Source organism: Cygnus atratus, chromosome Z (genome assembly GCF_013377495.2).
Source record: "Cygnus atratus isolate AKBS03 ecotype Queensland, Australia chromosome Z, CAtr_DNAZoo_HiC_assembly, whole genome shotgun sequence".
NCBI lineage: Eukaryota > Metazoa > Chordata > Aves > Anseriformes > Anatidae > Cygnus > Cygnus atratus.
In genome coordinates, this window is record NC_066396.1 from 48253649 (window position 1) to 48318044 (window position 64396).

General features: G+C 40.2%; 1 protein-coding gene across 6 annotated transcripts; it reads left to right on the plus strand.

The window, feature by feature from the left end:
* The first annotated feature begins 1455 nt into the window (after positions 1–1455).
* SYK (spleen associated tyrosine kinase) lies at positions 1456–59604 on the plus strand. Of its 6 annotated transcripts, none has more exons than XM_035569367.2 (14): positions 1456–1835; positions 23540–23997; positions 25477–25637; positions 39118–39256; positions 40703–40784; positions 41834–41880; positions 43633–43701; positions 50392–50485; positions 51150–51327; positions 52629–52838; positions 53269–53458; positions 54774–54914; positions 55263–55375; positions 57313–59604. In XM_035569367.2, exons 2-14 carry the CDS (start codon positions 23584–23586, stop codon positions 57383–57385), a joined length of 1911 nt encoding a protein of 636 aa, XP_035425260.1. In that variant the 5' UTR covers positions 1456–1835; positions 23540–23583; the 3' UTR covers positions 57386–59604. The 6 variants fall into 6 exon arrangements, with proteins under 6 accessions (XP_035425260.1, XP_035425262.1, XP_035425263.1 ...); XM_035569368.2 differs by lacking the exon at positions 1456–1835 and adding an exon at positions 1946–2072; XM_050716488.1 differs by lacking the exons at positions 1456–1835; positions 43633–43701 and adding exons at positions 1949–2072; positions 2938–3042.
* The last annotated feature ends 4792 nt before the right edge of the window (positions 59605–64396 follow it).

Genomic DNA, 64396 nt, shown 5'->3' on the forward strand with positions numbered 1-64396 from the left:
CCCCTTCCCCAAAGAGAAGAATTATTTTACGTTATTGGTTACTGGCTTCCTAAAGAGTACAGCCATACACCAAAGGGGCGGGACAATGAGCAGTCATGTCACCTCCCACAAGCAGAGCGATGCCCAGGCAGTCTCCAAGCAGCAGCCACCTCAGAAGACAGCACTGCCCCCTGCCCTTCTCCATCTACCCCCATGCTGATTGCTGGGTATGGTATGGAATATTCCTTTGGTCCATTGAGGTCAGCTGTCCCATCTGTGTTCCCTCCTCTTACTGCCCACTGCTTGCCTGCTCGCCAGGGATGGGGCCAGAGTGGGAAACACAGAAAGCCTCAACGCTGTGCATGCAGTGTCCAGCAAAAGTCAAAATGGCAATGTGTTGCTGATACTGTTTTAGTCAAAATGCCAGACACAGCACCATATTGCCTGCTATGAATAAAGTTAAAGCCACCCTGGGCAGGTCCAGTACACTTGCTCATGTATAATTTGAAGTCATGAAGTATTTGTGATATTTTACCAATTTAAGATGAGACTTCTACTTAAAAACAAGTTCATAGCACTGTAATGACTTTCTAAAAGCTGTTTCCTGCACATTATGCCCTGTTCACACTTGTATGTTGTTAGGAAAAGAGCCATGCCATCAAAACATGTCCAAGAATCAGGCTTTTTAAATTTTATTTATTTATTTATTTATTTATTTATTTATTTTTCTTCTAGCATGTAGGCAGTGCCAATATGAAGGATATCTACCCTAAAGCAATTACCAAGTCCTTCACTGAAACAGAGCAAAAACAGAGACCTTTTTAACCGGTACGAGACATGAGGCTTTTGTACTTTGGCAGCCCTACTAACTATAAGGGATGCGCTCCATCTTGCAATGAGAAAAGAGAGCCACTGTTTCCTCATAGAAGATAAGGTTTGTGCCCCCCGCTGCTGTAATACTGAGACAGGCTTCACGTCCCAGTGGCACTGCCCACCACGGACAGGCTGCATGCCCCACCGTGCAGTCACAGCTGATGGTGACGTGCTGCCTCGGCTGAGTCTGAGGACACTTGTGCCACTCGCCCTCCCAGGATCAGTTCATCCCTGGAGAAGGATGGTTGTCACCTTTCAGCTGCATTGGGCCACCTGTGTGGGAACTGGCTCTCCACCACTCAGGGTGCAGAGGAGGTTTTGAGAAGGGAGCTTCCTTTAGCTGTGCTTTGAGGCAGGGGAGTCTCCTCCACACCAGGAGCGGCTACAAAACTAGAACATATTTTTGATTGAAATACATTTTGAGTGAAATACAGGACGAAGAGGAGGTGCCGTCCTATGGCAGGCCCCTGCGTTGCTTCGGTGGGAAACTGTTTCCCCGCTCCAAAAGCGATTTTCTCCCCCAAACCCACCAAGGTCCTGAAACACACAGGACTCCACCATTCCTTTTTATTCCTTTTCTCCCACGTTTATCGCCCTCGGCTCCTTCACGCCGGGAGCGGAGCTGAGCCCCGCGGGGTCCGGGGCCGTGCCGAGCTGTGCCCGGGGGAGGGGTCCGGGGCACGGCGGCAGCGGCCGTGCCGGAGGAGGGCGAGCGCGCAGGCAGACAGACAGACAGACACCCCTTGAGGAAGTGGCCGGGGCTGCGAGAGAAAACGAGGAAGCGGCGGCTCCCGCGGGGACCAGCGCGGGTCCAGCCACGCTCCCGGCGCTTCGGCGGCCTGGCACGGTTCAGCACGGCACGGCTCGGCACGGCTCGGCACGGCTCGGCACGGCTCGGCACGGCCCGGGGAAGCCGCCCTGCCCCGCTTTGCTCCCGGCGGCAGCGGCAGGAGGCGGCGGCGGCGGCGTCCGAGCGAGCGGCGGTGAGCAGCGGGGCAGGGGTTGTAGGGGCGGCCGCTCCGCCGGGCGGTGCGGGGCGGTGTGGGGCGGTGTGTGGGGCGGTGTGTGGGGCATCCAGCCCCCCTCCGGGCAGAGGGAGGTTGGAGGAGAGAGGGGGCACGGGGGGCTGCGGGGCCCCGGCACCGGTGTCGCCCGTCGGGAGGTAGCGGCCGGCAAACGGGCTCCGGACGATGCGCCGGCTGGAGACGTCGGTGGAAAAGGTACAGAGCGCTGTGCCGGCGTCCGAGGAACCCAAATCTGGAATTTCAACGGGGAAAAATAGATTTAGCTAAGCCCAGGTGGAGATGGGTTTTAAACAGAGCGAAATTTGTACAACAGCGAGCGGCTGTAGGGCTTCTGAGTGGTGCATGATACGGCAAAGACTTGACACCCGACAAAATGTCTCTAAAAACGGGCTTCTTTCTTATCAAACTTCCTTATTTTGTTTCTGACAAAGCAACCATAGAGTGTTACTAGAAGTGTTGAAAGCGGGGTACTGCGGGCCTGATGACCAACTCATTGCTGATCACTTCTTGTGTGTGCCAACATTCATTTAATTTTCTTCTTTACTGCCATACTGCTTAAATTTTGTGCTGGTTGAAGTGATGTTATCGGGGCCAAAGCTGAGCAATACTTTTGTTAAGCTGCACTGACTCTACCAGATGTGGCAAACGGAGTCTCAGTTTGGCCAGATAGCGTGATACATTGTAAAATACTTCCATTTTAAAACAAAATTGTTCCTTTTAAGGGAATGATCTGCTCCTGATTTATTTACTTTTTAATGTGCTTTTCTGTTGAGCGCCTTTCATGCTCTTTTTGTCCGAAGAAGCTTAGGTCTCCTGACACTTTGGGCTGAATCTGCCGCCTAATCCATGGGCACAGCCATCCGGTGCAGAGCCAGTATCAGCATCTGAAGCTGCGTATTTTTACAGGCGTGGAGGCCATAAACTACAGCAGAGTGCAGCACATTGAGGCAGCCCACTTAGAGGAACTGTGACTTTTTTTTTTTTTTTTTTATCCCTCTGTTGAGCATTGAGCGATAGACAGACAAATAAGGAAGTTTGAATGTTCTTTATATTCTAACAGTTTTCCTGTGGGGGAGAAAGATTATGGTTTGGTGAAGACAAAATAGTTTGAACTGAAGGGTTTGGCATCAGTTAACATGCCCGCAAAAGACTGAAGTAGGTAGAGGTAAGTAATTGCTTCAAATTTCAAATTCACTTGAAATAACTGCAAAATCCCAAGGAAATACTTTTGAAACGTTCTGGTTTTGCTTCTTTTTAAAAATGTTAACACCATAAAATGAAGGGTGAACTGTGCTGCTCTTCCATTTTCACACTGTGGTTCTGACACAAGTGCAGGACTCGACTCAAAATTGCATGAAGACATAAAAAGAAAATTGTTTTTAGAAGCAGATGGCAGATTATGTTGAGAACAAAATAACATTTTAGAAGATTGATGGTAAAATTATGAGCTGGATTTAAGCACCTGTGAAGATACTGATAACAAAAAATACTATATGGGGATGTAACCACAGTCTCCCATCCTTTCTTTTGGATCTGTTCTGCCAGAGGCATTAGGAGTGAGAGAAGTTACTCCTGAAATGTACGTTGTGTTTAGAGGTCATGGGATCACAACCATAATTTTTACTTTTTTATTTTTTATTTTTTTTTCCTTCCTAAATGCTTTTACAGTATGCAGTATTTAGCAGAAAGCAATGAGTCTGCTGCTGGCATTCCTGGTTAGAATGTTATGACTGTAAGCAGTTGTGTTTGCATCTGTACTAACTGACAATTGAGAGTTTTCCTTTTTTTTTTTTTTTTTTTTTTTTAGCTCTGTGGACTTTGTATCTTTAGCTTTTTTGATCAGTGCCTGGAGATCTGTTGTGTGCACATCAGCTGAATGTTTAGCTGCAGAGTAACAGAACTGAAAATGGGATCTTGTATGTTTTATATCTTAATTACAAGGAATACAATAAATATCTTTGAATATGAGTGATAACTACAGAAAAATCATCCCAATGAGCTATTTAAATTGTTTCTTTTGTACTTAGAGATAATCATGTGCTTATGTGAGTTCCTGACTTGGGACAAACATATGTGTACCACTCAGGCTACCCATGTCTTTGGATCTAGAGTGAAGAGTCCTTTCTAGAAGATGAAGATGTTTGTGAGCATGAGTAATAAGGTTCAGTCATAAGAATGAAAACATTTCACCTTGCAAGGGTTTGCAGGATCAGCTTCTTAATTTCTAATTTAGGAGGGGAAAGAAAAAAAAAAAAAAGGCAATTTATTACAGAGAAACAGTTTCATAATCCAGTTTAACAGTATTTTTGCTTGTCTTTGACAAACTAAAATCTTGGGGAGAGAGGTTGCATTAGCTCACTTTTTGATGTTTTAGCTGGCATTTCTAGGAATGCTTGTACAGATAAACATTCCTAATATTTGCTCCGCTTTGACAAAGAAACATTAAAAATTTTTGCAGCTTCAGTTAAGCATTTTGTTTTCTCTTAAGAGAAAAAGAGAAACCCTGGGTTTTGCAGGATCCTCTTACACTGCAGAGGGTAGTAAAATACACAATTATTAGTATCTATTTTGTGTGTAATAAAAATAATTTTATCACAAAATTCATGATTATCATCTGCATTTTCAGCCTGTAATTTCAGGTTTCAGCAGGAAGGTTACATAGGTAGTGTCATGTAGCTTTTAATTTCATGATACAGGGTAACATGGAGGTGTAAAATTAAGCAAAAGAAAACCCTTGGACACCGACTTCTGTGTTGCTTGTTGGGGCAACGAGGAAACGTGAGCGTTGCAAGTGCAAGAAGTGTGAAGGAGCCTTTATGCTCCTGCATCAAACCAGTGGAATACAGAAATTGCTGGAGGAATGGATAATTGATATGTTTGACACCTGCCTCAGAGAAATAAAACTTTGTAGCTCATCTTTACATTCCAAAGCTAAATTTAGGTCATAACTTCCTGTCCCTGTACATACAATGACTAAGTGGCCACTTCTTTAAATGTGTTTGTTGAAAGGAAAGAAAGCGAGAATGTTTTTGAGACCTGCTGGGATCCTCATCTTCTAAGGACACCCCAGTATTTGCAAGATGCTGCAAGCCTTTCCGCTTTACCGGGTACCAGAGCAACTACAAATTTAGCGTTAGAATCTAAATAGCAAGCATGCAGAAGTATGATATAGAGTACTGCTTTGTGCAGTTTCACTATCACTCAGTTTGTAACTAGCTTATGTTGGAAATATGTTAATTTAAATGGCTAGAACTACCTTGCGATTTGTCTGCCTTTGTCTTTCCTTGCCTTGGCACAGTGTTCTTCAGGACAGGTATGGGATGCCAGGTGTCCTGGATGGATAAATCCTAATATGTACAGCAATTTCTCTTCCTTTCAAAATGCAAGGAGAAAGTGCAGGGAATATTTCAGAGCTGATGCTTAGGAAAGATATCAGAGGCACAAAAAGCTTTTGTAAAAAAGTAGGATTTGAGGCACTAGTATGTAAATCCAGCCTCATAAATCCACACAGTAACTCCTAGGCTGGGGACGGAGCTGAAGTTACAGGAATGCAGGAATCACAATTGTGGTTGGAGGTAGCTAGAGAAAACACAGGCAGGAAGTGTTAGAGTAGAATATATATACCAGGGAAATGGGTGCACAATCAACTAAATATTTTAATGTTATAAAGTAAACAAAAATAGAGTTTGACTTTTTTTTTTTTTTAATACTTAAAAATTCTTATCTTAAGCAACAGATTCAGTGAAATGAGTAAAAGGACCAGGGGTCAACACTGAACGCATCAGCCACAGCTGTCCTGCACCCATCCTCCTACATAGTCTTTCGTATTATTCTCCTTTCCTTGGACTAGATAATGAAGTATGTGAGAAAAGGAAAAACTCTTTATTTTTTAGACCACAGAGTCTAAAACATGCAAAAGCCTGTGGGGTTTCTCTTAGTTAAAGCAAGTGTATCTGAAAGCAGAATTAGACTTTAGAATGATGAGCTAAAATGTTAAAATGGATGTCACTGCTGATCACCGAATGTGAAGTTCTGCTTTTAAAAATTCTCGTTCAGATTTCACAATTGGCTCGACAAATTTCAGCAGAGTTAATCTTAGTTAAAAACAATGTCGTAATGTTTTTTAGAAACAGTATTTCTTGATTTTTGGTAGGGTTGCCTGAAAAGTTGGCTTCTTAATTTAGATTGAAAAACTGTGGCTAGAAACTTACTATAAAGACAGATTTCTTTCAACCTCTTTAAAAACATGGCACAGGAAAATTTGAACTGAACCCCCCTTTTTAACATATTGTTTGGAACGAACACAGAAAAGCAAGCTGGCGGGTGTTCTAAGCAGGGTGTTCTAAGCATCATACTTTGGTAATGCAAATCAAGAAAACAAGTTCACTGTATGTAAACACTAAAGCAAGACTGGCAAAGTGAAGGTCTCCAATATTTGAAATAAAGGGAATGTAAGTGAAGGAAGCAACATTAATGTAGTCTCTCTTTGACATACAGTGTTAGAACTTACAACTGTATATCAAAGAATACATGATGTTTTGCTCAAAATTTAGTAAAACCAATCAGATGTTTAAGTAAGGATTATTTTTGTAAATCAGGCCGTAGGATTAGCTGTCTTTTGAATTAGGGGATCATCATGCAAATTTCTAAGAATCACACCAAGACGTGTGGTGCAGTCAACATGCTGGAGGGAAGGGATGCCATCCAGAGGCACCTGGACAGGCTTGAGAGGTGGGCTTGTGCGAACCTCATGGCGTTCAACAAGGCCAAGTGCAAGGTCCTGCTTCTGGGCTGGAACTATACCAAGCACACATACAAAGTGGGCGGAGAACAGATTGAAAGCAGCCGTAAGGAGAAGGACTTAGGAGTCTTGATTTATAAGAAGCTCAGCATGAGCTGTCAATATGCACTTGTAGCCCAGAAAGCCAACCATATCCTGAGACACATCAGAAGTGTGGCCAGCAGGGTGAGGGAGGTGATTCTTCCTTTCTACTTTGCTCCCATGAGACCCCATCTGGTGTACTGCATTTAATTCTGGAGCCCCCTGCATAAGAAGACTTGTTGAAGCAAGTCCAGAGTAGGGCCATGAAGACAATCAAAGGGTTGGAGCACCACAGGCTGAGGGAGTTGGGGTTGTTCAGCCTGGGGAAGAAAAAGCTCCAGGGAGACCTTACAGCAGCCTTCCAGTACCTAAAGGGGGCCCACAGGAAAGCTGAGGAGGGACTCTTTGTCATAGAGCATAGTGATAGGAGAAGGAACACTGGTTTTAAACTAAAAGAGGGTAGGTTTAGATTAGAAATAAGGAAGAAATTATTTACTGTGAGGGTGGTGAGGCACTGGCACAGGTTGCCCAGAGAAGCTGTGGATGCCCCATCCCTGGAAGTGTTCAAGGCCAGGCTGGATGGGGCTTTAAGCAACCTGGTCTGGTGGGAGGTGTCCCTGCCCATGGCAGGGGGTTGGAATGAGATAATCCTTAAGGTGCCTTCCAACCCAAACCATTCTATGATTCTAAGTGTTATTTAAAATAATGAGCATCAAGACAAAGAGCATAGTTCTGACCAATTCTGGTCATGCATATGTCAAGACAGGCCCAGAATCATCGCGGGAGGTGAGGCAGGTGGTATTGAGTGAACATTCTGTCCTCACGTCACATGAGGCAAGAAACCTGCTGCTGCTTCAGGTTAGCTGAACTACTTTGTGACTATCTCCATCCAGTGAGCATAACAAAGATCTGGTCAGGTGCATAGAAGTGCAGGAAAATATCCAGCAGAGGAAGAGTGAATTCAAATCCACCGGAGCCCTCTTTCTGCAAAAGATACAGTTTTCTGTTAGCCTGCTGTATCAACTACCACCACTGGACCATTTGGCAGTGTAATCACTGACATTGCACAGAGGACTGTACACCATGAGTAAAGAAGCCTGACTATGAGCTATTTTTTTCCAGATTGGCAGTTTGTCATGCAAGAGCTAGGGAAATACTGCCTGTTGGCCCAGAACGTGTTGAGGCCAGGTGCATCCTCTCTCTGCCCAGAGTGATAAACGTGCCTTGTTGAGAGTCTTTCACTGGTCCAGGTGCTGCAAATGGGCTTCCTCTGCGGGAGGAAGGAGAGGGCTCATCTCTCTCTGCATTGCAGTTCTCGAACATTCTCATGTTTTATGTGAGAGGTAAGGGTACAGTTCATCCAACTGGTTGTTCGCTAGCTAAAAGTGTTTGCTGTCTCTTAGACTGGACTGTTGACTCAATGATGTGCTGATTGGTAGTATTTTCACTATGTAGTCTACCTTTCTCATGTATGTGTCTTCCTAAAAGCTAGCCAGGAAGAGCTGGCCCCATTTCTGGAAGATACTATTTTTGGAGAAGCCTTCCTTTGATCTGGCTTCTAATTAGAAAATTATTCAATAGATTTTATTTAAGAAACTGACCCTTAATGTTGGCAGTCTAGCTGTGTAAACTAATATCACATTACGACCTCTTCCCCTCTGACCACCCCTCCCCAAGAAAGAGAAAAAGAGACCAAAAAAAAAGGGGGTGGGGGTGGGGGGGTGAGAGAGAGGTGGAAGGGAAGTATTTTAAAAAAGTTTAGTGACATTTTGATGTGTTTTGGTTTTACTGTGACTTCTTGCTCATAACTATTTTGTTGTAGCTGTCTCTGGATTACAACCCAAGTCTTCTGTAAAAAGAATATATTCCATCTGGAAACATGCTATGCTGACATGCTCAGTGTCACTCTGTCATTGAACCTGAAAATACCCAGGCCATTGGATGGGAAATTCCAGTTATTTTTAGCAATTCTTCTTGCAAGTAGACTGATAATATTTTTGTTTTGTTCTTCACATGTTCTCAATGACTTTATATGTTCATTTCACAGCTCTGTCTAGCAGCAGTGATAGCCTCTAGGGTATGTAAAGGTGCTTTACTTTCTCCTGTTTGAGTGCTATTATTTCTGGAAAGGCACTAAACATGAAATAAACAAACACACAAACAAACAAAAAGAGAAGAACTTTATATAAAAAATAAAAGAACTTTATATATCAGCTTAGTAGTTCAAGTACTTAGAGGTAGCTTTTGGCTCCCCAAATACAGTTTTCTAAGTGCTCCCCTGCCCAGGCTTTTTTGTCAGCTTTGAGAAGAGACAATTAACCATGTACTCTTCTGTAGTCACTGAAGAGCCCACAGCTGGTGGGGCAAATTACATTTTGTTTGTTTGTTTGTTTGTTTTAGAATTCATACAGTGAGCATAGGACAACCCTGAATAGTATACATGGTGCTTTTCCCAAGCATCTGTGTTGGTGAACGGCAAGCTGTGCCCAAAAAGGTCTGTTCACATCTTGTCACAGGAGGAAAACTGTTTCTCAAGGGACTAGACAAGGGTCTGCCTGGAATATCTTGAATGATCTCCTTTGAATATTAGCAAATCCCTAGTGAGTCCACTTTTTTGTATGGTGGATTAATGGGTACTGATCAAAGTAAACTACTTTGCCCCAAAGGGAGCATGCTTCTATACAAATGATGCTACCTGTTTTAAGATAGGAATGCTTGCTTTGACAGGAGGCATCTTTAGCCAGAGGCAATCATTGCATTTGTGACAGCATAAGCTCCCTGGCAAAGGAGGCAAAGAAATAATGACTAGCAGAGCATGGTAAGAAGGGGAAAGGAAGTGTTGATATTTTTGTGATTTTTTTTCTTTTTTGTTTTTTCCTAAAGAAAAACAAAAAGAGAAAGCTTTGTTTATTTGTTTAAATATGTGTAAAAATGACAGAGTTTCTATTTCAAGGGAAAGAATAATCCACAAATGTCTGGCGGTATTTATTTATTTTTTTCAGTAACATTCTCAGCATTTTAACGTTCAAAGTATAAAAACGCTTTTAGAGGAAAACTGTGAAATGTGAATATTTTTCCAAAGACAGGAGAGTTTGAAAAGGGATGCGTTGTGGAAGAGAGACGATAGATACGTAGCATCAGTGAAGGATGTTTTTTTTTTAGTGAGCAATGGCTCTCCATAGCCTAAGTACAGAAGCTCATGGAAGGCAGCAAAGGACATTTTATGAGCACCAGAACAAATTCCATTTTGTTTGTTTGTTTGTTTTAGAATTCATACTGTGAGCATAGGAAGCCCCTGAATAACATACATTGTGCTTTTTCTAAGCATCTGTTTGCCTTGTAATAGGACAGTAATAGTGCTGCCAAGTCAAGTAATATTTCCTCAGGAAATATTTCACTAGCTATAGTGCCTGGAGTCATCTGATGATATCAGAGTGTCAGATGCAGTTTCAAATAACTGAAGGCTTTTCAGTCATGTTTCAGTGTAGATAAAAACATCTATCTAACCATCTTCAGTACAGATAGAAATGACTCTGGAAAGCACATCCAAACAAAAATATTTCTAAAATGACAGGTTTTTTTTAAGCTGGTAATACTTTTAAGTGTTTGTGATTTTTTTCCAGTTCTTTGGATGAATGACTCTGGTACAAAGGAGCAGATAACTGGTGTTTACTCTAAACCTGATAGATGAAGTATAACTTGTTCAACAAGCATTTTTTTGTTCTCATGTGGCCAAAATGCTGAGGAGTTACATTAACTGGAGCAAACGCTGTTTTTACTTAAGATGAGAAAGCTGATAGCGAGGCCACTGACATTCAGAAACATGAGAACACGCACAACCTGGCAGAGATGGACAATCCCACTTGTTACTAATGGTATTATTAGACTCAGGTTGTGAACTGCTCAGCAGAAAAATCTTCTGGGCTCAAAGCTACTATATTCTATATCTTAGATACAGAACAGTTCAGTTGGAAGAGACCTTCAAAAACCATCTAGTCCAACTACCTAAGCACTTCAGGGCTAAACAAAGGTTAAAGAATATTAATGAGCACATTGTCAAAATGCCTCTTGAATAATGACAGGCTTGGAGCATCAACCACCTTGCTAGGAAGCCTCTTACAGTGTTTGACTACCCTCAGAATCAAGAAATTTTTCGTAATGTCCAGTCCAAACCGCCACTGGAGGTTCTTTGTGCCATTCCCACATGTCCTGTCAGGGCAAGAGAGACCAGCACCTGCTTCTTCACTTCCCCTCCTCAGTACCTTGTACAGAGCCATAAGGTCACCTCTTGGCCTCCTTTTCTCCAGACTGGACAACTCCAGTATCCTCAGCTTATCCTCACAGGACATGCCTTCCAGCCCTTTTATCAGCTTTGTTGCCCTCCTCTGGATGCACATTCTTTATATATTGAGGAGCCCAGAACTGCATACAATATTCAAGTCAATGCTAAATACATTAGGAAAATCACCTCTTTTGAATGGCCAACTATACTTTTTAATGCACCCCAAAATGTGGTTTGCCCTCTTGGCTGCCAGAGCATGCTACTGACTCATGCTGAGCCTGCTGTTGACCAGCACCCCCACATCCCTTTCTGCTGAGCTGCTCTATAGCCACTGGCCTCCTAGTCCATAGCTGTGTTCAGCATTACTGCATGCTAGGAGTATCATGTGGCATTTTCTTGTCTTAAACTTCATGCTGTTACTGATTGTCCAGTGCTCTAATCTATCTAGATCCCTCTACAAGGCCTCCCATCCCTCCAGGGAGTCAACAGCACCTCACAGTTTAGTGTCACCGGCAAACTTGCTGAGGATGTATTCCACTCCTGCATCCAGATCATTGATAACAATGTTGAATAGAACTGGACCTAGAACTGACCCCTGGCAAACACCACTGGTGACCAGCTGCCAGCTAGATGTAGCCCCATTCACAACATTTTCAGCACTGCTGTTGAGCTAGTTCATCACCCAGTGTAGCACGAAACTGTTTATCTCACAGTGAAGAATTTACCCAGAGGGATGCTGTGAGGGACAGCAGTAAATACCTCACTAAATTCAAGAAAGATTACATCCGCTGCCTTCTCTTTGTCCAGCAAGTGGGTCACTTTATCATAGAAGATCAGGTTAATAAGGCAGGATTTCCCCTTGATAAACCAATGTTGACTATTCCTGGTAATAGGTTTGTTCTTTAACTGACTTTCAGGATACCCCAGAACAATCTTCTCCATAACTTTTCCAGGGACGGAGGTTAGGCTAGCAGGTGTGTAGTTTCCTGGGTCTTCTCTCACGCCTTCTTGCTCTTTCTGTAAATGCATACAAGTTGGCTAGCTTTCATTCAGCAGGGATCTCTGCAGACTGACAAAACCTGAATAAATTATTGAGAGGGGTCCAGCTATAGTGTCCTCTAATTCATTCAGCACTCTGAGGTGAATCCCGTCCCAACTCTGAGGACCAGGCAGCCTAAGATCTGTTGTTACTATTACATACTGAGGTTAAATAAATAAATAAATAAATAAAAATTAAAAAATCATTAAATGCTTCTACCTTTTCCTTATCCTTACTTGTTAGGTTAACACCTACATTAGGTATCAGTTCAATGTTTTCCTTTGAACTAATCTTGCTTTTGACATACTTGATAAGTAAGTCCTTGTTTATTTGACACCACATTGCCCAGCGTCAACTCAAGTGGAGCTTTGGCTTTTCTTTATATTCCCTGCAGATGTGAACTGCAGATCTGTACTCCCCCTCTGGAGCCATCCTCAGATGGTACTGTACCATCCCTGGCTTAACCTCAGTATTCCTAATTTCCTAGTGCCTAGTATTCCTAGTCCCTTGGTGATCCTTGTTTAAAGCCCTTCCAGACTCAGTCTCACTAGGTTATGGGCCAACTAACGTTTCCCCCACTGAGGCAGGTAGGTCTCAGGACTAGCACCAGGCACAGCCCACAGCCTGCGAGCTGGGTGGTCGCATGAACTGCCTGGTTGCTGGAGTTCCACCCTACAGATCATGAGAGGAACAGAAGCAGAGGGCATGGCTTTCTGCTGGGTGGTCACCATGCCCGTGCCTCCTCATCGCCACACACCTGACAGAATATTGTTTAATGTGTCGTGTTGTTGGCTCAGGAGGCCTCCCAGGCCACAGCCCAGGCCTGCTAGTGAGCAGAGCAGGTGACCAGATAGGGCCGCCCACTGACAAGAGTGACAGGGTGTGCAGCCCTTCTAATAGCGTGTCCCATGTACTGCCATGGAAACTGCTGTGGTTGCTGGCACGCTCTAGGTGTGGGTTACATGTGGCTGCCTGCCATTGGAACTGACGGCGCTTCAGCTGGCTGTGCCCAACTTGTGCCAGGCCCTCTCATGAGGCTGTTGTCTGCAGGCCGGTGCCTCCAGATGCAGTGCACACGGAGCACAGAGGCCAAGAGTCAGGGCCCAGACACCCCCTCAGACACCTCCTGAGACCTCGCAAGCACCACACACTTCTCAGTACACATCAGCTGCTGCTGTTGTGATTACTAGTGACCAAAGTCTTTTTCCCAGACAGACTTTATTTAAGCTGCAATTCTGTTAAATGTACATCTCAATGTTTAAACTCCCTAGCAGGATCACTGTAGTTATTCTAAAAATACTGCAAGAAATCAGAATTATTTGAAAGTATGAAAATGCTTCTGAAACTGAACTGCTATAAAGTAAAATATGGAACTTGGCACCCAAAACAGATGTCTGATAACAGTGCTAAGGAGAGACTAAGGCTGAAGAAATAGTATCAGCGAAATTTGCTTGAAGTCTAATAGGTATGTTTTGTGTATCTGTCAGCATGGCCTGGGAGTATGTGTGGAGCAACAGAAGGCCAACGGCATCTTGGCTGTTACCAGGAATAGCATAGCCAGCAGGACCAGGGAGGTGATCATCTTCCTGTACTCTGCTCTGGTGAGGCCACACGTTGAGTACTGTGTTCAGCTTTGGGCCCCTCACTACAAGAAGGACATCAAGGCCATGGAACGTGTCCAGAGAAGGGCTATGAAGCTAGTGAAGGGCCTGGAACACAAGTCCTATGAGAAGCAGCTGAGGGAACTGGGGTTGTTTAGTCTGGAGAAGAGGAGGCTCAGGAGAGACTTCGTTCTCTCTACAACTACCTGAAAGGAAGGTGTGGGGAGCTGGGGGTCAGCCTCTTCTCACAGGTAACTAGTGACAGGACTAGAGGGAATGGCCTCAAGTTGTGCCAGAGAAGGTTTAGTTTGGAAATTAGGAGACATTTCTTCTCAGTAAGAGTAGTCAGGCATTGGAATGGGTTGCACAGGGAAGTGGCGGAGTCACCATCCCTGGGTGTGTTTAAGGAAAGGCTGGATGCGGTGGTTAGGGACATGGTTTAGTGAGTGATCTTGGTGGTAGGGGGATGGTTGGACCAGGTGATCTAGGAGGTCTTTTCCAATCTTAATGATTCTATGAAAGAAGGCATATTGTAGAGTCTGAAGTGTAGAATAAAAATAGTGCAGCATAATACTTAGATGCTCAGATGGAGGCTACAGAAATCAGAGAGATTAACTTGACTGTAGGAAGAAAACTTCTCATGGAGACATTGGAGAAAACTCGTGTATAAAGGTCATGAGTTTTCTCATGGAGATGGAGGTCCAAGGATGAGTGGTGGAAAAGCTGCTGTAGACTGTAAGCTGGTGAGAGATGCAATAGATGGACACTGAAATGGACTGCCCTAGGCTTCAGTACACAGCCAGGATGCTTCCCCGAGGAAGACTAACATACTGCAAGAAATGTGGTGGTGATCCTGTGGATGTCACCTCTTTCTTTATGCCAGCACTATACCCATCTCTTTCGTTATGATGAATGGACATTGTTCAGAGATGTCACTATCTACAAAAGCTGTAAAAATCATCAGTGTTACTAGCTGAATTAATAAGATCTCAGGTTTTTCCAGTAGGTCAGAAAGTTCAACCTAGTGTCCTGATCAAACTTGAGTTCGTTGGAGTGACTTGAGAGAACAGTATTCTGCTTCATTTCCTTCCCTGCCTATTTTTAAACATTCACTGTGTTCCTCCTGATTTCAGCGTAATTTTCACATAAAAATTCCTCTCCCAAGGTCCAGATAGATATTAAATCTTTATGCAGGAAGGTAAAGCAGACATGTAAAGCTAATCTGAGAAATCAAATTAAGACAAACAGCTGCTTAGACAGACTGGAAGGTGATTTTAAAGCTGAACTTGAAGAAAAGAGATTATTATTATTATTATTATTTTATCCATTGTATTTGGTAAAATACTATACAGATGTAAATATCTGCTCTAGATGCATAAAGATGTAAATATCTGTGAGGTGATAACAATAAATTTATAATGCCTTTATGGTAATCATGACAGAATTTATATAATTACAGAATATACCATTAAGATTATAGAAAGCCCTGAAAATACCACAATACTTAATGTACTGAGTGAAGTCACAATCAAATATATGTGTGCTTAATTCCTTTCAGCTTTTATGTGTGGTATGTAACGTAAGAACATAGAAAAGGATCTTGGAATTAAAAATGTTAGTGCTGTTCACAGATGCACACATCTTGATTTCAAGAGCCTTAGTTAAACAAGAATTTTAGATAAAAATGTATACTCACATTATTCTTTTTTTTTCCCCTCTGTAAAATCAGAGAACTGTTGAAGTTTCAAGTTAGGTGTTTAAAGTATCACCCTGTGCTAGAACAAATTGTTGTACTGTATTTTCATCATTCTGTCTAGTAAGTATTTCTTATGTCTTGACCATGAGGAAGACATTTACTCTGAACTATACTTCCTTACTTCTTTGACTGCCCACAGAATATTACTTTGAAAAACAAAGGAATGGAAAAATTAACTCAGTTCAAATAAAGAGCTTACTCAGAGCTCTGTTTCACCATTGCATGTTTTTGATCTTTTGTCATAATTCAGTCCTTTTATTCTTTTTATAGTTGGATGAGTACAGTGATCACTTGGGTGACCCTAAGTCTCCTTCCATATCCTTGTTTGGTCTTTGTAGTGAGATTCGTATTCCTATTTATTATTTTTTACGTACAGTGGAGATCAATACCTCAGTAACACTGTGCTCACTGCTAAGAAAACCTATCAATAACACAATTATTTTAGCCTTATCCTTGTCTAAACATAACAGATTAAAGAGGAGTAAGCTATGGGTATCTGCATGATCAGCACAGATTCTTTCAAACACTGTCAAGGTGTGTTTTCCTAAGTTTCGCTCCTCTGTTTTGTAAGATTGTTCCACCTTTCTCCATGGATGAAAGGGCTGAGATGCTAAACTTGTGTATTATGTCTGGAGCACCCACTCTCTGCAACACTGATGAGGAAGTTACCCAAAGGGAAGTGCATAACTGATTTTCCTATGTATTTGCATAATACCTTTTTTTTTTTTTTTTTTTTTTTTTTCCCCCACATATTAGATAACCACGATCTTTGTTTGCATTTTAGCTTCCTTAAAAGTCAAATTTCATGGCTATGGGGAGAGATGTACTTCAGAGCCTCTACAGTCAAGTACATCTCTCACGTACTTCCTTCAGCCTTTGGGGACTGAATCTCCATCTCAGAGCCTCACATTTGTAACTGTGCTAACTCGATGAGCTCAGAATTATATGTCCTCTGGAGGAACTGAGAGGAGGGAAAAAATGTGAATCAAAATACTTCTACTATCTTACTAGAAGGACATTAAACTCCAAAAATGAAGGCAAAATGTGAAGGTCCAGGCAAAGAAAACATCCATCTCAAACTCAGAAATTCTTCCAAATTTGAAGTTTTTAAACATTATCTAATGTTTTGTATGTATATTTGTCTCCTTGCACGTCCATGGGGCACTACATCAGTCCAAACATCTTCCAGTGTTGTCAAACACTGATTATTCTTCATATATTAGAGGTGGTAAAGAAACCATGTCTCAAATCCATCAACACTAACCTGCTTTTTAACCAGTACATTTTTTTTTCCTATTCTAGAAACTATAAACTGGTAAAAAGGGAAAACAATATTTTAAAATTAATCCATTACAAGAGGACATTAGTCATAGCATAGAAACATTGTTTGAAAAAAAGATTGTAGAACAGAAACCTCTTACTGGAAAGTTTTAAACAGTAGAACATTTGCCTGTACTCTAGGTCTTGTCATAGCCATGCAGCCTTCCTAAGAGTAAGTTTGTGTTCTCTTGGGTACCGTCAGAAGGATGCCTAAAGAAGCCAGGTGAAGAGGGGAATCCAAAGATGTTGCTTAATTTTTTCTCATTACAATGAATTGTGAATAAATTTAATTTAGGGCATAGGGAGCACAATTAAACATACATGTTACTTCTCTTATATTTTGGCCTAGGTGAGAAGCACCTGTCTTTGAGTGAGGATAGGCTTCTAGCCTGGATGACTTTGCTTCAATATGTTTGTTGTTGTCTTTTTGTGGGGAGGTCAGCTTGTAGGTATGACAATGAAAGCAAAGTGAAAGAAAGAAGTCTTGCACCTGGAACTGATTTTTTTTCCTCTGTCATTCACTGTGTTGAAAGAACCTTCTATGAGGAAAAATTTAATTGGCTTACAGAGGTGTCTGTTGTGCCAAGAATGCATTATTGCCCACAGTCTTCCTCTCAGAATTGTAAAAGTCTTGATTATGACTTTAGCTCATAGCACCCAGCATGTTAAGGAGGAAATGTATTTTACTGCTTTGTAGTAACTGAAGTTTACTAAAGAATGAAGACTTACTGAATAAATATTCTGTGCAATTCTGAGGTATTGCATACAGCCTGATCCTGCAAATACACATCTGCCCTATAGATGAGTAGATGCCATTGTTCTGCTGGGGTTTCAGAGCCTACCTTAGCTTTTATGGTATTTCCCGTGCTTTGGAGAATTCTGGATTTGCTGTGAACTGCTAGATCACATTTCAACTATTTTTTGCCTAGTTTTCTGAAGGGACTGTCTTATGCAATTACTATCCTGTCAATGTCTTCCTGATAATGTTTTAATTTTGACCTAATTTCTCAGTGGAGAGGGTCTCATGAAAAGTCCAACAAATAATTTGTGGGAATAAATGAATGCCTACAGAGGAGAACAAGCCAACAAAGTGTCTCCATTACATGAAAACGTGAATTCAACATGTATCTGTTTCTTTTAAGCCTATAACTAGTACATAGCTGAAGTATGTGCTTCCTACCTATCCAGTAGGTATTGGATTACAAGGAAGCTGAAAGTACTTGTATTGGTAATAATTTTGGAAGACAGAGCAAGAGCAAGCCAAAAGGGATGGTCCAGGATTATTGCTTAAAGACTGTAGTGTATCAATTCATAGGAAACAAGGCCACATTCACAGAGCAGTTTGGTATTTCAAGGAGACATTTACATGCAATTCAATAATAAAAACTAAAAAGAAAAGAGTATTGAAAATAAAAATACATTTTATTTTATTTAAGTTTCTTTTTTTCAAACATCCACACACTGACTGCTTCTAGAAACATGGTCATAAAATCATATAAAATCATTTAGGTTTTGAAAATGTATATGAGATCATCTAGTCCAACCTTAAGAGACAGAGTAGTACAGTGGATAAAATCAGTAAAGAAGAATGATTAATCCAATTGCCAAATATCAATCCCCTAATTCCCCTCCTCTGACAGATATCAGGGAAGAAGGACTCAATGTTGGGAAAGGCAGAAGGAAATACCTTTGCAGGACAGAATGCCTGAGGGTGGAAGGGACCTCTGGAGGTCCTCTTGGAAAATGTCCACACTCCAGCAGGCTCCCCTCCAGCAGGTGACCCAGGACCATGTCCCGATGACGTTTGAATATCCCCAGGGATGGAGACTCTACCACCTCCCTGGACAACCTGTTCCAGTCCTAAGTCACCTTCACAGTCCAAAAGTGTCTCCTGATTACTCACAGAGTCACATAGAGGCTGAGGTTGGAAGTGGTCTCTGGAATTAATCTAGACCATCTTCTCTGCTCAAGCAAGGCCTTCTGGAGTGCATTTCCCAGGATCACATCCTGGCATATTTTGAATATCTCCAGAGAAGGAGACTCCACTAGTCCTCCTGGCAATATTTTCTACCATTTTGTCACTCTCACAGTAAAGAATTTTTTCCTCATACTCTGATGGAACTTCCTGTGTTTCAGTTTGTGCCTGTTGTTCTTGTCCTTTCACTTGTTACCACTGAAAAGAGTATATCCCTATCTTTTGATACTCTCTCACCAGATACTTACATACATTGATATGATCCCCTCTCACTCTGCTCTTCTCCAGGCTAAACAGGCTCAGCTCTCTGGGCCTCTCTTTGTATGACAAGTGCTCTGTGTCTATCATAGTCTTCTTCTGGACTCGCTCTAGGAGCTCCATGTTCATCTTGTACTTGGCAGTCCAGAACTGGACACAATACTCCAGGTGTGGCCTAACCAGGACTGAGTAAAGGGGGGAGGATTACTTCCTTCAGCCTGCTGGCTAAGGACTCTTCCTAATGCACCCCAGGATACCATTGGCCTTCTTGGCTGCAAGGGCACATTGCTTACTGATGGTTAACCTGCTGCCACCAGGAATCCCAGCTCCTTCTCCACAGTCCTGCACTCCAGCAGGTCAGCCCCCAGCCTTTACTGGTGCATGGGATTATTCCTCCCTAGGTGCAGGATCCTGCACTTGCCTTTGTTGAACTTCAAGAGGTTCCTCACTGCCCAACTGTACAGCCTGTCCAGATGTCTCACAGCCCCCTGCTGTATCAGCCACTCCTCCCAGTTTTGTATCATCAGCAAAATTCCTGAGTGTGCACTCTGTCCCTTCATCCAGGTCACTGATGAGTAAGTTGAGCAAAACTGGACCTAGTACTGACCCGTGGGAGACACCACTAGCTACATGCCTCCAACTAGACTCTGCATCTCTGAGCACAACCCTCTGAGCTCTGCCATCCAACCAGTTCTCAATCCACCTCACCATCCACTCATCTATCCCACACTTTCTGAACTTGCCTATGAGGTTCTAATGGGAGACAGTGTCAAAAGCCTTGCTAAAGTCAAGGGAGACCACATCCACTGCTCTCCCCTCATCTACCCAGCCAGCCATTCCATGTTAGAAGGCTATCAGATTGGTTAAGCATGATTTCCCCTTGGTGAATCACCTGTTTAGGAATGAAGTTGAGACTGACTGGCTTGTAGTTTTCTGGGACCTTCTTGCCCTTTTTGAAGACTGGAGTGACACTGACATTCTTCAGTCCTCAGGCACCTCTCCTGTTCTCCATAACCTTTCAAAGATAATGGACTGGCCTGGCAATAACTTCCACCAGCTCCCCCATCACTCGGGAGTGCATCCCATCCGCACCCACAGATTTGTGGGTGTTAAGTTTGCATAAATGATCTCTGTCCTGATCCTTCTTGACCAAGGGAAAATCTTCCTTTATGCAGGCTTTCTTTCTTGTTTCCAGGGTCTGGGATTCCTGAGGGCAGGCCTTAGCAGTGAAGACTGAAGTAAAGAAGGCATTCAGTAACTCTACCTTCTCTGTATCCTTTCTCAATAGGGCACCCACCCCATTCAGCAGCAGGCCCACATTTTCCCCAGTCTTCCTTTTGCTACTGATGTATTTGAAGAAGCCCTTCTTGTTGTCCTTGACATCCCTTGCCATATTTAATTCCAAATGGGCCTTAGCCTTCCTCATCACGTCTCTGCATTCTCTGACAACATTCCTATATTCCTCCCAAGTGACCTGTCCCTTTTTCCACATTCTGTATGCTTCCTTTTCCTGTTTGAGTTTTGCCAGGTGCTCCTTGCTCACCCATGCAGGTCTCCTGCCCCTTTTGTTTGCCTTCTTACTCATAGGGATGCACCAACCTTGAGCTTGGAGGAAGTTGCTTGAATATTGACCAGCTCTTTTGGACCCCCTTCCTTCTAGGACCCTAACTAATGAGATTGCTTCAAGTAGGTCCTTGAAGAGGATAAAGTTTGCTCACCTAAAGCCCAGGGTTGCAACCCTTCTTGTTGCCCTGCTTCCTCCTCCACATAGGATCCTGAACTCCACCATATCATTGTCGGTCACTGCAAGCAAGGCTGCCTCCATCCTTTGAATCTCCAGCCAGTCCTTCTTTGTTTGTTAGTACAAGGTCCAGCAGCACACTTCTTGTCTCCTCCACTACCTGTGTCAAAAAGTTATTACCAATGATCTACAGGAAAACTGTTTGTGCCTAGGTGAGTGGTCTTCCCAGCAGATGTCAGAGTGATTGAAGTCCCCCATAAGAACCAGGAACTGTGACCATGAGGCTACTTTCAGCTGTGTGTAGAAAGCCTCATTGACTTTCTCTTCCTAATCAGGTGGCCTGAAGTAAACACCCACAACAGTGTCATCCATGTTAGCCTGTCCTTTAATTGTTACCTGTCGACTCACTTCTTCATCCACCCCTAGGCAGAGCTTAATACACTCCACTCTCACATAAAGTGCAACTCCCCTACCTCATCTTCCTTTGCATGGCCACAGCCATGCATGCAGCAGGGCTGCCAGGGAAGATGTTAGCCTAGAGCACATTGTGCCAAGAGGTCCTTTGTTAAGATGTCTACTCCCCAGTTGCAGCTTTGCATCATGGACTCTCCCTTCTTAGGTGGTCTTCCCTAAAGTTCTCATCACCCATACTCACGTGATTCAGTTGCACACTTCAGCCAGCTGCAAGCTGAGACGTCTGTTAACCCTGTTTATGTACATCTGAATTACTTCATGCTGATTCCGTGGGCTGCTGCCTGGCTTTCCTAAAATTCTGCCCTTTCTTTTAAGTGTGAATGGCACACTGCTTCTGCTGCTAGATCCTGCACAGCAATAGAGACAGGAACTGAGTTTCCAGTCCTTTTGTTAGCTTTTATTCAAGGTAACGGAAGGTGGGAAAAGAGAGTTGCAGTAACCTAAATAAAACAGATAACTGGTTTATAGGTTAACATCCCTGTTTTGGTTTTATATAATGATAATAATGATAATGGTAATGATAATGATGATGATGATGATAATAATAATAATAATAATAATAATAATAATAATAATAATAATAATAATTTAGCATGCATACATTTTTCTTAATATACATACATTGAAAAAAATAATACAAGATATGCAGTTATCTTGTAAGTGTAAAGAACAACATTTTTCCTTTCATATATTTGTAGTGTTGGCTAGGTAGCTTAAAATCTACATAATACACTATAGATAATGGAGGCTGTCATCTGTTATCTATATCTGAGACTATTTCAAAATTAAGTTGTCAAAACCAAACTTAAAACACAAGCAAATCATAATTCTGGCAATGAAGTTGTGAGGTAGTTCCTAAGGAAAAGCTTCCTTTAATAAACACAAGTAATGCAAATATAAGCATGTCCTGCTAGCTGTATTCAGCATTTCATGTATTCTCTGAAAGTCATTATTCATCTGATGACTTTAAATATGCAGAGGCAATAATACTTAGTGGATTCTTTTCTCTTCAATAGTCATTCTTTCTAAACTGAAAGATGTAGAACTGATCCTAAATGGAACTTTCAGTTTTATGCCCCATAAACTGTGGATGTAACAGTCTACAATCAGTCCCAATTAAAGTGTGATTGGATCTGGAAAGCATTTGGAGGAGGAAGTATATGAAAACTCCTAATGTTGCAGGAAACAATTCATGAATTGACTGGTGAACTTGGCATGACATAAGTAATTGCAGTTGTGCATCACTCCATCTGTTAAAACAAAGCTTGCAAATATTATTGCAAGAATGCAGTTCCCATTAGTGTCTTAATATATTCACTTCCTGTACATTTAAATGCTGTCAGTAGGTAGCTGTGGTGTTCTTCCCTGTTTCTATTAGATAGTCATTTAAACAGCACTAAGACAAATAATAAACCAAATGCATCTCTTCCATTCTGATGTATATGCTTCAGTGACTTGAAAGTGACGAAAGTAATTCCAGCATAATACCTAGCTGTCCAGATAGTGAAAATGTCATAGGTTTTAATGAAAATAAGTTTCTCTGCTGACAATGTAGAAGACTGAAATAGCTCAGGGGGAAGATAGGACACAAGAAAAAAAGAATAGTATTCCTGAGTTCTGTGAATGCTTTTTTTTTTTTTTTTAACATGTGAGTTTTTTAATTATTAAATTAAGAATAAAAGAATTGAAGCAATTTATATTGTCTTCACTCTTATTCTTCAGAAATGCTGAACTTTGTTCTCTTCTATGTGTTTTTTGGCAGTGTGCCTTTATATTGTTTCAATATAATCTGTTTGAAATGAAAGCTTTTCAGGATGACACTACTACATTAACTATTTTTTCACCAATAAAAAAAATAATAAAAAATAAAAACTTGTTTTCTGGTGAAGCTCTGTGAGGGAAAAATGTTGACTATTTTAATATAGGACTTTTGTCCATATTCAGCCCACTTACTGGCATAAGCTACCCTTATAAGCAAAATTATAGTCACACAAAACTGGAAGTAAAACCTACTCAATCAGTCTTTCTTACCTATTTATTTCTTCCCATTGAGAAACATCTCAAGGCAGAATGAAAGGATTGATAGAGATATTTGGGCAAGTGAAAATGTCAAGACTCTATATGGCTAGGAAAAAGACCAGAGGACAGAGGACACAGAAAGAATTACAGGATACTTGTGGAGTTTGACGAAACTTCTATAGCAGTACATAACCAGGAGAAACTTGCTATTGGCATTTAGAAAGACAACCTCTAACAAGATAAAAACAAAAATGTTACCTTCTTCCCAAAAGTTTTTCAAAAATATATTAAAAACATACCACACATGAACTGCCATGTTACGGCTTTATCCTCTCTTTTTTCAACTGATAATCATGTCTCCTTCTTTCTTTTCAGGTATTAAACATTAAGTTGGCGTCTTAGAAAGAAAAAAAAAAATCATGGCTTCCAGCACGACTAACCCAGCTAACCATTTGCCATACTTCTTTGGCAATATTACACGTGAGGAAGCTGAGGAGTATCTGATGCAAGGAGGTGTGAGTGATGGACTATATCTGCTTCGCCAAAGTCGGAATTACCTTGGAGGCTTTGCCTTATCCTTGGCCCATGGAAGGAAGGTTCATCATTATACAATTGAGAGGGAGCTGAGTGGCACATATGCTATTGCAGGAGGGAAGTCTCATGCAAGTCCTGCTGAACTAATTAACTATCATTCAGAGGAAGCGGATGGCCTAATCTGTCTACTGAGAAAACCTTTCAACCGACCACCAGGCATTGAACCCAAAACAGGGCCCTTTGAAGATTTAAAAGAGAACCTCATCAGAGAGTACGTCAAACAAACTTGGAATTTGCAGGTAAATTTGCAGGCTGATTTTGCCATAAAGTGGTCTTCGAATTAGGATAAAAAGAAATTACAGGGTTTGGTTCCAGCAGTTGCTGTTGCTGTAGCTAACATGAGTTCATGAGGGGAAAGTCCTGCTTAACTAACTTGCACTGACTAAGACATCTTGATAGATTAGAGAGCTGGGTAATCACCAACCATATGAAATTTAACAAGAACAAGTGCCAGATTCTGCACCTGGGACAGAGTAATCCTGGATGTCTGTACAGACGGGAGGATGACGACTGGAGATAGGACTAATGGAAAGGGATCTGTGGGTTCTAGCCAAGAACAATTTGAATGTGAATCAACTGTGGCAGTCAAAAGGGCCAACCGTATCCTGGGATACATCAGGCACAGCACTGCTAGCCAGTCGAGGGAAGGGATTGTCCTGCTGTGCTATGTGCTGGTGTAGCCTCACCTCAAGTACTGTGTGCAGTTTGGGGCACCACAATACAAGAGCATAAAACTATTAGAGAGTGTCTGGGGTGGGGGGCAACAAAGATTGTCACAGGTCTATTGGGCAAGACGTATGAGGAGCAGCTGGGGTCCTTGGTTTGCTCAGCCCAGAGTAGAGCAGGCTGAGGGGAGGCCACAGGGCAGCCTGCAGCTCCCTCACGAGGGGAGCGGAGGGGCAGGTGCTGAGCTCTGCTCTCTGGGGACAGCAACAGGACCCGAGGGAACGGCATGGAGCTGGGACAGGGGAGGGTCAGGATGGGCGTTAGGGAAAGGTTCTGCACCCAGAGAGGGGTCGGACACTGGCACAGGCTCCCCAGGGAGGTGGTCACAGACCAAGCCTGCTGGAGTTCAAGTATTTGGATAGTACTCTCAGATATATGGCTTAATTTTCAGGAGGTCCTTTATGAAGCCGTAAGTTGGACTCAATGATCCTTGTGGGTCCCTTCCAACTTGGATATTCTGCCAAATACACACAAACGCAATACATCAATCCCAAATATGCTATGTAGTATTTTGTCGCAACAGAATTTTACTTATCAGATTTTTATGAGCAGTGGGTATTTTTCCTGCAGCACATTGCAATATGTACATGCTGAAACTGTGCAAAGTATGTTTAGTTTATTTCAGCAAGCTGAAGGTATGTAATATGGAGGTATGTTATGACATCTCAGAGTGACATCAAGTATATTAGCTATGCCTGACTAGCATAAAAATATGACAATTTTTGGTTGAGATGTTGATCTATTTATGGTTTACTCATTATTTTTCCTTCCACTTCTCAGAGATAAAAGAAAAATCCCAGCTTTGTAATGTTTAGATTACCCTATTTTATCTTTTGTTTTAATGTCTTTGTAGCAACTATTGCTTTTCCTCACATACAACAAAATGTACAGGTTTCAGATGTCCCAAAAGCCATACAAAACTGGGAGTCTATATGTAAACTTTCTATCGCAGAAGACAGTTTGATTGTCCCATTATGTTTCTACCACGCTAGGGTCATGCTCTTGAACAAGCTATCATAAGTCAAAAACCTCAGCTGGAGAAATTGATTGCTACTACAGCCCATGAGAAGATGCCTTGGTTCCATGGGAGGATTTCTCGGGAAGAATCAGAGCACCGTATCCTCATTGGGTCAAGAAACAATGGAAAATTTTTGTGAGTGCTTTTTCCTACGTTATTGCTGTTTGCCCTTAGTGTTATTACATAGTTCACTTGAATGAATCTCAAGTGAGAGAGTGTCCTAAGAGATGGCTTTTTCACAGAGAGGTATCAGTCCAGCATGATATATATTACATAATGTAACTATTCCTATACTAAACAAGTGTGTCCAAGATTCGGTTTTCTCTTAACTGAAGATGGGAAACTATAGTAAATGCTTGGTCACTGTTTTTTAAGCAAGTATTCTAAATGGAACATCAAAGAAGCTCAGCGTCAAAAAATAAAAATAAAAAATAAATAAAAATAAATCATTGGACTTTGTTTTACAATTGATAAGCAGTACTAAATGATTGTGGTGGGTTAACATCAGCCCACCCAGTCAGTCTCATAATCCCCCAGCTCAAATGGAGAGGGGGAGAAAATAAAATGGAAAAGCTTGTTGGTCAAGATGAAGAGAGAGAGCAGGGAGAGTGTTTACCAGTCCTTGTCATAGGCAAAACAGACTTTGCTTGGGTAAAATTAATTTAATTACCAATTAAAATAATCTGGATTGTAAGTAACAAAGACAAAAACATAAAACAACATATTGCACTCAGACCACGTCCCCACATTTTCACAGGTTCAACTTTACTCCTTCCAGCCTAACTCTTTTCCCCAACAGATGGCAATGGGTGATGGGGGTCGTGGACATCATCACAGAATGATCATAGAATGGCTTGGGCAGGAAGAGACCTCAAAGATTATCTAGTTCCAACCCCTGTGCCATAAGCAAAGATGCCACCCACTAGATCAGGTTGCTCAGGGACTCATCTAACCTGGTCTTGAACACCTCCAGGGATAGGGCATCCAAGCCTCTCTGGGCAAACTGTTCCAGTGCTCACCACCCTCTGAGTGAAGAATTTTCTCTTCACCTCTAATCTATATCTCCCCTCTTCTAGTTTAAAATCATTCCCCCTTGTCCTGTCATTATCCAATTGAGCAAAGAGTTACTCCCCATCTTTTTACAAGTCCCCTTCAGGTACTGAAAGGTTGCAGTAAGGTGCCCCTGGAGCCTTCTCTTCTGTAGGCTGAATATTCCCAGCTCTCTCAGCTTTTCTAAGTAAGAGAGGTGCTCCAGTGCCTTGATCATCTTTGTGGCCCTCCTCTGGACCCACTCCAACAGCTCCACATCCTTCATGTGCTGGGGGCTCCAGACCTGGAAGCAGTACTCCAAGTGGAGCCTCAAAAGGGCAGAGCAGAGGGGGACAATCACTTCCCTCTCCCTGCTGGCCACTCCTCTTTTATTGCAGCCCAGGATGCAGTTGGCCTTCTGGGCTGCAAGCGTGCACTGCTGGCTCATGTCGAGCTTTTCATCCACCAGAACCCCCAAGTCCTTCTCTGCAGGGCTGCTCTCAATGAGTTCTTCTCCCAGTCTGTATTCATGCCTGGGATTGCCCCAGCCCAGGTGCAGCACCCTGCGTTTAGACTTGTTGAAGCTCATTAGGTTCACATAGGCCCACTTCTCAAGTTTGTCCAAATCCCTTCGGATGGTGTCTCTTCCTTCTATTGTATCAGCTGCACCACTCAGCTTGGTGTCATCTGCAAATTTGCTGAGGGTGCACTCGATCCCACTGTCCATGTCACTGATAAAGTTAAAGACCTCTTTGTCTTGCATGTGCCTTGACATTGCTTCCAGGAGGATCTTTTCCATGATCTTTCCAGGCACAGAGGTGAAGCTCGCCAATTTGTCATTCCCCGGCTCCTCCTTTCTACCCTTTTTAAAAAGAGGTGTGATGTTTCCCTTTTTCCAGCCACCAGGGACTTCACCTGACTGCCAGGACTTTTCAAATGTAATGGAGAGAGGCAACTACATCATCCAGTTCCCTCAGGACCCTGAGATGCATGTCATCAGGTCCCATAGACTTGTACCTTTTTAATTTCATCAGGTGGTCTCGAACCTGCTCTTCACTTACAGTGGGTGGGACTTTGCTCCCCCAGCCTCCATCTATGGTTTCAGGGAGAAAGACCCATGGCCAGTCCATAACTGTTTCTCTCTGTCTCCTTTCTCCCCACACTCTTTCCTGCAGAAATGCATGTTCTCCGTTGGCTACAGTTCCTCCTGGAACTGTCCACATCCTTGGAGGGTTGCAGTGTGCGCACACGGCTGAGGATAGAGTGGTGCCCTCCATGGGGCCTACTGCAGACAGCTGGAACTGGCTGGACACAGCCATGCCTGGCAGAGGGCAGCCCACCCTCCTCCCAGTGTGCCCCCCAGCCAAAGCCTCGCCTCCAACACCCAACGCACTGATTTAACCAAAGCAGAATAAGTATTAGCAAGCTGTCTGTCTTACACTTCTGGTATCCGTAACTGTCAGCGTTCCTAAGGGCAGAGATGTGCCTTTCTTTTGCAATTAAGCCAGAGAAGGAAATTCTTTCACCTTAGTAACTTCATTTTGTGTCTGTCTCCCTCTGTGCCAATGTAGCCCCATTATTAGAATTTATGAGCGCAAACATGTCAGTTAAGGTGGTGACTAGCAGCCATCATCTTGTCAGGATCAGAGCCAGTCAAAATCTTCTAGCAAAACAGTTTTTCTTTGAGAAAATCCTCATTTGAAAAGTATACATGTTTTCTTTATGGCATTTTTGCCCCCTTCCATCCTTCTCTCCCCCTGCACCACCCCCCCCACTCCCCCCCCCCAAGAAAGAATCACTTAGAGCTATATAATTCCTGAAAGAAATTTCATCACATAACTATGTAATCTTCTTCAGTACCCATCTATCTATGACTTTTCTAAAGCTTGTCCAAAGTAAAACCCTAGAAATGTGTACAGGGTGGATACACTTCTTCATACCCACTGTCTCACTTTACTGATTTGACACATTATTTGTTAGTGTCAATGTAGCTTTCATAAGTTTCCATATGGAATAGTTTGTATTTTCAGTCTCAAATATTTATTTTAAGAACTATTAAATCCTCTAAATCTTTCTTTCCAGTAGAGTTAATTCCTATCAGGTTTTACCTACTAATAATTTGAGTATACTGACATCTCCTTTCTTCAAATCTTCTGCCTTGTCTCAGTCCCTTTTTATTTTGTAGTTACTCTCACCCAAGTTGCCACTGTGTAGGGCTTATGTGGCAAAGCTTTGGTAACAGGACGTTGCACGGGTGGCCTCTGTGAGCAGCGTCCAGCAGCTGCCCCATGTCAGAGCGCAGCCAGCTCCAACCAGCTCTAAAAGGGATCTGCTGCTGGCCAGAGCTGAGCCAGGGAGTGACACTGGTTGGGCTTCTAGGAGAGCAGATTTAAGAAAGGGAAAAAACCTGCTGTGCAGCAGCTGGGAGAGAGAGGAGTGAGAAGCAGCCCTGCCGCCCCCCAGGTCAGTGCAGCAGGAGGGCAGGAGGTGCTCCAGGCACGCAGCAGCAGTTCCCCTGCAGCCTGTGCAGGGAGAGGCCCCTGGTGGAGCAGGCTGTCCCCCTGCAGCCCATGGGTCCCACATGGAGCAGATCTCCACGCTGCAGCCCCCCCGTGGAGGAGCCCCCGGTGGAGCAGGTGGACGTGGCCTGGAGGAGGCTGCGGCCCATGGAGAGCCCCCGCAGGAGCAGGCCCCGGGCCGGAGCTGCAGCCCGTGGAGAGGAGCCCACGCAGGAGCAGGGGAAATGGGGGGAGCTGCCGCCCACCCGTGGGGGACCCGTGCTGGAGCAGTTTGCTCCTGGGGGATGGATGGACCCCGTGGTACGGAGCCGTGTGGGAGCAGGTCTTGAAGAGCTGCTGCCTGTGGGCAGCCCCCGCAGGCTCAGTTCGGGAAGGACGGCATCCCGTGGGAGGGACCCCACGGGGAGCAGGGGCAGGGAGTGACCGTGAGGGAGCGGCGGAGACGAAGCGTTAGGGACTGACCACAGCCCCCATTCCCTGTTCCCCATTCCCTTGCGCTACTCAGGGGGGAGGAGGTAGAAGAGGGTGGATGGGAGGAAGGTGTTTTTAATTTGCTTTTAGTTTCTCACTGTTATAGTGATAGGCAATAAATTATATTAATCTCCCTGTGCTAAGTCTATTTTGCCCTTGATGATAATTGTTGAGTGACCTCCCTGTCCTTACCTAAACCCTTGAGCCCTTTACATCTTTTTTCTCCCACTTCTCCTCTGAGGAGGGTGAATGAGAGAGTAGCTATGGTGGAGCTCAGCTGCCGAGCAGGGTAAAACTATCACAGCCAAGCACCTTCGTATTCTCAGCCTACTACTTTCTGTTTCTTAGGTTCACACTCTGAAAGTCATTACCCAGTTGTTTTCTCTGCAGATTGTAAGGAGGAAATATCACAAGTTTGTGGAGCCAAATATTCCCATTGTCACAGATTCACCTCTTCTGAAATCTTCTTTCAGTAGCACAGGAGAGGTTTCACTGATTCGTAGTCACTGTAGTAGATTACCAGCACAACAATGCCATACTTTCTCTCCTTTTCATTCTCTTGTTACTTTGTTACTCTCTTTTGCTATTTTTCTTCATTGGGGCAAAAGTATATATAATCCTAAAATGAAACAACTCTTTTTTATGACTTTTTTTTTTCTAAAATATTATTTTAGACATTAACATATTTCCAAATGATTGCTTCATCATCTGAGTCGTGATGTTGATGATGTATTAAAATTTGCAGTTTTTCCAGTTTACCCCTTGCACACATTGGTTTCTATGTCATGAAAGTGCTTCTCTTTGGAAAAAAAAAAAAGCTAGATTTCTTTAAAAAAAAAGAAAAAAAAAAACAGAGAAAATTGATTCCTTAGCTAACATTTCATAAACACAAGGATAGAGTTTGGAGTTAGGGCAGTTTTTTAGCAGACTTGACATTTTCAGTCTCCATTGTAGTTCCTGGTCTCTTTTTAATCTTCTTTAAGCATTCCTATAGTTTTAAATAGAAATTCTTTCCCAGCATTTTCCTGCTTCCCTCAGAGGTAGCCAAAGAGGCATCTCTGGTTCTGTTTGCAGTGATACACTTGATGAGTAGATAGACCTTCTTCCCTGTGGGACTGGTTATGTCAGTGGGTGTGCTTAGCTCTGCTGCAGCTCAGAAGGCTTCTTTCACATCAGGTAGATAAACCCTTAGAGAGGAAAATTCTGACTTAGAGGTTCTGTTTAAACTGTAAGATGTGCCATTGGAGCCTGAATAGTTTTCTTTTGCATCTGCAGGGTGCTTTCAAATGCATTAATTGTTCTTGCATAGACTGCCTATCTGGCGGGTGTAGAGCTCAGTAGCCACCTAGCAGCTGTTGACTCATGCTTCTAGGGAAAAAAACAGGACAAGATCTTTGCCCTGTAATTCAGCAGCCAGACCAGCAAAAGAAGTAATGTTGCTCATTTGTGCCAGAAATCTGTTGTTTTTCCTTCTGGAGTCCTTTTGGCTCTCAGATAAGTAGACCTGTTACTTGCCCATAGCAAGTAACAAATCAAATGTCTAATTCAGAGACATTTTCTGTTTCTGCAGTGGTTTGTCCAACACATGCTTGCTTAGCTTTGACAAATAAATCACTCATTTTTTAGCTAACTGAAACAATAGCATCAAAACTGTGAGTGCTAGAGGGGTGCATTGTTTTCTACTTCAGGCACACATATTTTGTAATTTTTCCTTACCCAGTAGCAGTGGATGTCAGAATCTTCTGTACATCTGTGGACTGAATACTGTGAACTTGTGCTTGCAAATGTAGCTGTGCAGGGACTTTTTTCTCACATTGGTTGAGACACTCAAGTGTGGTAGCTTACTGAAGGATAAAATTTAGAAACATTCACTGTCTAAAAGAAGGTCACTTGTTGAAGTGGGAATTGGAGAGCATCCAGGGAACATAAAGGGAAGCTAGATTTTGGAAAAGATGAACTCCAGAGCTATTGATCAACTGCACAAGCAGACCTGAATTAAGTGCTGGTATATGACAAACACAATCTTGTTTATTACAGGAAAGATAATAAATTTTAGAAGGTTACAATATTTCTTTATATTCTTTTGCAAGGGTCACTAAAAATGTAATCACACCGGAAATCTGATGTCTGACCTACCTTGAAACAAAATTGAGTACAGGGGTCTCTGTGAGACCACATGTAATGCTTAGATTTCTTTACCAGTTTATTGCATCACTACAGGATTATCAGAGCTACATATGTTTGTGTACAATAACTATGGAAATAGTTGAAAAGATTTCTGATTTCATTTCAAAACGTTCTGAATAGCATCAGAAATTTAGCACTGTCCCTCACACAAGCTGCTGGAAGAGTTCTGTGGTAACAATGTTTCACTAAGGTATTTTCAAAAGTTTTTTTAAGGTTTTTGTCAGGACTGAAAAGCCAGGGAAATAAGAATGTATGTAGGTGCTGTAGAGTTTGTTTTCAAAGACAAATGTAGAAACAATGTCATGACATGACAAGAAATAGGAAGCAGCGCCCACCTCTTCTGGGAAAAACATTCATGGAAAAGATTGCCACTCTAGCCACAAAATTTGGAGGAAAAATTATAGCGGCAGAATACAAGGAAAATATGACATCTGTAAAATGATCCGAAGAGCAACTGAAAACAAAGGATTTAAACTGTTTAAAGACTCCAGTCATTTTGTTATTAGTGTTCATACCATATAGGACTTTGTTTCTTACCAGAATTCTGCAAAGTATTAGTTTTTCATTGAACTTTGCCTGGTAGAGGACATAATTATAGAATATGGCAAACAGTGTTATATAGGTGATCATAGTTAATATTATTATTAATAACATAACATACTTAAAGTGATTTAATAATGTGTTGTTATTGTTGTTGTTAGTAATATTATCGATATGAGCTCATGCATGCATGGACCAGTTGAAAAATAAATTAAATATTTGCTAATGGTGACATACCAGCAGTATTAAAAATACTTTCTCTGCAGTTTCACACAGGAAACGATTCTATTAAGTGTGTGATAGCCCTTGGCACATCTTACTTTGTCATTGGTGGCGACCACTTCAGCTATATAAACATGTGATCTTGTATATGTGCTAAAAACCAGAAATTCTGAAGCTGAAGAAAAATAAACAATTATTCAGAAATACTGTTAAATATAAAAGGTCAACTTTAAGGAAAGTGTGGTTGAAGGCATTGCACAATTAGCAGTTTAGGCTCCATAAACCTTTTTATGTAGTTCACATAAAATGTGAACAGTAATGTAAAAAAATTTAGAATCAAAAAACTGTCTTTAATATGTAACTAAATATATTAAAATGTACAAGACTGGTCTAGACTGATAAATTGGCTCACAGCACTACTCATAATGGCATCTCTTGACCTCTAGGGACCAAGCTGTCTCTTATATGCCACAATAATTAACACCAGTAACACCATTTTCATATAATAAGTTCTGAAGTGCAGTTGTTTGTAAGAGTTTACTTGTCTTTTGTCCAACCAAAAAACTGTAGCTGTCAAAAAATACATGTAGCTGCCTATATTTGCATTACTCTTACTGTCCTCCTCTAGGCATTTGACGCTACAAGACTGCATACCTAGTTAGGTGCATCATTTATCTGACCTTGCAGAGTATTCTTTAATATTCATCTACCCTTATTATGTTTGTATTCATAAATAGACCTGGACATTGTTGACATCAGACAAGATGAAAATAATCCTAGTAAACCTGACCTTAATTCAGGGACATTAATTAATGATGACATTCCTCTTCAAGATGCCGAGCAGTTGCCAGGCTTAGATGGCTATGGCAATTTTACAAGATAAATGACAAAATATAGACTGTTAACCATGCTTCTGGAAGTGATTAATTCCCCTTCACAGAAACCCTCTTTGGAAGAGATTTACTTCCCCTCACAGAAGCTGTCTTTGGAAGATCTGTTTATTTATCTTCGGTTAGGTACATAGGTAGGTGCCACTTGCAGACCACAGCAGTAGGACCATGGCTTCTCAAAGCTGTCTCTGTGCTATGTGCTCCAGCAGCAGAGTGTGTCAGAGGTGATCAGAGAGGTCAGCAAAAGATGTGAATCCTGACTGAAATAGCTGTAGTGAGAAACCCTATAGCAGGTGCGGTTTTACAGCAAAGCTTTAGAAGCAAAGTAGGGTTTAGGAGCAGTGTCCTGTATTTTGCTGTGAGCAAAATAGATGTCTGTGATTCAATCCTGCTTGCGAAGGTGTTTTCTCACTGTGCAGCACACCACAATAGCCTTATCAGGAGATCAAATTTTAGGTTCCATTGTAGATAACAACAGCCTGCGGCTCAGCTAACTCTTAAATTCTATAGCATGCTAACATTTCTGCAGTGGTTTTGAATATGTACCTAAATGGAGGAGTAGAAGTGGTGTAAAGGAAGACTGCAGTCAGTCCTTTTTCACCTCTGTATGGTCCTATTACAGATGGCACCAAGTTCATTCCTTATTGTCCTCAAACTTGGAATGTGTGCAGTGTGCTGCGGATATTTGTAGTGATAATTAATAGCCATGTTAGAAATAACATTACAAGAAAGACAGTCCTAGGGGCAGACAAGCAGGGGATGGCTGTGGCTTGATGTACAGAGAGGAATGTCAGTACCTTTGCCATGAAGGAAGCTGTTATGGCTGAGAAGGCAAAACAATACCAAGAACAAACGTTAACACACCTTTCAACTCAGGAGTGGGCATAAGTTCCCACCATTGCTAAAGCAAACATTTTGCTTATTGATTTCCCTTGCTTTTCCACACTAGAATGCTGGGTCTTCTTTTATTTATTTGTTTGTTTGTTTGTTTGTTTTATTTTAATACAGTCAATGAGCTATGTTGTAATAGCAAATTTTTTAATTTTTTTTTACCCTCGGGGTTTTTTCCTTGAGAAGGAAAGAGATCTTCATTTTCTGCACTCTTCATTTGCCCAGAAAAATTAGGGCATCATTCTGTTTGCTTTCAAACAAAATTAGGATTTCATCAAAGAAAAGAATGTGTAGCTATTTACAGAGTTTGTCATGATACACCAAATAGTTAATAATTGCTCTATTTGGGTCACAGGAATAAAAACAAAAGAAATACACAAGGATTGATGGCATGAAAATTAAAATCAATAACTAAGATTTTTTTTATTTTATTTTTTTTACATTGCATCATGTAACAGTTTGAGTTTCTCCATTCCATGTAAAATTGCTGCTTCAAAAATACATAGCAGTAGAAATTTTAGATACTTTAGTGCTTTTCTTCATTGTATCTGTGAATTCAAATTTCCACTCAGTGAAGTTGTTGAAAGTTTAAGGCTCATGTCAGTGGATGAAGGGGCAATATTGATATTGTTTCTTCGCAGGTGTTTATTCTCTTTATTTTTTCTTTCTATAGATCTGTAATTCTCTATAATGTCATAAAATGAAAGACCATATGATATTTCACTGCTGGCTTCCTTCCTTGTCAAAATGCTTTAAAAATAGAGCTTTTTTAAATAAAGATTTTTTTTTTTTTACGTTGTATTGAAGAATAGTATATGTCATGCTTAATTTCAGAGCACATTAAAGCACGTAAGGTGGTTGGAGTTTGGGATTTTTCTCTCAACATTCTTGAAATTTTCATTTTTCATAGACTGAAACTTCCCTATATAGAGATAGTCCCCAAATTTGGTGTGATGACCGTGAGTATCTCAGGCACCATCAGGATGATGTGAAAACCTTGATTTCTGTTTAAGGAGGTTCCATTTTGCAACCTTTCAGTTTGAGCAGCCTTTTCCTTTATTTAATTTTTTAAGGTAAACGTAAAGTACTGAGTACTGCATATCTAGCTGTTGTGGTTTTACTCAAATGAGCTCCACCACAACTGCTCTCTCACTCCCCCTCCTCAAAGGGAAAGGGAAAAAAATTACGATGAAAAGAGCTCAAGGGTTTAGGTAAGGACAGGGAGATCACTCAACATGTATCATCACGGGCAAAACATACTCAGTGTATGGAGATTACAGACATTTATTGCCTATTACTAACAAGATAGAGAAATGAAAAACAAAGAAAACAAACTGAAAACACCGTGCCCCCATCCATGCTCTTCTACCTCCTCCCCTGGTGCGGCACAGGGGAATGGGGAACGGGGGCTGTGGTCAGTCCCTAACGCTTCGTCTCCGCCGCTCCCTCACGGTCCCTCTCTGCCCCTGCTCCCCGTGGGGTCCCTCCCACGGGATGCCATCCTTCCCGAACTGAGCCTGCGGGGGCTGCCCACAGGCAGCAGCTCTTCAAGACCTGCTCCCACACGGCTCCGTACCACGGGGTCCATCCATCCCCCAGGAGCAAACTGCTCCAGCACGGGTCCCCCACGGGTGGGCGGCAGCTCCCCCCAGACCCCCTGCTCCTGCGTGGGCTCCATATGCCATATTACAAATCTGCCATATTACAATCCTTGTCAACAAAGGTAGTAAAGTTTTCAGTTTGGATTGTGGTGTTGAGTTCTGTAGGAGTACTATGGATATACAGTGGTAGAGCGGTCAGACAGAAGCTGCCATGACTGTGAACTACGGATGTCTTCAGAGTTAGGTAGTTGTTTGTTTGGGGAAAGGAAGAGCACAGAAATGCAATTATAACTTTACAAACGTAAATTCTTCATAAACCGTGCACTGGATATTGATAGGGCTGTTGGATCTATGCTGTGATCCTAAGAAATCAGGACTCTCTTCACCCACTGATGTCTGTGCTCTTAAAAACATTTAGAGTGCCTCTTGCAATAGTAACAACAGCTGCAAAAGGGAATCAGTTTCAGCAGAACTAATAATATTTGAGCCACCATTGCCATATATGAAGCATGAAGCAAACTTGTTACTGGGAAATAATCCATTACATTTTATAATCTTACTTGTGCTGTATTCTGAAGAAAACAAAATGCTATTTGTGTTTTAGACACTGTCTTCTATTCTGAAAATATCTTTCCAAGTCTTACTTGCTAAGAGCAAGTCAGAGGAAGAGGAAGACAAAGCATTCTTTGCTCTCCACCGGTCAGTCAGCACAGGAAATCAGCATGCTGAGAAAATACCTGCATGTCATGAAAAACCACGATGTGTTTCAAGTTGCTTTAGAGACAGTATGCAAGCTACTTTGGTTTTAGAAAAAAAACATCTCTACTTCCCTTTTCCTTTAGCCAGTGTCCTGTTCACATCTTAGGCAACAAGAAGCACTCTGCATGAAAAATAGTTGCATGAGTAGTTGAAGTAAAACGCAGTTGTAGTTCGGAGTTGAGTGAGTGAGTGAGGAGCAGAATTTAATGCTTGCTGCTGCAGTCTCTGGAGATGTGATTGCAAGTTGTAGCATTGCATCTGCAATGCCTCCCAGCACTTTAGCAAGGGTATTCTGCGGTATTTTTTTCATGGCTTTTCAAAAATTACTGAGTATATTGTAACCTTGTCGTAGTTACCCACATTATTTGGAATAAAGTAGTGCTGTTTTCTCTAGGTGATAACTGCTGATGTAAATGCTCACAGGTAATGTCAGTTTCAATGTGGAATCTGAGAACTGTTTGGCAGATATAGTTGGCCCCAGAAGTCTTTCCTCTTGCCAAAAAAAAAAAAAAATAGTTCTGAAAACCCTGTTCTCAAATCTTTCTGAGCAGCAATTTTGTTGTCTGATAAAAAGCTGGGATTTGTCACCTGGTGTGCAATAAGCCAATCCACACATGAGGTTGAGTTATTGTTTATTTCAGAATTGTGCAAGTCTGTTTGGTTACCAGGTGGTTTCCCACAAAGCTGGTGCACCTTAGGACTTTCCATGCAACTCTTTGTACAATCCCTTATCACTATATTTACATGTTTGTATGATCCCCTAGCCTCAGATTGGTTACAGAACTCTCACGCTGCTGACACAACAGAATCACTCTGCGCATCCTCGAAGTGTCCCTTGTTGGGCCGGGGTCTCCCAGGCTATGGGCATGATTTTTATTAATGAGGATAGTTCACAGATAGTTCACATTAGAATACTCTTAATCTTTGTTTTTCAGCCAACTATCCACATTATGTTGATTGGTGATGTACTCAAGGGCATACATCAGGATGTTTCCATCAAGAATGGCAACATAATGGTCTTCCTGATTAGCAGTTCCTCAGTTAATCATCCTTTAGACACCTCCAAGGCCTGGGTCATCTTGCCCTTTCCTCAAAGTACATATTTTATCCCTTTCACACAAAACAGAATTAACTGGTATCACTTTGAACATTTTCTTGGGGGACATTCAAATCTAGGCATCATTGATTTGGGAACTTTAAACATTTACTGAGTTGTTCAGTTCCCCACACAGCTCTAGGAGAGAAGTGGTCAAGTGGGTTGCTCCCTAGTTTGCAATGGCTCTTAAGGCCCTGGTTCATCAGCATCATATGCTGTCAGTAAAGTGGGGACCATGATAAAGAAAAGGAGGCAATCTCAATGGAGAGTACCTTTCTGTGCACACCAGAACAGAAAATGTCTGTGTTGCCAAATCTGGGCTTTTCATAGAGGAAAAACATATGTATTGCAGAAAATTTTCAGCTAACTCCACTTCTGTCTCACTATCAGTAATAATTGAACACAGGCATCTCAAACTAAAACCTGCCTTCTAAACTTAGAAACCCTAGGCCAACTATGATGGAGCTCGTAGCAAGTTCCTACCTATTCTGGGTCCAGTCACTAGAAGACATTGTTCTCAATGTGAGCTAGCCCTGAGTAAGCTTTAAACAACTATGCAACACAGTGAAGGTGTCTCAGATGTTGTTTCCAGATCTTCTAGAAGCAGGAGATCATGCTGGCTACCCATGAATTTTAGACGATTATTTTATATTACATTCCATGATTTCTCCCAAGTGAAATTAAGAGCAGATCTATAACCAACTACTGTGTGAAATTTCATGTGGAATTTACATGAAATCTGCAAGAAAACATTAACATCTTTCCAGAAATTAAAAGAATTAATGATAACAGAAATGTACAAGATATTTTCATTTCCCAGGCAAACCAGAAACTGCTTCTGTGCACAAAGAAAATTTTCCTTATATTTGTATTTTGTATTACGTTCTATTTTGTTTTCTCTCCTCACTGTCATCTCTTTGTTTCAAAATTAAAGATAAACGAGAGAAATCTTATTTTAATGGAGGCACTCATCTGTTGTTTTTAATTTTAGGTCAGCTGGGGAAGAGATAGAAGTATAGCTGCTTATACATGCTGGATCCTGTCCTCAGACTTCCGTGGGCTTTGGTAGGGCTGCAGTGTACAAGCCTTCAAGCGCTTCCTAGCTCAGAGAGCACTTTGTGCACTGCACAATGTTCTGTAGCTGCCTAGCAAAGAGCTCCATGTTGTGGATTTTCTGTCATCATATGTTGACTCTTGAGATAAAAAGAGGAACTTAGGGAATTCTATCTGAAAACAAATTACACTAAGAAATAAATGAAAGGCTTAGCAAAATGTCTTCAGAAGTTGCAGCACAGATTTTCCTTTGTTTTTAATTTGAAAGTTGAGAAAAGCTGATTTAAAAAAGCATCTTCAACCTAGTTACTCATTGCTAGCAAAGAATAACCCTAAAAATCTTTCTTATTCCTGCAGAATTCGAGAAAGGGACAGCAATGGTTCCTATGCCCTGTGTCTGCTCAACGATGGAAAAGTACTGCATTACCGTATTGACAGAGATAAGACAGGAAAGCTCTCCATACCAGATGGAAAAAGATTTGACACCCTCTGGCAGGTCTGTTAAGATTGAATTGCTTAGATATCTGTCATCATGTTGCAATACAACCCAGCTAGGCAGTTTGTTTTACTTTGCTGTGCGTCAACTGTCTTTGGCTAAACAGCAGCATGTTTTGGCAGTTTATTTGTCAAGTTTCCACCTTTTTATGGCTTTCATACATGGATAAAATGTATGTTAGTGTAGAAAGTTAAGTAAGAGTAGAGATTTTAATCATATTTAAATGTGATGTTGAAGCCTCACTGAGTTTAATATTGCTGTAATCATTATTCAATTAGCTGAACATTCTCTAAAATGGAAGACCATTTGCATTTGTAAGTGACCGTATTCAATAGTAGCTGTGCCAGGTACAGTCTTTGGCTTATGTCCTTTATAGTAATGATAAGCAGAATTCTGGGAAGCACATAGGTTTTTTGGGATGCTGCACACACACTGCATTTTTTAGCATTGAAATTCCCGACTTTGTAGACTGAATAAACATAGTTTGCTAACAGTTACTTCCAAAATATGTCTGAATTGTGGTAAAACTAAAGCAAGTGGGGACTGGCTAGTTAACTATGCCATAGTTGTTAATAAAACAGAATAAAACTGGAGAAATGACTGGGTAAAGTGAAGTAAAAACCATGAAGAATTTTCTTCTTGCTTAAAACTCTATTAAGACAAATAAAGTCAGTCATAAATCTAAAATATGTGTCTTTAATTGTATATATTAACTCAGTCTTGCTTGTAAATATCCTGCATATTTCTTTTCCTGAGTCACTGGAACTTTAAAGCAACCTGCAAAACTTGCACATTTTTTGAAATTCTGTAAATTTTTCACTTGCAGACACCCACCTTCCTACCCAAATGTACCATAGCCAAAATAGCAGTCATGTACCTGTGATAAAATGGCAAAAGGCATGGACAGGATAATGCAGGAACACAAATGTGCACAACTATTGATACTATACATTTATTAATTGTTCACATCCCATTGTGAGTCTGGAGCCCAAAGAAAGCATTAAATAGGAAGATAATTCCTGCCCTAGAGTTTTGACCATCTTTAAAACAAAAACTCAAAAACAGACAAACAAACCAAACCAAAACAAAACAAAACAAAACAAAACCAACAAAGATAGAAATCAGACGTGTAAAAAGAAGTGATTTGCTCAGAGTTACAAAGCTGGTTCATAGCAGAGTCAGGTGTGGCATGTTATACTCACAAATCCAGTTCTTGGGTGAGGTTCCAGATTCAGCCAGGAAGTTGCTTCAGAAATATACACCTCTGATAGAGAGTAAAATAGCAGTAAAATTCTGCTGTATGCCCAGTTCATTTGCTGTAACATATATCAAATATTGTACATATGCATGTGATTATAAACAGACAATCTATTTAATAATACCTCTCTTACCTTTTTTTTCTCTCTCTTCTTTCTTTCTTTTTTTTTTTTTCTCTCATTCTGTTAGTTAGTTGAGCATTATTCATACAAACCAGATGGATTATTAAGGGTTCTTACCATTCCCTGTCCACGACTTGGCTTAGAAAGTGGTGAGTTATTCCTATTATTTTGAAATGGATAAATAGCTGTGTTAAAGATGATGAAAAATTCATGCATTTTTTTGACGTGGAGGGTGCGTGGGTGCAGATTTCTGCAGATGCAATTTTAAATTTGGATTTAAAAAAAAATGAAATATTAAATTTCTAACTTTTCAAATGAGTTAAGATCTGCCAGGTCATGCAGGATAGAGTCAGATCCTGTACCTTAAGGGATGATACCACCCGCAGCTCTAAAATTAACATCAGATCCAAAATGCAGTTTACTGCTCAAAATGGCAGTCTGTTGTACTTGGCCCGTACATGCTAACAGCGTGGCTGTCCTGGCACTCCTCCTCCAGTGACCTTTACTTCAAGCGGAGACTGGCATGCCAGCAGCTCTGGCACAAGCATTTTGGTTGGGTGCAATGAGACAGGTGAGCTGCTGGTAGATGAGGACTTCCCATGCTGGGGAGCACAAGAGACAGGCAGTACAAACATTTGGTTGCACCTGATGCTGAAAAGGGGGGTCTTCAAATTGCCACCCACTCACAGTGCCTGCAGGAATTAATTTCTGGGAGGGTTAGGGGTGTCCTGACCTCCAATGTGCTCTTGGGCCTCTTTCTTTTTTAATCCCATATGTCATCTGTGTTTACACAGATGAGACCTAGTCATCTCTTCCACTGCTTGCCAGGACAAAGATGCTCCTGCCTGATCCTTGTCTGACTCTTGCTATTCCAGAAGTGGTCTTGTCTCTCTCAGGGCCCCTCTTTTGTCTTTCTGACTGGAAACCAGGGCCATGGTGTACAGATATGCCCTTACTTTTTACACTCCCATTAAGGCAATGCACATACCTTTTTTTCCGTAGCAGCAAGTAGCAGAGTGTGACTGCCCCACATTAGAGCAAAAAGCCAAGAAGATGGGCCGGGAGAAATGCTGCAATATGATCTAAAAGCTAGAAAGTTGTCCCCCTATGTAATTATGTATTTATTTTTTGTAATTATTATTATTGTAGTACATTTCTAACCTTGTTCAGTATCTTTCTACATTTGATTCTTTTACAGATAATGTTGTTTTTGACACTCGGCCTCTTCCTGGAACCCCTTCAAAGGTAAGAGTAGGTGGTGATGTAGCAGTAAGTTCATTTAAGAAGCCTTACAGACACATAATACTCTAGGAATCATACAACTTGGATATTGTTGCAGTAAATTTTTTTTTAGGGATTGTTTTAGAAGTAGGTAGCAAATAAGCTTAACATTTTTGTCATACTTATTGTTTTCATCAGATTTTTGTACTGAGCTATTAAGCATTTAATTTTGTGAATTTGTTTTATATATATAATATACATGGAAATCAGTATCTTCATATATGTCTCATTGAACATTATGTTCAAAATGCCTCATTGAACATTAACGGTCAAGTTGTTTAGTGACTCCTCACTCGGAGGAGAGATACTGCTCTGTTTAAATTGCCCATTTTGAGACTGCTGGCAGAAGCAAAATGAAGGTTCACTTTATTGAGTAAAGCCAAATATTTTCATACCTGGTGGATGCGGTTAACATCTGCCTTTGCACAATGGCTTGACTCCTTGTGCAGTGAAAATAATAATTTTCACTACCAACTGGCACTGTTGCTGTCCTTGATTAGGTTTTAAAATTACTATCAGTATATATTTGACTATCTAATACAAACATTTGAGTTAAGGACTATTACCATAAAGACAGTGGAAATGGCTGCTAGGTGAAGTGCTGGGAGTTACTCTTGTTATAAAAGTATAATATGTAGCCATGTGCTATGTTCACCACATGCAAACACTTACACCCTTACAGAATTTATTTATTGTAAAATAAAAACTAAGGAGTGCCTTGGGTTTCCTTTATTCACAACTGGAAAGAGAATTTTATGAGGTAAAAGAACATAACAGATTCTATAAGCCTTTTCAATATGCAGTTACTGAATTCTCATACAGCTATGAAGAGGGTCAAGGATTGAGGAAGTTTGTTCTTCCATCAGGAATACGGACTGCATAGCTATACTTGATGTTTTTAAACAAAGTATACCTTTCTATGTAAAATCAAATAAAGATAAGCTTGGAAAAAAATATCATTTTGACCCAATCATTAGAAAAACTATTTTTTGAGCTACATAGAAAAAAAAAGAATTTGAAGTGACTAAGGATGTGAATCACATTACTATTTCAACCTGAGATACAGGCAAAATGCTTGCTCAATAAGTACTGCAGTTTTAATTAGGCAGGTATGATCTCTCAGTGACCACTAGAAATGCTTACTAGTCACATTTAATTAAATGAATGTACTCTTTTAAAACATAGTTGAATTTTTAAAAGTTATCTTTATACAGAACATAAGTGCACTTGAAAAATTTAAGGCCTGTTCATTTTTGTTGGAATTAATGTCAATTTGTGTGCTTTTTGCTTCAATAACCACAATGTTTGTTGTAAGACCAAGGGGTGCTTCCAGCTTTGCTTTATACATTAGTCATCCTTCAACACACTAAACTTAACAACTGATTCACATAGCTAAATATATTTGGAAGGAGTTTAAGCTCAGTAACAGAGGCAGAAGAAACATAGTGTAAAGCAACCAGGGAAGGGGCAGTCTGTGAATTAAACGCTGCTTTAAGATACATGTACAGATCCAAGGTGGTTTAAAATAACATCGTCTAAAGAAAATTTAGTGTTAAGATTTCATACACTATATTTGTTGCTTTATTTTTGTACTTAACCAGGCTCACACAAGAGAAAGGTTGGGTTATGTTCTTTTGTACTACATCTGTTTTGTAAAATACCTTCAGCAATTTTCCTGACACATTTACTGTTCCTCTTTGACATTGTGGTTTCTAGAGTTGGGCAAGAGGTGGAATTATCTCAAGACTCAAATCGTACACCTTTCCAAAGGCTGGCAGCAAAAAGGTGCCTCATACAGTCTTCTTAGGTTTTTGGTTGAGTTAAAAGGACTTACACTTAACTAATTTCACTCTTCCTTTTTCCTGTTGGCTTGCTGTTACTGAATGTGTGTCTTGAATACTAACAATCTGATTGTGAAGATTTTGTAAGCTTTCTGCTTTTTTTAGTAATCATCTGCATAACTGTAGCCTTAACTAAAGCAATAGCTTTAAAGAAGTTTAAAAAAAATGGGAGGGGAGGGGAAAGGGGGGCTATTTTCAAGTAATTTTTCACATCCCAAAATATTAGTACTGTTCTCAACATGTCTGCAAATAAAGTGTAAATGATAAAATGCTTCAGAAAACACTTACAGCAGAACAAAGTGATATTTCTAGCAGTAAATACCATTCCTAATTAGAAAATTGGCTTGGTTACTAGATTATTTCTGAGCACATTTAGGGAACAATTTGTTAATAGCAATCACAAAATGTATTCCTACAGAACTTGTGTGCACAAATCTTGTTATTCATTGAAGTTTAGGCAAGTGTAAGATTTTGCAAGACCAAGCAGAATGGGAAAGTAGATGTCAGGGTGTCAAAGGGAACACAGTCCTGTACTAATGAAAGTGTTGCTGCATGGCCAGAAAATGATACTGTCCAGTAATTGGTGCAGTTGTGAAGCATGTAATTAATTATGGGCTTGCACGCTGAGAATAATATGTGTGTTCCTATTCTACCCACGATTCTTTCATTTTATTTGTTTATTTATTTATTTATTACTGGTTGCTCTGGAACAAAAATGAGCAGGCACAAAAAGCCCTAGAGATACACTGCTGTTCAGAAAAGCTGACATATAGTATATTTGATAATCCTGATAAAAACAACTATTCTTTTTTTATACAACTTTAGTTCACTGTTATATTAAGGTACCAGTAGCTGTTGTCATCTGCACACCCTCAAAATTATTATAGGACTCTTGCCTCATTTTTATTCTCTGTCATTTTATACAATTATATATATAATATCTGGGCATGTTCTAAAGCTATCTGGAAAAAATTGCCTTACTATCACATATTAGACAAGAGGGGCATTTTGGCTATGTTCAGAAAAGTGAGTATGGAGTCTGAAGCCTCTAGACATGGCTTTGGTCACTGCTGTCTGTTCACATAATAAAACCTGTGCTTCTGTCAGGTTGCTTTCTGCAATAAAACGCCTTTATTCTGCTTCCCAGGGAAAGCACACAGAGTACTAACTGCAGCATAGAGAGAAAAACCAATCATTTAAGGAAATAATTCAGAAATCTGTTTGGATCATATTTTTTCTTTAAGCACAAATTTCATCTTACTGACAAATTCAGACCCTAAAGAAAACAAACAAACAAACAAACAGTCCAGCTTTTAACATTTCCAAGATTAGCCATCCGTTAGCCCCAACACAGACAGCTTACCTAACACACCTAACACCCTTACACCTGGTTACTTACATACAGCTACTTCTCTTACATCAGACAGTAAAGCATAAAATTTACACCGTTATATTTTTTCTGACTTGCAAAATGTGTTGGTATTATTATTATTATTATTATTATTATTATTATTATTATTATTATTATTATTATTATTATTATTATTTCACGAACTGATTATTTGTATGTATTTTTAGCACTCTGATCAATTTTTTTTCAGCTGTTTTACTCGTGAAATCGTCATTTTAGACTATTTAAATGAACTTGTGCCACCTAGTGGTAACCTAGTTTTAGTGAAAGTTCATTGAGTAGTTGGCTACCATGGTCTTTGTCATGCAGCATTTTGCTTCGCAGTTGGTTTAGCAAAATAAGATGACTTTATGGTTCTAGGTATACGTTTGGTTTATTGCAAATCAGAATTACTAACGTGAAAAGAAATAATACTTGCTGTACTAATTGCCTGCATAAATACAATATTTACTATCAAATAACAGTCTTTACTATATAAATGAGACAGAAAAATGGGAGCCTTTTCATTCATATTTTAAAGCAAATGGTAAATGCATCTCATTCTCAGTGTAGCAACTGGATGCTATCATACATGCTTAGGGGTTATCCTGCTGAGGCCTTAACCATACACAGAAAGTGTTATTCCTTTTACTAGAGAGTTACCTTTGACTCAGACCAAACTCTCTACCTCCTACTTTCCTCTTATTGTGGGTATGGCTCTATTATTACAAGGCTGCTACATCAGTAAAGTCAGTCCCTAATAAGGGAAAGAATAGCATATTTAGATTAGATTAACTGTGTATATCTGAAAATTTCAACCAATTGAAATAAAAACCTAGCTGAAAAATAAATAAAATAAAATAAAATAAAATAAAATAAAATAAAATAAAATAAAATAAATCTGTTCATGTTAAAAAATGGTCAAGGTCACAGCAGCAATCTAGTAGGAAAGCATGATATGACATCTTGCCTCACAGTTTACAAGAGTTCATAAAACACGGTATCACATAATATGTGCCATTTTTAATGGGTTCCTCTAGCAGAGTCTTCATATATTATTTTTTTAAGTGTAAGAGCAAGTTCACAGTTATTTTGCCCATTCTCTGGTTCTGATAAGAATATAAGGAGTAATCCTCTAGCCTATACATGGGCTGTATTAAGGCAAAGCTCCCTTTGTCAGAAAAGACCTGCAGAATTAAACTTGCTGCTTTTAAAGCAAGGACAGAAAGGACTCTGAATTTGAACGACAGTTAAATAAAAGGCAGTTTTTGTTGTACTATTACCCAGGCCACCAGATATACAAAGATACATAACTCCTGCACCATTTCTAGACCGTGGCTCTTGACTGCAAGAGAAAAATTCCAACCTTTCTGTTAGAATATCCTGTTCAAAGGCAAGCAGGGTGCTACGTGTCACAAATACATAATTGTCAGAACTAAGGAAGAGAATGCTGCTGTTTGAGGTTTTCTGAGTGCTACACAATATTCCCAAGTTACTCGCATGAGCTGAAAAGGTGAAGCATCAAATTACAGTTCAAACAAATATTAATTTTATATATATATATATTGTTAAGCTATTTAATCGAACTGCAGCAATGGGGAATATCATTCCACACATACATATGTATTAGTTAACTAAGCTAGCCTTAATGATATGTAAGACATTATCACTCATCTTAAACATGAGAAGCTTTCTGAGAAGGAATCCGCTCAAAAGTTTGTTAAATTTGGTGTTACTGTGTCATCTACAGAGATTAACTCACAAGAATAGAAGTAAAGCACTTGTTTTTAATGCACTTTCTGAACAAGATGACCCGGTCCTTTCTGATTCTTTTGTTTTGTTCTTGAATTATAAAGGAAAGGAAATGTCTGTCTACCTCTCACATAAGGAGTCAGCTATGTCATAGTCAAAAGTATATTTTTACCAATTTTTCTGCACTGGTGAAGAGCTTCTTGTGAGACATATGAATATGGTGTATGTCAGTTTGTTTGTCCAGTGGAAAGTATGCCAGTTCATACACTGAAACCTAGATTCATGGATATTTAACTACTTCTCTAGTGCCCAGGTAATACTAATCACATGAAAGTATATGCCCTCTGAGGTTTTTAAAGTTTGAGTTTGAGGGGCTGTCTAGTACTGTCTGAGCCTACTGAACTTCTAAGTGTTTCTGCCCCATTGTTCAGCAATAATCACATAAATCTCACTTATCAGATTTATACAAGGTATTGCAGCGGAATTACCATCATTATATTTCTGCCTGCAGCGTTGTTACTACATCAAACAAGAATCACTTCTTGCAGCACAAAGTTCACGTCCATTTGAAAACCTGAGTTTATTGCTTTAAAGGCCTTTTTCAAAGTGCTTGTATCTCATTTCTCCTAAGCTTCAGCTATAGTGACAAGTGGTGCACAAACTTTTTACTCATTTGAAAACTAGAAAGATCTGCTGACATTGTACCCTATATGGGCTTAACTTATATTCCTCATCATGTAACAGCAACCACAAACTCTAGCAAGAACTTGACCTTTTGTGGAAAGGAAAAAGGGCTACCATGCTTCATTCATTAGCCTGGAGCTACAGATGTGCTTCACATAACTGTGACAACAGAAAGGTTTCAGTGTTTTAAGTGAGAGGTATGATGTGGGACATTCCAAGGCTCAGATACTCACATCACTCTTTAGGTTTATTGTCAAGGTACTCCCCAGAATGAACAGAGAACAATTGATAAGTCCTACTAAAGCTTTCAAAAAGCATATAAGTCCCAGAACAATGTGGTATCTTGGAGATGTCGTTTACTGAATACTTTGCATTTCTGTCAGAAAGATTATTTTAAGGATAAAGTATGCAAAAGTATTCTTTGAAACTGTTCTGTGATCATTCCAAACTGTGATCATTCCAAAGCATTTCATAACTTTTCTTCCAGTATCTTGGAAGCTGCCACTGAAGATTCAATATCTGAGCCCCTTTCCAAATTTGTCAACATATTTTTCTCCTTTTTTGACCCTCGTTTTGAACTCCTTGGCCAAGAAGTGTTAACTGAAGGCTTCCATAAAACCCATGCAATGTAATAATTTGCAACAGCTTCCTTTGTACATATATCTATCTAACTACAGGTATTAATGTCAACCTATATTGCTTTGTATCCACTCAGTGAGTTACTTGTTTCTAATTATCTTTTGGACTGTAAAATTATCTCCCTATAAGTACACTTAACTGCGGAAGCAAGAACAAATCTAGAAAGCCATTCAGTGGAGCTAGAGACACTTCCCAGTGGTGATAGGGAATGGGTCATAGTAATTATCAGTAAGATTAAAAAACAAACAAAGAAAAAAGGAGTCTTGGCATGTTCTGAAGCAATAAAGAATATATTAAATCCACAAATTAAAATGACTGTGTCCTCAGTAACTGTAATTGCATCTGATTTGATTTTCCTTTGGAAAAAAAATAGTGTTGATTGACCATAAGTATTTCCTTATATATCTGGAGATAGCATAGGGAAAAACTATCCTAAGTGTGTTCACAGTAAAACTGGTAGCCTATTGCTTGAGGAGCTTAGGATTGAATTCCAATTTTAGTTCCGTTTTTTTTTTTTTTTTTTTGGTTAGTGAATTTTTTACCAAGGCATATGTCCTGTGTGTAAAATCAAGTGATTTAGGCCTTGGAAATGCAGGTCTTAACATGCAGATCTGGCAAGGTTTACCTGGCTAGGAAAACAAAATCAGGACTGAGGAGAAAGAGTGGATCTTGTTCTATACCATTCGTCTCCTTATTCTTGAAGCTGGCTGGTCAGTTTTGTCCCTGACCTATCTCAGAACTGTGTCAGTAGTCTTGTGGCTTACCCTGATAATAAATGGCCTTTCAACACTGTTCCACAAGACTAAATGACTCAAGTCAGAAATGTTACCCTTACCATCTGTGATGCCACCACACTCATCCCGCTAGGTGAGAATCTTGCTGAGCGTTTGTCTCTTACTTGTGGTTTGCTGTAAAGTTTGTGTAGAAACCTCTTCTGCTTTATCCACCTGGGCAGATTACTTCATTATGATTTAATGATCTGTACATCCTGGGTCAAACAGCTGCTTCCAAGTGATAAAATGCCAATTAACTCCTAGACATTTCCCTATTTCATCTTACTTGCAAACCACAACTGTTTCAGGCAGAAACTTATACCACTGAAATCTTCAGTTATTAAAAATAATTATATACTTGAATATTTGCAAAATATCTTTATCCAGTGTTTTGCAAGTACAATGCATTTTTATTTCCTACTAGAACTGAGCAAACTCTTGCTGATCTCCGAATTTCTGGTTTTGAAGCACTCTCTTAGGAAAGTGAAGTCATTCAGCACTAGAGTAAAAATTTAACATTGAGAAAGAAACATTACTGATTTGCAGAAATAATTTCTGTAATTCTCCGTTCTTAAAAGTAATGTCTCCCTGATCACAGACAGAACAAAGCAGGTTATAAATTTCACTAACCTATAGATTATTGTGTGAAATTCATCCTTCAACCAAGCAGCTACAGAACACACAGTTTCTTCCAGGTTCGTTTGTGTGCTCCATCAAATTCTTCTGACTAAAACAACAAAGGCAGAGGAATAATATTTGAATCAGATTTTCAAATGTAGTAGAAATTTGGTAATTTTCTCCCTCCTCAGACCAGAAAGAGCAGACAGGCTGGCCCAGAGTATCTGGTCCATGATGTTCATTCATTCAAGCCTATTAAAATAATTTCTTTTTTACCCTTGTTTCATCCAAGTTGAGACAGTCTACAACATCCACAGGAAAAACAGGGTAGGGTTTTTGTTTGTTTGTTTTCATTAGTTCTAGGAACTTCTCTACGGCCCAGATATAGTGAGAAAGAACTTGGAGGGGGAGGAAGGACAAATTAAAGGGAAATTCTTAGGATTTGCAATGTTACATGGCAGATTTGAAGACAGCATGAAAATTTAATATCTGCAGGGTAAGATTTGTGCATGACCCATTCCAGTTAATTCTCTCAGATCAAATGTTCTGAAATATTTGCAGTAACTTTTTATGCTTTAGCAGTGTATGTGTAATTTGGCCTGCATATATACTCAAGCAATAGCCTCCAGAATGAATAAGCTTTGTTTGATCCTTTTCTTACTCTCTGATTCTTATCTATGTGTCTCTTGCAATCATTATGCCATAATCCTCCGGAAAAAAAATGCTTTTAACTTACATATATATTGCTAAACTTAATAATTCTATCTGTGTGCTACAGCTTCAGCCACCTATTGGCTCCCCATCTGATGACCAAGCAGCTTTTAATCCTTACGTGCTACAAAGGACAAGAGGTCTTATAGAAGCAGAGAAAGGTAAGCAGAGTAATTTATGCTATGAATAACATCTGTTTCCTTATGTGAGAGGTCTTCCTTCTACCCACATTTCTTTTTTCTTGCTTATATTTCACACCATGTTGTGTATTGTTTTACTACTATCATAGCTCAAGTCTGGTAGCTGAGATTGCCAGACGTCAGCGTCTGTAATAGAAGTGTTTTAACAGTAATCCCTTTTTTGCATGTTGAAGTGGAGGATTATTATCTCTTTGACTCTAAAAGCTGCATCCTTACACTTCATAGAAAGAATTGTGCCCCACTGAATCCACAGTGCCAAGCTGTTGCCAAGGCTTTCTGTAAAATGTAATTAAATATTGCATTCCAAGTGAAGAATTGTCTGAGCGCTAATGGGAAGCGCTAAGAAGAAAGGCACATCTTTAACCCTTCTTCTGTCAAGGAGCCTCCTAGCAGTAACATTATGCGGTTATTCAACAGCTAGAACATGTCACCAGGTAGAGGTCACTCTATTTTGGGATGTTCTAAAGTGCCTGTGGCTGGACTGCATGTGGTTTTGTTATAATGCACTCATAAGTCAAGCCCAAAGATGCAGTCGATAATCCTGAACATGAATGTGGTGAATATAAAACTGTGACAGCAAAATAGTCTCACATAATCTCTGATATGTTTATTCACTGAACTGCAGGTGATCAGAGAGAGGCCTTACCCATGGACACCGAGGTCTACGAAAGTCCATACGCTGATCCAGATGAAATGAAACCAAAAAATGTCACTCTTGACAGGAAATTGTTAACCCTGGAGGAAGGAGAACTTGGATCTGGCAACTTTGGTACTGTAAAGAAAGGGTTCTATAAGATGAAAAAGTAAGTATTTATTTCTGTTTTCATGAAGTTTAATCCTTAAAATCTTTATCACTTATCTGAGCAGAAGTAATTTTACCTTGTCATTTGGGTTGACAGATTGTACCCAAGTAATTTGGCCCAAAATTCACCAGTTTCTGTCTTTGTACATGGAAGCCCGTGCACTCATTTTCTTCAGCTTGCAAACATCTCTTGGCTGCAGCATAGTCACGTCCTAGTTCTTATTTTTGTCTGTAAAGTGGGGAAATGCCCATTATTACTATTTACTCTCCTCTCTGGGATAAAATAGAGTGAGAAGTCCTCTGCCTTTTCACTACACAATGTATGGGCAGTCATACTACTCCTTGTCTTTCACAACTGCAGTCTCTCTAAGAGAAATTGTGTAGAGTGTCATGCACAGTTTACCTGGAGCAAATGGATTTTCACCTAAAATAATTACGATAAATACCTGTTTCATGAAGCTGGAGGGTTGATTTTCAAGTAGACAGAACATGTTGTGTCCTCCCTTATCATGCAATTTCTGTAGCAACAGACCCTGTTTAAACTGGCAGAAGTGGGAGCACCTGACTGTTTGTGCATTTTCATAATAAAATGTTATCAGTATGTTGTTTAAGTGCATGGACTGATTATGTATACACTTTTACCATTCAGAACTGGAGGCATTTCTTTAACTGAGATTTTCAGAGCCAAGGAGGATTTTTCGTTTTCCAGTACAGTCTGAGGGGATTTGAAGGGCTCTGGTGCCAGCTTGTGTATTTGCTAATCTTGTTTCACAGCATTTGTTCGTATTTGAGCTCTGCCATCTCATCAGTGACTTTTTCATGTATATGAGCTGTAGGTTGCAGGAGCAGGCTTAGTTTCTCTGTAGGTCAGAGCACTGCCTTGGGGCTTTCCAATGCTGCATATTCTAGTCTCACCCCCAAAACACCTCAGTGCTGAGAAAGGCCCTTATAGTTTTTCTTCTGGGAGCTCTTTAGTAAATCTTTCCACTAGTCCTGGTCTTTTTATTAGTTGAGACTAGCCAGAATGGACAAGATAATACTGTTAGGTACATTTATTTCAAAGCTTGTCTAGACCTTTTATAACTACTTTTAATTTTCTTTCTATTCTCTTTCTTTTGCTTAGCTGTCCTCTGAGCATTCGATAGTTATTCCCATTACAATCAGTTTCTTTTCTGTCTTAATGTTCAATTCTGTTTTTTGTCACATTTTGTACTGTGTGCAGAGGAGCATCAATTGACGATTATGTATGTTTGCACACAGATTTTTCATCAACTAATCCCAGAATTGGATTCTTCTTTGTAGGGGTGCCAAGCCAGTGGCTGTAAAAATTCTGAAGAATGAGAGTAATGATCCAGCCATAAAGCATGAATTACTGAGAGAAGCAAATGTAATGCAGCAACTGGATAACCCATATATTGTCCGAATGATAGGCATATGTGAAGCTGAGGCCTGGATGTTAGTAATGGAAATGGCTGAACTTGGGCCACTGAACAAATTTTTGCAAAAAAATAGGTATGTAAGCTTTGATTCCTTTTCATAGCATTTATCCAAAAGGGGGAAAACAGACAGGTCTGTTTTGTCTTTAAATTCAGGGACATTTTACATTGAAATGCCGTTTATCTAATAATTAGTTATTGTAGTTACTCTTCACCTAGACATAAATGTCTTGCAGATGTCTCCAAACTGTCAAACCTTTCTGGTAAAATAGTGCATTCTGAATAAATTAAAGAATTTTCAGACATTCTTCAATTGCTCATTTATTGATATGTTCACATATTGTCTTGTTCAGGACATGCTTATGCTACCTGTTCTAATTAAAGCTTAGCTAAACATAAATGGATCACATTGCTAGTATGATGTGAGGAAGTTCATAGGCAGAATTTGTATTAGAACTTGAAAAATCATGAAAATGAACTCTTAAAGATTCAATTATGATTTCCAGACATGTCACGGAAAAGAATATAACAGAGCTGGTACATCAGGTTTCCATGGGGATGAAATACCTGGAGGAGAATAACTTTGTGCATAGGGATCTGGCTGCAAGGAACGTGCTATTAGTCACCCAACATTATGCCAAAATCAGTGACTTTGGACTTTCTAAGGCTCTTAGCGCTGATGAAAATTATTACAAGGTAAGGTTTACGTAAGATACCAAAGCTGTGTATTTGTGTATTAACATACCTTAATGAGGTTATTTTCAGATTAAGTGCAGTTGTTTTTAAGAGTTGAAAATAAGAAATGCTATGTGTCATTTATTGTTTCACAGTCTGCTAGTAGGTCATGGATTTTTTAAATGAGTGATCAACGTTAAGAGATAGGGAGGGAAAAGATAATCCCTTGCATAGTTGCTTCTTTTATTTACTGTCAGTAAATTTGTCATTAGAGGGTAGAAATATTCTGTAGAAATTAGATATTTCCTTCCATAAAAGGGGGAAAAAGTCTTTGTTGCAGGTACGAATTTAGTACATGGTTTTCACCATGTCCAAGGGCAATATAGGCTAGCACACTGTGTAACCAGCAGAATTGGATTGGGGGATTTTGTTGAAGGAGTATAGTTGGTAAGCAATCATTGGATATAAGAAATGTTTGTTCAGATTAGTTTTAAATTATTTGGATCTTTGTACAGCTAAAGAGACTGAAATAACTACCACATCTAATGAGGTAAAAACATCCTTGGGAGATGAATGTTCTACATGTCTACATATTCTTTTCTGATATATTGCTCTTAAAGTTAAAATTATTTATTTTTGCCTGTTTCCTTTCATCAGTAAGTCAGACTATGAAACACTGCAGAGAAGGAGCAAGCACATACTGCCTTCTGATGACCTTCCTATGGGAACAGTAACTGCTGCCAGAAAAGGCAGTAACATCACTGCCACTAGCCTAGCTTGTCAGAGGTTTGAGATCTGGTATCAAAGGCCCATTCCTTTTACAACTTCACAAAATACAGCGGGATTATATTACCAGATCTAGCATTGTGCTGGTATGGTTTGACACTTGCATTGTTGTAACACAGTGTTATGGCATAATTTAAGCAAATTGCAGCTTGCAGCTGCTTTGAAACAAAATATTGACTTCAGCTAAAAAGAAGACTCAATGTAGCTAAGTAGATATCTCTTACCTCCTGCAAAAAATAGATTTGAAAAATCTTTGAAAGAGTTTAAAATTGAATGCTGCTGAAAACATAACTCCAGGTCTTTTAGCTAAGCTTTGCTTTACCATAGCATTCATTTCAGTGCATTATTTGAGTGTGGAAGATTAAGAACAATTTTATAACAGTTTTGAAGAAGCTGCGGCATATTTTCTCTAATGCCAGCTACATCAGAAATACTTGGTACAAATGCAGGCAAATCTAAGTTAAATTGACATATAGGAATTACGGTGTTGTTTACTACGTACTACTGTCTTCTAGACTGCTTTTTTCTTTTCTGTTATTGCTTATTTTAGGCACAAAGTCATGGAAAATGGCCAGTCAAGTGGTATGCTCCAGAATGTATGAATTTCTACAAGTTTTCTAGCAAAAGTGATGTCTGGAGCTTTGGGGTTTTAATGTGGGAAGCTTTCTCTTATGGGCAAAAACCATATAAGGTGAGTAGTTCTATCTGGCAGTTCTTTTACTGTAAAAATTCAGAGCAAATTTTAACCAACACCTTTCTTTTTATACCTGCAAGAGTAGTTACAGGTTGAAGAAGGCCTTAGCACCCCATCTTCAGGTTGGAAATTAGGAGAAATTTATTCTCAGAAAGAGTAGTCAGGCATTGGAATGGGTTGCCCAGGGAAGTGGTGGAGTCACTGTCCCTGGGGACGTTCAAGGAAAGGTTGGATGTTGTGCTTGGGGACATGGTTTGGTGGGTGACATTGGTAGTAGGGTGATGATTGGACCAGATGATCTAGGAGGTTTTTTCCAACCTTAATGATTCTATGATTCTATTCCAGGGTATGAAAGGTGGTGAAGTCGCACAGATGATTGAAAGAGGAGAACGAATGGAACGGCCTGAAGCTTGTCCAACAGAAGTCTATAACTTAATGAAATTGTGTTGGACATACAAGTGAGTGTGATGATCTCTCTTTTAATAGCAGTATAATTTAGTCTGCATAGTTGACATCCAGAAAGTATAATATAAGAGTATTTCAAAGCATATCATTTCAGCTGGTATTTAGCTTACAAACAACATGCAAAGGAAGGAGTCAGTTACACTTTCAAATGAAAATTATGTGAGTTATCAAATGTACCACAGGAATCTGATTTTAAACAGGTGATCTATTTTTTGCTGGAACTGTTATAAATAAATAAATAATTAAAAAAGTATCATCAGAAACAATTATTCCACCAGAATGTCAGTCTGATGCATTTCAAAAAGAAAGTATGAAATTAATGAAACATTCCTGTTTCATTCTGGTTTGTATTTGGTTTCATTTTGGTTTCCAAGACTTTACTAAAATTTCAATCATGTTATCAAATCACTCCTCTATTGCTCACTTATTAATTGTTTTGACTTTTTCTTCTGTCATTTCTAAATATCTGCAATTTGGATACCACATTGACTTCCTACTAGTGAAAGGCAAAACATCTTTCCAAGTTGTACCTAATGTTTAGGAAACATTTTTTTCTGATCAGCAACATTTCAAAAGTTAGAATTATGAAATACAGATAAGAGGGAAAAAAGAAAGAAGAAGGAAGGAAGGAAGGAGGGAAGGAAGGAAGGAAGGAGGGAAGGAGGGAAGGAAGAGAAAGAAAGAAAGAGAAAGAGAGAGAGAAAGAAAGAGAGAGAGAAAGAAAGAGGAAGAAAGAGAGGAAGAAGAGAGAGAGAAAGAGAGAAAGAGAGAGAGAGGAAGAAAGAGAAAGAGAGAAAGAGAAAAAGAGAGAAAGAGAAAGACAGAGAAAGAGAGAGAGAAAGGAAGAAAGGAAGAAAGGAAGAAAGAAAAAGAAAGTAAAGAAAGAAAGAAAGGGAGAAAGAAAGAAAGAAAGAAGGAAAGAAAGCCCACCTAATACTCTCTTTTTTTTTTTAATCAGTATATTGCAAAATTTCATTTAAAATGTTTTACAATTTGTCATTTTAAACTATTTTGTTGAAGCTACCTTTAGCTGTAGAAAGGGTTCCAAAAAGCATCCGAAGTCCATTGTCATTTACTTTGCCAATTCACCATCTGGAGAGTACATGAAGAATATTTTCAGCAAAGGTCTCTGGGTTCCATTTCAGGAGGTGTGGTACTTCACCTTTAGGTACCTTGCTTCTTCGGTAGTTTTATTACACCTGGTACTCTAGAAAGAACATGGAGCCATAAAATAATTTCTGCATTTTTGTTTGTCTCAAATAATGCTTTAGCAGTTTTAGAGTAAATCTGTATCATTTTCTTTGTGATTAGTAATCATATTATCAAGGGTAGTGGTTTTTATTTGTTTGTACTCGAATATCCTTAACATTGGAAAGGAAAAGAAAAAAAATAAAAAAAATCCATAATAAGAATGCTCAGGTCATGCAGTATAACTATCTCAATATGTAATGTATTATTGTCAGGTCTTGTCACTTTAATTATATTCTCCCAAATCAACAGAGGTGCAGATAAAGAGGAAATGAAAGCAGTATGGCCATGTATTGTATGCCTAGGCTTCTCTCAGTAGAGCTAAGCTGCTCTGTATGACTGTAGTACCCATTGTAAGGCAGATAATGCCCTGTAAATTTTCTTTCCTTCTTACTACTGAAGTAAACAAAGTAGAAAATTAAATGGGGCCGATTTACCATATATTTCTAGTAACACCTTCATCAACAGAAAGTAGCAGGCATGACAATTAATTCACTGACAGGATGCTCTGTATTGTCATTTGCCACTTGATTATCACTTGGTAGCAACATTTTGGTAGCCTTAAAGTACTGTGAGCAGCTTATAGGATCTGTCACTGAGATAAAGTCCAAGGTGTTGCAAGGCCAATGTACCTTTTCAGCTTCCTCCTTCCTGTGCAGTGATATTTGTCATCTTTCCACAGTGTTGATGACCGACCAGGATTCGTTGCGGTTGAGCTGAGATTACGTAACTACTATTACGACATTTCCCACTAACAACATTAAGAACAGCAGCTGCCTTGTCTTCAGCAAACATCTTCTAAGAAGCAGTTCAGTTTCCAAAACCAAGTGGCTTGGATTTTTGTACTTCCACTTTCACCATATAAAGCTCGGAGCTAAGCCCTGTTTGTAGGTTTGCCTTTTCTTTCTTGCTTACAGAATAGCAAGCTCCAAAATAAAGTTGAAAACATTGGAATACAAAGTGAGCAGCACGAATATAAGTGCGGATGCTTAGACTTTTGCTACCTTCCATTTCATTTTATTTACAGCTTTATAGGCTTTACATTTTTCTGTCATGTAAAAGTATTTGAAGTCTTTCAGCCCTCTTCCTGTATTGTATTTGAGTTCAGATGGGGATTTAAATTCTTGTAAATCATTTTTTTAGCTCTTAAATAAACCAAGTATTGTTCCAGCTTTCCCCCTACCTGAGGAAGAATAGCATAAGCACTTCTCACAGTGAAGGAAATTCGCTGTGAAAGTGTCAGTCATTTTGACTGACAGTGTGTTTGATTTTACCCCCAAGCTGCTTTATAACCAAATTGTGTTCTCAGTAATAATGTAAGCAGCAAGATACTGGGAGATGAGAATTTCTAACACGTGGAAAGAGGAATCATCAGCTCTTAACCTTTAAGTGTTACCAGCTCCTCTCTTTCCTCACCTCATGTGGAAGCCCAGCTGTCCATCAGGGTGTTATTTTTTTTCCTGGTGGAACCTGGGAACTCAGGGACTTGCTCTCACCTTGGGACAAAGTGTATCAGCACCTTAGACAATGACTCTGGGTTTTAGCCTGAAGTCCATAAGTGCAGTTCCTGAAAAGGCAGCTGTGCATTGAAAGGTGAAGGAGCAACAACTTTTTCCTTTGTGTGGTCTGAGCCTTCTCTAGAGATATCTTTTCCGTGTACCTCTTTGGATATACCAAAGCTTCTTGTGTTTTGTTGAGTGACAACCATTTCTTTTTTCAAACCTTTCTTGAAAAGCATTTGTGAGAATTCACCACAGTTTATAACCTCTGAAGCTAAGTTTCAGTCCCAGATCAAATGTTTTAAAATAGGCTTAAGGATATCCAGTTTACTTTCATCCTTTCCTAAATGTTAGTATTTATCCTGTTATTAATGTTAGTGAGCATCTCAGGAAAAGGTGTTTGTCGTACCATTTTTTTTAATGGCCCAAGCAGGGTTTCCAGTACTGTGTGTGTATAGCAATGATAATTACAAATTATGTAACCAATCTCTATTCGCATTTTTTACCTTTATGTGTTTTTTATCCAATCTCATTTTAAATATTCTAGAAGTCAAAATTTCTGCTTGTGTGTTCCCCACAAGCAGGCACATTACAGGCACTTATGTGTATCTCAGGATTCTACTAGATATAGAGATTTTAGAAGAATATGAAAAATAAGATTTAGAGTTAGATATACTTGTTGCATACAGCTGTTTAGAGCATATGTTTTTAATTGTTTGAACAGGGTACTCTTAGAGATGCAGTGATTTTTTTTTTCCCTAGGAAAGAAATTGTGTGGGCAATTACAATGAGAAAGTGTGAAAAAATATGCATAAAATATGACTATAAAAATGTGGGATTTACTGTAAAACCATTTGTTTCTTTATACTCATTTTATGGTGTATTTAAAAAAAAAAAAAAAAGCCTAGTGATTTTGGTAGTTTCATTTTGGGGAATCCAGTGCCAGAAACTTCAGAAAGCACATGCTACTGAAAGATACTGAGTGCAATAGGCCATGTTTCAAATGTGAGTCAAACATGACTTATATTCAAGATAATTTTTTTATTATTACTTTTAGTAAACATTTTTTCTACATGAACAGCTTGCATAGATGTTGCCCATAGTTATATATAGTTGTTTTTTAGCATTATCCCTATTGCAGAGAAACTGTCAGCTTTGTATGTGCAATTAGTACATTCATGGGGATATCAGTCATAAATCAATTGCACAAATCAAAAACAATTGCACAGCCAGTGAGTGACAGCACTCTATTTCCCTGCAATATATATGTATATATGTTTTTAAAAATGTTACCTAGTAGTAGAAAACTGGAGGAATAGTTCTTCCCCTCTCTTCTGAGTGAATGTCTCTTTTGGTGTTGCTTGATTGTTTTTAGCTTCACTGTTCTGTAATAAAAGTTTACAATGAGGATATGAAGTATTTTGAAATAACTGGATTAGGTTTTTAAACTGAGATTAAAGACATTGTTTTAGAAACTCTGCTGTTTTAAGAAGAATCCTTCAGATTTAAAGTGTTTTCTGAAAAATGCTGATGATGTGCAGAGCTTGTGTATTTACTGAATTACTGTAGTTGTTGTAGAAAACTGAGATTCCCTTATTGACACTGAGTGGTACCTGACAGGACAGATAAACCCACTAAGGCCTGAGGCTGCTTTTGGAACTACTCAGGGCTAGCAGGAAAATCCCTCAAAATATGTGTGTTGTTATTACACCTAAGCCTTTCCAAGATACTGCATTTCAGTGACACTGTGCTGCATATGGGAAGTTAGAGGTGCTGGGAGCCAAGCTATCCAACGATTTCTGCATTACGAGTATCAGCTGTGCAGGGTTTAAAGTCACATTAGTCCACACGGAGCCTCCCTTAAACGTGCAGGCCACTCTTTTAGATATTCTGAAAAAACAGAGATCTTAACTCTTTTATTTAGCTTTTGCTGCAAGGACAAGTCTCCAGGAAAGAAAAAGCTGGATGTGACTGAGTTTGAGACTGAATAATAAATAACAAAGGCTAAAAGATAGACAACTCCTCAAGCAGGTACTTCCAACTTCCCATTTGTAGGAATGTGCTGTAAACAGCCACTGGTATGAAGAGGCCTTTGTATTTTTTGTATATGGATTTGATTATTATTATTACTGTTGTTGTTGTTATTGTTATTAATTTTAGATTGATTCATATCAGAAATGCCATTTGGCAGTATAGCCCCATAAGTAATTGTCAGAGCAGAGCTAAGGGGTAGCAAACCGCAGCATGGAGGCAGGGGAGCTGGTGTGAGTGACTCAGGGAAGAAGAAGCAGGTGAGAACATGTAAAATCAGTTTTTCCTTAAAGGAAAATACAGTGTGTTTACAGTTTTGTAATTTAGGACTCAAATCTACAAATGCATGTTTATTTTTGAGAATGGGAGTCCATCCACCTTTTTCCATACAGACCAACCCAAACTGCACAAAAAATAAATAAATAAATAAATAAAAATGCACCAATCTCCACCTACTTCAAACACGGTGCAAAACAGGGAATTTTAAGCAGAGAATGGAGGGTATCCATACATTTTATTTCTGGAATGATTGCAGTCAGAACTGCAGGTTTGGTGAAGTGAGCATCTGAGAATGGCCTGAAGAGCCTGGTTTTGTGGTTAAGCAGCTCTATGACATGGCCCTGCCATAAGGTGGCAATAGTTGAACGCTTTTAGGCTGATGCACTTGTCTGAGCATTTCTGGCCATGCCCATCCCGTCCTGGTTCTTGCTGCGTCTGTGCAGCACAGAGGAGCTCGTTAATCTGTTCACTGCTTGCTGTGAAATGTACTCACTTGCTGTGAGTGTACTGCATGTGAGTACAGTTCATGAATGATTTATATCATAAATGGTTAGTTGTGAGTGATTAGCAAAGTCTTCTGAAACCCCTTGTGACCCTTTGTCTCTGATACCAAAAGTGGGAAATTCCAGGTAGCACGATACAGAATATATCCCACATCTGCACAGAACGGAGTGAGGGTGGCATCTGGCTGAGAGACAAGGAATGAAATGCACCCAGCATGGGTGGGTGCATCTAAGGCTGCACAAAGATATTGCACTTTTGAGAGAGAGAGAGAGAGAAGAAAAAGGCTGTGGCTGCGCTGAATACAGGGCACATAGTCAGCAATTATAACTACTAGCTTTAAGTTTAGCGAGCACAAACACCCCTTAAGTCATGCAGAAAAAAAAAAATAAAAAAATAAAAAAAGATGTTTTTTATTTTTTAAAATACCATATGGTTCCTTACAATCACAGTGAAGAAAACCAACACCAGAGGTAAAATAATCCCAGACTTCGAGGGAAAAGAGCCACTTCATACTCAGTATTACCCGTTTCCCAGCGCTGTCCCAGCACTACACAGCATGGTGTGATGCAAGGCTACGGCACGACCGTGTTTGGTCCCCAGCTCTCCCTGCCGGGGCAGCCTGTGGGCCCAGTGGTGTTAGGCGATGTTTGTCAGGCTGATGGGCAAGGCTCAACAGCTAAGTGCCTCCTGTTGCAGCTGCAGGCGGCTGGGGGCTGAGACTCAAACACCGTTACTGGGGCACCCAGACAACCTGTGAAGCTGTCCCAGGGGTTGCAGCTGGGTTTGGAGCTGGAAAAGGAGGGGAGGAATAAAGGCGGGGCATGAGCAATGGTCACAAAGGAAGAGTGTGTAGGGAAAGAAAATTTTTACCCAGTAGATCAGTTAATATTGCTGGAAAAAGATGCAAGCCTATGGCATGTGCATCTTCCTTCGACTTTATAATTCACCATGAAATCCAGTGAAACAACAGAGCAACTTACTGCAAACCCAACTGAAAGCAAGAGTTGTCCAAGTATCTAGAGCTCTCAGAAGCCAAACTAGTACTGTGCACTGATCTCCAAATGTCTCCTTGCCTTGCCTTGCCTTGCCTTCCCTTCCCTTCCTTTACCTTCCCTCTCATGGATACACGACCCCCTGTCATACGGGTGCAGCTACAGCTGCCCACCTGGCACACCCTCTGCAACCATGGGTCCATAAGCTCAGCGCTGGGCTCCCCACACCTCTAGCCAGCTCTGCGGTCACATTAGAAAGAAAACCTGCAACAACAACAACAACAACAACAAAAACAACTGTGCAAAGGCAGGGCCAATACCACAGCAAACAGGGTGAGCCACCAGCCCACACTGCCATGCAAGTGTTACTTTACATGGATAGTCATTTATCTGTCCTACGGCATTGCCACCAGCAGTGGCTGCATTAACGCAAGTTATCTGTTCTTTCTTATTCCTGCATTGTCAAAGTAAAGTAAAACTGTGCTGGTTTCAGCAACAGCAAGTCTGTTACTGCATGTCCATGTGGCAAAAGGGGTAGCAGAGGTCTTAAGTAGTTTGAAGACCTTGCTTTAAAACCATTACACACATGTATGTATCTAGTTTCTTATCTGTTTCCTGCCTGTGTTAGATAACTCCCTGTCCTACTGCCTCTGCACTTGCAGCACAGTCACAAAGATGTATCTTCAGATCTTGTTCTAGTTTGTGTGCAGATTTCATCAATATTATCAAGCATATTCTACCTGACTGTTGTAACAGGTAACATGCTCCAGTACCCTGAAGCAATGACCAGCTGGCAAAGAACTACTAAATTTGGTCTTGAGTCAAATTTCTAGAAGATAGCAAGAAAACTGCGTGAAATGGAAGGGCTGGAGTCTGGGCGTTGAGGGGTATGTCCAGAGACACACCACAGAAACAAACCTGCTGAGCTTTCCAAAGAACAGGATTTAGTGGTTTTTTGTTTGTTTGTTTGTTTTGTTTTGCCTTTGTGTTAAAGTGGTTGTAAATTGACAGCATGTCTTGATCCAATGTTTCTTTCCCCCCCAGATAATTTGGAGCCAATCCTTCTCCATTTTTTCCACAGTAATGACACATTTTAGCCATAGCTGGGTATAATCTCCTAGATTAGCAGCATTGTTCTGTTTCAGCAAGTTTTCCAGCGTTCCCAGTATATCCCCCAAATCCAGTGCTTTGCATGTATAGAGCTACGTAGCTCTTCTGGCAGCTTCCACCGGCCTTGTTGTTCTCATTACTGCACAAACACGTGCCTATCTTTCAACAGGAGTGCCAGTGGGCATCCTCGCCTTTCCCGCGATGTTCACAGGGGCAGGACAGTGCAGGGAAATGATGCACAACACACTCCTGCTGCCGCCATGGGGAAGGCTCCTAACCTCTTTCTCCTGGGATGGCTGGTTTGCTAGACAGTATGGCCTCTGTAAGAGAGTATACACAAAATGGTGCGGAAATTTAGTATTAGATGGCAGTGGTGTAAGAGGAGCCCCCCATCCCACCTTGCACTGGGCAGTCTCCTCAATTTTTGCAGGCTCCCAATGTACTAAAGCATAAACTGTTTTTTGTCTACGTGTTTGTTTGTTTCTTTTGTGTTGGTTTTGGTTTTGTGTTTTGTTCTGTCCTGCTTGCAGATGTGTTTTTCATGCTGCCATTGATACATGCATGCCTTTATTTTAAAATCTTAGATCCACTGTTATTACTGCTTCCCCAGGGGCATGTAGTAATCAGGTACTATTTTTGAACTCCTCAGTCAAGCACAACTTCCTTTTCATCTGTCCACTCCGCAGCTGCTGTAGGGAGTGAGCATGGCATTCCTCATCTTTTTGTGGTTTCTACTTATAAGGAATAGGCAGGACAAGCAGTGGTTCTTGTTGGTACTGGAGTACTACACAAGTTAGATTACAGGATGAAGTAGATTGAATCATGTCTCAGAAATTCACCCTCCAGTGTCACACTGTACCCAAGTTAATGCAAACCAGAACTCACAGTACACAAGCACAAGTACAAAGCTCTCAGTCTGTTCCCTAAGCTCCCACAGCTTCTTCTGTGCCAACTATATATACATAAAGAAAAAAAGAAGAAAAAAGAAGGAAAAGAAAAAAGAAGCTAATATTACAATACATCAACATACAACACATCAACACATCCCTGTGTTTGTTTGCAGAACTTTATGGAGACTATTCCTTGATTCATTTATAAGGAAACTGAGGTCTTAACAAAGAAATAATCAAGGTTCTTGAGGACAGTCCATGTCTTCCTTTCCTCCAAAATGACAATGTCCTGAGCTGCTCAAAGTGTGGCAAGAAGGAATGGCACCAAACACCACACCAATCCTGGACATTGGTACAGCTGTGAGATGGCTGGTGCCTACGTCTTTTGCTCGAAAACTGTGCTATCTGGTGGAGCTGGTATGCCTTTCTGCTTGGCCACCAAGGGGTAGTGGGACACTGGT

Excerpts from the sequence above, each read along its gene's own strand:
- SYK (XM_035569367.2), top strand. The coding sequence starts at position 23,584 with ATGGCTTCCAGCACGACTAACCCAGCTAACCATTTGCCATACTTCTTT. Across the intron at positions 23,998-25,476 it reads AACAAACTTGGAATTTGCAG|GGTCATGCTCTTGAACAAGC; the intron begins GTAAATTTGCAG and ends CTACCACGCTAG. Across the intron at positions 40,785-41,833 it reads ACGACTTGGCTTAGAAAGTG|ATAATGTTGTTTTTGACACT; the intron begins GTGAGTTATTCC and ends ATTCTTTTACAG.